The sequence below is a fragment of the Lactuca serriola genome, chromosome 6, assembly GCF_051521515.1.
Source record: "Lactuca serriola cultivar US96UC23 chromosome 6, Lser_US96UC23_V15, whole genome shotgun sequence".
NCBI lineage: Eukaryota > Viridiplantae > Streptophyta > Magnoliopsida > Asterales > Asteraceae > Lactuca > Lactuca serriola.
Genome location: NC_136413.1, coordinates 14895222 through 14966521, shown reverse-complemented (window position 1 = coordinate 14966521; position 71300 = coordinate 14895222). Strand labels below are relative to the sequence as shown.

Below are 71300 nucleotides of genomic sequence, written 5' to 3'. Positions count from 1 at the left end.
TTGCTTCCTTGTGAGTTTGAAGTGTTTTTGTGGTGTTCTTGAAGTTTTTGAGGAGAAAGAAGAGTGAATCAAGAAGAGGAGAAGGAGGCCAAGCATCTCTGTGTCATTCCAACGTTCCCCCTGAGGTATAGCTCGTTTCCCCTCTGTTTTTAAGCTTATTGTCCCTTATAGCTCCATTAAAGTCCTCTTTGAGCCATTTCCAAGATTGTGTATGTTTGAGGGTTTGTAATAAGCTGATTGACCTTTAGATCTAGGCATGGTTGAGCTCCAGGAGCTCAGATCTACTATCTTTTTGGAACCATATTGCATGAAAGCCCTAGATCTACCTCTTTTGGTGCATTCTGGACCTTAAAACCCTCATGGTGGTCTATTTATACGTAAAGTTGGAAACTTTACGTGATAACCAGGCCCTAGGAGCCCAGATCTATGTATGGCATGAGCTGGATTCAAGCAGAATCGACCATATAGTAATTGCATGGTAACGACTCGGCGAGTCGTTCATCTGACTCGGCGAGTCGGTTCGCGAGTCTCCGAGTTTGTCCCCTTTTCGTAGTGTCGAGTGAGCAGTGAGTCACGGGGTGTGACTCAGTGAGTCGGAAGTTGAACTCATCTATGGAGGAACTCGGCGAGTCAATGCCGTGACTCGGCGAGTTCAAGGCAATCTCCTTAGATCAAGAACAGACTCGGCGAGTTGTTCATACAACTCGGCGAGTCGCAGCATAAGTGTTCTTCGGATGAAGATGAACTCAACGAGTTATTCATACAACTCGGCGAGTAGGATGAAGGACTTGAATATCAGTTTAGAAGGAGAACTCGTCGAGTCGTCGCCTAACTCGACGAGTAGAAACGAGATTCAGGACAATTGTTTGGGTAGGGACTCGGCGAGTTGGAAAGCCAACTCGGCGAGTCGGGTCAACTGAAAGTTGACTCTGACTTTGACTTAGGGCATGATCAGGGGTAAAATGGTCATTTTACCCAAAGGACAGTTAGCAGTGTTTGATTGAGTATGTTGTGGGAATTGCAGCCGGAGGATTTCCGGAGTAGTAGCAGCAGCAGTAGACAGTCAGTTCCCGATCAGATCAGCAGCTACTTCGAGGTGAGTTACCTTCCAGTAGCGGTGGGTCTACGGCCACAATGCCGACCCACCAGTAGGAGTTGTATGTAGATGATTGTCTCCGTGATATTCATCTAGGGATTACTACTACCTGTGTTATGTTTATGTGCTAGTATGATATGATGTTATGTGCTAGTGACAGTAGGGGGGAGATAGTCCCCGAGGTATCCGGTCGGTAGGGCCGAAGGGGTAGTCATACCCAGCCATGTTAGATAGATTCTGATATTGCGATACATGTTATGTGGTAGTAGTGGAGGGGAGGAATAGTTCCCCAGCATCCGGTCGAGAGGACCAAAGGGGAGGCCAACACCCAGATATGCTAGGCAATATCCGGTCGAGAGAGCCGAAGGGGTAGGTCGGGCACCCAGATATGCCTGACAATATGTGTATGTTATGAGATTATATGGTATGTGGTACAGTGGGGGAACTCACTAAGCTTCGTGCTTACGGTTTTCAGTTTTGGTTTCAGGTACCTCCTCATCTAGGGGAAAGGAGCCGGCGTGGTAGCAGCATGTCACACACACACACACCCTCTTGTTTCCGCAGTTACGAGTTTATTCTGGGATTGATACTCTGATATTTGATTGATCGAATGTTGTGGTTTTCAATTTGGTTTTCGATGTGAAATGGTTTAATCAAACAATGTTTTAACTATTAATGCTTTCATGTAATGTTTTATAACGAAATTTTTGGACGTGAAAATTGGGTCGTTACATCACGAGAGGGCGTTGTTTTGCCCTGAGCATGTGTCTACTAAGCAGGCATGCATGAGTTGGTATTTGAGCATTCTGAGGAGGGATATTCGAGAGTTCGTGGCAACTCATCTTATCGGACATTTGTCGAGCTTCAGGCAAATGCTAGGAGGTGGGAGATCGAGTTGAAGACTTAGGCCAGGGAGGAGGCACAGTCTTAGGGGAGAGATCGGAGGCCGGCACAGTCGCAGCCGGCAGCGAAGCGGGCTAAGACTGCTGATTTGAGATCAGGAGGCTAGAAGGGCCGCACTTGTGGCAAGTGCAACAAGAATCATGAGGGATCTTGACCGACAGGGATTTGCTACAAATGTGGCAAAGAGGGGCATATGGCGAAGGATTGCCCCAAGGAATTTGCAGTCTGTTTTCACTGCAATCAGACCGACCATCGGAAGGCTGAGTGCCCTTACCTTGTTTGGGGATCAACCCAGGGCTCCACTCCTGCTGCTTTGCATGCAATTGATAGTCGGCCAGAGAAGGTCGAGGCTCCGAGAGCTCGTGGGAGAGCTTTTCAACTGACAGTGTAGGAGGTCCGCGCAACACCTGATGTCATGGCTGGTACGTATTTCCTTATTTATTTATTTTGAGATTTATTGTGCTTATGTTGTGCCATATTTAGGTACACTTCTTGAGAGTTCTGTACCTGCCTTAGTGTTATTTGACTCGAGTGCGAATCGATCCTTCATGTATTTAGCTTTTAGTCGTCACATCAGTTTCCGACGTGAGGTGTTGAGTCGACCTCTGAGGGTTTCTATAGCTGATGAGCATGCGGTTTTTGCTGCTGATGTATTCCGAGGATGTGTGCTGGAGATTTTTGGTGTCGAGTTTCCGATTGATCTGGTACCGATTACGATAGGTGATGTCTGTGTCATTGTGTATATGGATTGGTTGATCCGTTTTGGAGCAGTGATTGACTGCGAGCGTCAGTTGGTGACTATACGAGACCCTAGTGGGGGAGTGCATACAGTGTATGGCGAGGGTACCAGATCAGGGTCAGCTTTCTACTCTGTTGCCACGGCGAGGCAGAGTCTACAACATGGTTGTGTGGGCTTTTTGGCGTGTGTGATGGATACGCGGGTTGCCACTGAGAGGCCGAGTTCTATCGTCGAGGTTATGATAGTGTGTGAGTTTCCTGATGTTTTCCCCAGGAGTTGTCGGGTGTGCCTCGCGAGAGGCGGGTGGAGTTCCGAGCGCGACGCCTATTGCCAAGGCACCTTATCGCCATGCACCACTAGAGATGCAGGAGTTATCCTCACAACTCTAGGTGCTGTTGGGGAAGGGTTTTATCAAACCGAGTAGCTCACCATGGGGAGCGCCAATCCTTTTTGTCAAGAAAAAGGATGGTTCACACCGGATGTGTGTTGATTACCGAGGGTTGAACAAGCTGACGGTCAAGAACCGTTATCCACTTCCGAGGATCGACGATTTATTCGATCAGTTGCAGGGGGCATCTTGGTTTTCCAATATTGATTTAAGATCTGGATATCACCAGATGAGAGTATGCGAGGAGGATATTCAGAAGACAGTCTTTAGAACTCATTATGGGCATTACGAGTTTGTGGTGATGCCTTTTGGGCTCACCAACGACCGACAACATTCATGGATCTCGTGAACCGGGTGTGCAGGCCTATGTTGGACCGGTCGGTAATCGTGTTCATCAATGACATCTTGGTGTATTCGAGGTCCAAAGAGCAGTATGAGGAGCATCTGCAGGAGGTTCTTGGGATATTGAGGTCGGAGAGACTGTATGCCAAATTCTCCAAGTGTGCTTTCTGGTTACGAGAGGTCCAGTTCCTGGGACACCTCGTTAATCAGAATGGGATATTGGTCGATCCGGTCAAGATTGAGGCAGTTATGTGATGGGAGGTGTCGAGATCCCCATCCGAGACCAGGAGTTTTCTGGGATTGGCCGGCTACTATCGGAGATTTATCAAGGATTTCTCCAAGATTGCGGTTCCTCTCACCAGATTGACCTGAAAGGGCGTTACTTTTGTTTGGGGGCCTGAACAACAGGCATCATTCAAGACTCTTCACCAGAGATTGTGCGAAGCTCCGATGTTAGCCCTTCCAGAGGGAGTGGAGGACTTCGTGGTCTATTCGGATGCGTCTATTTCAGGGATGGTTGTAGTGTTGATGCAGAGGGGTCACGTGATAGCTTATGCATCGAGGTAGCTGAAGCCTCATGAGACGAGGTATCCCACCCATGATTTGGAGTTAGGGGCGGTGGTGTCCGCCCTCAAGATTTGGCGTCACTATCTTTATGGTGTTCGGTGTACCATATACACAGATCATAAGAACCTGAAGTACCTGATGGATCAGCCCAACCTGAATATGAGACAGAGGAGATGGTTGGATGTAGTGAAAGACTACGGCTGTGAAATATTATATCACCCAGGCTAGGATAGTGTGGTAGCCTATGCCTTGAGTCAGAGAGACGAGAGCACCCCGATCCGGGATATGTGTATGAGGATGACGGTGATGACTCCAATCTTAGATACCATCCCAGAGGCTCAGGTGAAGGCTGTGAGATCGGCGAACCGCAAGAGAGAGCGTGTGATTAGGCAGGTTTCTGAGTTTGTGATGGACATTCGTGGGCTTATGACCTTCCATGGGCGGATTTGGGTGCCCTATACAGGTGGAGCTCATCGGGTATTGATGGAAGAGGCGCATAGATCGAGATTCTCGATCCACCCTGGGTCACTAAGATGTATTTGGACCTGAAGAGAGACTATTGGTGGCCCTGTATGAAGAGGGATGTGGCATGGGTTATAGAGAGGTGCTTGACCTGTCGTCGGGTTAAGGCGGAGCACCAACGTATACACGGTCCTTTGCAGCCTTTAAAGATTCCCCGGTGGAAGTAGGAACAGATTTCTATGGACTTTATCACCAAGTTACCAAGAACTACGTGTGGGGTTGACGCGATATGGGTGATTGTGGAACGGTTGACGAAGAGTGCTCACTTCCTCGCTATCAGTAAGAGCTCTTATGCAGAGAGACTGGCTAAGATTTATGTTGGAGAGGTGGTAGCACAGCATGGAGTGCCAATCTCGATAGTGTCAGATCGAGACGTGCGTTTTACTTCCAGGTTATTGAAGAAATTACATGAGGAGTTTGGCACACATCTGCATTTTAGTACCACATACCATCCGCAGACAGACGGGCAGAGCGAGCAGACGATTTAGACACTTGAGGATATGCTGCGAGCATGTGTGATGGACTTCGGAGAAATTTGGGACACTTATTTGCCCTTGGCTGAGTTTTCTTACAACAACAGCCACCATTCCAACATTAGTATGCCTCCCTTTAAGCTTCTATACGGGAGGAGGTGTCAGACTCCCATTTGTTGGGGAGAAGTAGGGCAAAGAGTGATGGGCGGCACTGGGATTGTGTTGAAGACGACTAAGCAGATTCAGCAGGTCAGACAGAGGTTACTGACGGGCCAGAGTCGCCATAAGAGTTATGCAGACAGGCGACGATCCGAACTAGAGTTTCAGGTTGGAGATTTTGTCCTCCTGAATTTATCCCCATGGAAAGGGGTGATCCGATTCAGGAAACGGGGAAAGCTAGGGCCCCGATACATTGGTCCTTTTCAGAGTGATCGCCAGAGTGGGTAGGGTAGCCTACCGGTTAGATCTACCAGCAGAGTTGAGCCAGATTCATAACACCTTCCACGTGTCCCAGTTGAGGAAGTGTGTAGCCGATGAGACAGCAGTGGTAGCATTAGAGTACATTCAGGTTGATGCGAGCCTGAATTATATTGAGAGACCGATTGCGATTCTGGATCGGAAGGTGAAGGCTTTGAGGAACAAGGAGGTGCCTCTGGTTCAGGTATAGTGGCAACATCGGAAGGGGTTCGAGTGAACTTAAGAGTTGGAGTCCGAGATGCGCGAGCAGTATCCAAAGTTATTTTCGGATCCTGACTTCGAGGGCGAAGTCTGATTCTAGTGGGGGAGAATTATAACATCCCAAGTCCAGTTTTACCTTATAAACCCTTGTTCTTTTGGTACTTGTCAAGTTTATCCTCTATAGAGACAAATGTGGCAAATGAGTACGCGGGGCGTACACGAGTTTAAGCTCAACATACTCATGTGCGTGCTTATTGAGTTAGGACCGTAGAATCCACCCAAGTTGTGAGACCGAAGGGTCTCCACTGAGACACATTGACTGGAGGGTCGTATTGGGTTAGCCTCGAGTGGCTAATGTGATGTGTGTGGTATTTTGGGGAACTCGCTAAGCTTTATGCTTACCGTGTTACGTGTTATGTGTTTCAGGTACTTCTCAGGATCGCAGGAAGGCACCGGCTTGATTGTACACACATCTGCGCTGGTGTAACGCCCGCGTTTCGGAGCTAAGCATTTTCAGATGATGTAATAGTCTAGGTCAACTATTGTAACTCTTTTTGAAGTAATAAAGATGAAATATTTGGGTATCATGTGAATTATGTGAATTTATGTGCTTATTACTTATTTATAAATGTGTAATAAATAAAGGATAAAAATAAGCGTCAAAATTAAAGTGTGAGATAAACCTGATATCTCTAGATAAATTTTTAGTAGTCGAAACAAGGATTCTGGGGATATAAATAACGCCGAAATCCGAGTTATAACGAAGAAGTTATGATCCGTCGAAGTTTCGCGACGGAACTGGCACGATACTGGGAAGCGTAAATAGTAAATTTACGATGAAAAGAATTTTAGACTTACCGATCTAAACAAAAGGCATAGAAAATGTTATACCGAGAGCGTCCATAAAAAGAACGCCCAAATCTGACTTCGTATGAGGAAGTTATGATTTTTCGAAGTTTCCACTTAGCGGCGTACAACTCGAATTTCGAATATTAGATCGCGCAGTTTTTAGCCGACACAACCTAAACGAGAATCAAAGATCTCATTAGTAGTAGCGTAACGATAAAAAGACAGACGAAAACGGACGTCGGATGAAGAAGTTATGAGATCTTAACGGACCAATCATGTCCCGGCCTGTTAATAATATAACTTTTAAAATAAAGTCAAAATTAGCCGATGGAGTCTAAACAAAAGTTGTAGAGTACGTTCCCACCTACGTGTGAATATAAATAATGTCGAAAACGGAGCTCTTATGAGGAAGATACAAAATTTTGAAATTAGAGCTCGGATTTGTGAAGCTGTTGATGACATGGCCGAATCTCGGCCGTCTGATGATGATCAAAGCTCGCTTCGGATGAGTGAAACACCACCCCTCACCTACGCCCCGCGTCCGAGTTTGGGTACGCCTAGCGTACCTCGATCCTTATCCCATCTGATGTGCGAGCCAGCTGGTGCGAAGCTGGCAACCCTATCCGGAGTTACACCCAGCGTAACCAAAGGCTACGCCCAGCGTAGTCCGAAGGTGTTGAGAGCCTATAAAAGGCTGCAAAGGGATCCGACTAATTCACACATTTTGTAACACCCATAATCAGAAAGACCAAGAAAGGAGAAGAAAACCCTAAGTCAAGGGGGTCAACTCGTCGAGTCCAGGGTGGAACTCGACGAGTCCGAGCGGGATCCGGGTCGTAGAGTAAGTAACCGACTCGACGAGTCGGCAAGCGGACTCAGCGAGTTCGGTCTGAAGAGGAAAACCCTAAATCCGGGACTTTGTGCACTATATAAACATCTCATTCTCTCCCTTAACGTTCTCTGTAGCCTCCCTTAGCCAGAACACGAAACCCTAAGCCTCTGTTTTAGCACATTCAAGCTTTCTTGCCATTTTGAGTGATTTGAAGGAAGAAGGAGGAAGGGAACCTTTGGTGATTCAAGGATTGGCTATAGATCCAGAGTTAGTGTGACTTTTCAGATCCCTTGAGGTAATAAGCTGACCTTATTGCAGTTAGATCTATCTTATGGTTGAGATTTGGGCATTTTTGGGTATGGAGGAGGTTTATTTCGAGTTTGGAGTAGATCTGAGGTTGCTACCTCAGATCTAGGCTATTAAGGATCCAAAAAGCCATAAAGTCTATGCCAATAACTCAATAAGTTGTTGGTGAAGCCCCTTGGTCACAAAACATATCCCTATAGTGTTTTAAGCCCATATCTCTTTGGTTTCACGTAAAGTTTGCAACTTTACTTGAGGAATAGACTTGGGAAGGGTGGATCTATGAGTTAGAGCCCCTGCATGGATCGAAAAGCCACTGTATGGATTAAGAACTGAAGCTACTCGGCGAGTCACATGGGTGGACTCGACGAGTTGGATGAAAATAGATAGGGACTCGACGAGTTGGAAGAACAACTCGACGAGTCTGTTGAATATTGCCATGGACTCGACGAGTCGGATCGCAGAACCTCAACCTTTTCTAGTTAAGACTTAGATCGGTGAGTTAAGTGGTGACTCAGTGAGTTGGGCAGGATGGGACTCAGAGATCGTTGAACTCGACGAGTCTCGGGGTGACTCGGCGAGTTGAGGCGTATTGTGTGAGTTTCTGAGTATAAGGACTCGACGAGTCAACGGGTTGACTCGACGAGTAGGGTCAGTCAGGAAGATTGACTTTGAACAGAGTTGACTTAGTTTGGTTTCTAGAATTCAGTTTGGAAGTAAGTGATATGTATATTGATATTGGTAGCTCGGGGAGCTAGTGGAGCAGCGGTTCGGAGAATTGCTGGTCAGCAGCAAGAGAGTTATCAGCAAGTTCAGCAGTGCAGGTGAGTTTCCCTTTGTGTGAATGGGTCTAAGGCCACAATGCCGGCCCATGTAGATATGAGTAGGAAGACTCAGGGGTTAGCCCTAGGCACTATATGTCAGGATGATATTTAGGACCAAGGTCCATTTGATAGTGGGTGGGTGCCCAAGGAATGGTTTGCATGATAGGGTATACTTTTTGTCTGTATGATACTTGTATGTGCTTGGTAGGGAGGTGAGTATGGGCGAGGTCCCATATCTCACCAACAGCAGAGTGTGGACGGTGTTCCACATCTCATTAGCAACAGATCAGGGGCGAGGCCCAAGCGAGGGAATGAGTGAGTGTGGGCTGGGCCCGTATCTCACTATCAATAGGAGCGTGGATGGGGTTCCATGACAGGACAAGGGCGAGGCCCAAGATAGGCGAGGCCTTAGGACAGGATTTATTAGTACATGTTTAGTTTATATGTTGCGATATGTTTATGTGTTAGTATATGTTAGCGGGCGAGGTCCAGTGACAGGCGAGGCCTAAGTGAAACAGATCTGTATTCCGAGCAGGGCTCGAAGCCAGGCGGGGCCTGGAGCGGCGGGGCCATTGTAGCGGGCGTGGCCCAGTATGTGTTGTATGTGTTTACGCAGGGTATGTGGTAGGTTGGGGAACTCACTAAGCTTCATGCTTACGGTTTTCAGTTTTGGTTTCATGTACTTCTGGTAGTGGAGGGAAGAGCTCGGGGTAATCGCATGGCACACACCATTGATTAGTCAGCCTAGGATGTTTTACTCTAATAATGAAATTATGTTTTGGAATTAATACTCTGAATTATGTTATGCTTTATGATATGTTTTTATAAACATGGTTTTGTAATGATTTAAAGAAAAATTTATGGTACGGATTTTTGGGACGTTACAAGTTGGTATCAGAGCCTTGGTTTTAGGGATTCAGACATACCCTCGGGTGTGTCTGAACTCCAACTAAGGGATTGGTATGGAAGCTTTCAAAAAATACAAATTTGTAAAAAGAGTTTTGAGAAAGAAAACAGTTTTAGAAAAGCAAAACGAATTCAGAATGAAAAGAATTTTGATAAGAGAAAAGGGTGTGGTGCATGCAATCAGCCGAGCTCAAGTAAGTACCCCAAAATACCCATACAAGTTTATGTTATGATTATCAGTTAGTAGAACAACATGCTAGATTAGGACTAAGGATCTAGGGAGGATGCCTTATGTGCCTGTTATATGTGCTTTTGAGCTACTTGATAGTACTGGTTAGACAGTAGTAGGATAGCCTGTTTAGGTTATGCTTGAGTTTATGAGCTTATGTCGCATGCTATAGTAGATTCTTGATATGAGATTGTGATTGCTTGAGTATGTTATGGTTAGATTTTTTTTCATTTTCCGAATGCTGCTTGTTTTGTGCATCGTGGGATTCTGAGTGATGGGAGTCAGCCATTAGGTGAGTACGTCACCTCACATGTGATCCGGGTTGAATAATCTCAAAGTACTAGATTTGGCCCTATTGCGCAGCTCTTGTCTGAGTCCAACCGTTGTAGGGATGAGTCTTTTACTCGAAGGATTATCTGAGCCTCGTCACATGTGATGGTATTCAGGTGATGGCTAAATGGCATCACAAGGAGGCCTTCAGTAGCTGAGGACTGGTTTGAGTTGAGTCAGTGGTTTCCCTAGGGTAAGCCTAGGATGAGATAGTGCTTGGAGCTGTAGTAGTAGAGAAAGGGACCTGTTGGAGTCGAAGCAGATCTTGAGGAAAGTACGGATAGATGTGGAAGGTAGTATGGGCCCGTACTACTGAAAGCAGAGGATCCGTACTCGATTCGAGAAAGGCCGAGATGAGACCGGGAACTTGTAGTGTGTGTGTTTGATCCCTCGGTAGTGATGAGTATTCAGATAGTTATTGTATTATGTTTTCAGCATGGTGACATTGCGAGAGAGACCCGTGGGCGGATCAGACGCCGGAGAGGGATCAGGCTCGGGTTCAGGGTCCGAGCAGCTCGAGGAGCAGATAAGAGAGTTAATATCATCTGAGGTTACACGCAATATCTTAGACCAGACTCATGTGATCTTTGGCATGGTCAAGGAGGGTATACTGGAGATATTGGATGAGAGGCTGGGAGCCTTTCGTACCGAGATAATGGCTTTGATGGGAGCGCGTACTATGACATTCTGAGAGTTTAGAGCTTGCGGAGCGCCAGATTATCACGGGGCTAGGGACCCCATCACTAGCAGCAGGTGGTTGGCCGATGTTGCCAACGCATTCCGTACGAGTCGGTGTCCCGAGGGGGACAAGGTCAGACTCGCCTCCTGTCTTCTGAAGGACAGAGCGAGGAATTGATGGGAGGAGGTTGGTCACGCCATTGGTGATGATGTCGCGTTAGACGCGATGACCTGGAGCGATTTCTCGGCCAGGTTCAGGGCTGAGTTTTCGCCGATTATTGAGGTGCAATACATGGCATGGGAGTTTCAGGATTTGACGCAGACTACTAAGACTGTGTCAAAGATCACTGCCAAGTTCAGGGATAGGGCTCTTCTTGTTCCGCAGTATGTCGTGGACGAGGAGATGAAGAAGGCCCGATATCACGAGATGTTGAGGGCTGACATCAGGGAGTTCATGAGCAGGTCCGGCTGTAAGACTCGGGAAGATATGATTTCTTGGGCTAGAGAAAGGGAGATTGATTTGGAATAGATCCGGAAGAGGAAGTCGGATGAGGGTCAGGTAGCCACAGGTTCGGGCAAAAGGCCTAAAGGGTCAGATTTGAGATCGAGGGAGTACCAGAGTCGCGACCAATACGGGAGGTGCGGCAGGACGCACGAGGGTGCGTGTAGGAGTGGTAGTGGTGGAGATTCAGGCTGCTTCAAGTGCGGTCCGACTGGTCATCTTAGCAGGGATTGTACTGCTACCTCCACACAGGGATTGGATCTGATATGTTTTCACTGCAGTCAGCGGGGCCACAAGAAGGCCTAGTGCCCCTGTTTGTTTTCGGCAGGACGGGTGATAGCACTTGCCCCTGCAACTCTGAGGATCACAGATGGCCGTTAGGGCCAAGTAGAGGCGTATGCGGTAGGAGGCAGGGCTTTTCAGATGACTACCTTGGAGGCACGAGCAACGTCAGACGTAGCAGGTGTGTGTCTTTCGTTTCTCTGTTAACTTTGTTCGTGATTATATTGTGAAGGTTTTGCATCATTATTGGTATAAGTATTTTATAATTGTGTGGCTTGCTTGTGATTAAGTTATATGCCATCTGCATACCTTGGGTATTAAAACGGTAGTTAGGGGTCGTGCCCTATGGAAGTGGGTTACTTTGGATGCAGTAACTATAGCATGCTTATGTGGGACTCAGTAGTGACCTGCTGGATTCAGGAAGGTGTTATTGAGTGATGGATTAGATAGATACCTAGCTATGGCAAGCTTGGTTCTTTAGCGGATTGATTGCGGTATAGCAGAGAAGATTGGGAATTCTTCTCGAGCATTGAGCGGTGAGGTAGGAAGGACCAAGTGGGGGAGAACCCTCCGAGTGTTTGAGGGTAAGAGCACGCAGATCCAGAATGAGTACATGACCTCTGAGAAGGAAAAGAAGTAGCACAACGATTGATGGATTGAGGAGTTTAGCGTTAGGAGTTTAAGGAACTTCCCAACAGTTAGTTCATGTAACCGAGATGGTTAGTAGCTGGTTGGGAATTCTGGTTGGAGGGTCGCTAGTAGGACTCGAGAAAGTTGGAAGGGGGATTTTGAGAACGGTTAACATGGGATGCTTTTGTGTTTGCAATTAGTGGCAGAGACAACAGGTAGAGCATGGTAGAGCGGCGGGAGAGCCGCGACATTTTTCGTCAGCAGCCAGTGAATATGGAAAGTGTTGTAAGACTACGGGTAAGCTGTAGCATTCCCTAGAAGCTTAGTTAGCGGAGTGTGGGTGGAGGCCCGTATCTCCTAGTTAGCAGATTATGGGCGAGGCCCTTATCTCCTAAGTGATCAAGGTGGGGATCAGGAATGGATAGTAGATGAGAATAGTATGGAGTTAGCCTGTATAGCCAGGTGAGACCCGTGGGCAAGGCCCGTATGTGAGTAGCAGTATAGGTGAGACTTGACAGCAGGGTTGCTCAGTAGTATAGCCGGGTGAGACCCGTGAGTTTTAGTACCACGTGTGGGACCTGGTAAGGACCTTAGGGTCAAGTTTGGGGATTAAGGATCCCAGGACTTGTAGCGCCAGAGTGGCAGAGTAGAGGGGGCAATATTAAGGAGCCTAAGTTTCCTCGGAAGTCGCCGGGAGCGACTAGAAGTTTGTGTTGGGACTAGCGACCGGTGGGAGCTGGTAAACCAGATATTTATAAGATCAGTAAGGACCAGGGTGGTCTCGGTTCATCCGGAAGGCGGATAAGGGACATCAGAATTTTCAGGAAGTGGCAGTGATGGTAAGCGGACCATGGTTGAATACAGTTAGTTGATCGAGGGGTGCTATGCACATCACAGCAGGTTGGATAATCTCAGAGGGAAGGGTTTGACCCTGTTGCGCAGCTCTTGTCTGAGTCTAACCGTTGCAGGGATGAATATTTTACTCGAAGGATTATCTACACCATTCGCTGAGAAGGGTGCTCAACATTAAGTTATAGTGGTGAGAAGTGTCCAGTGGATACTGGCGGTAATGACCCGTACTAGAAGTAGCGGGAGTAATGGATTTGGTGAAGGATAGGACCTTCACAGTGACAAAGGAAGTAGTTGGTTATGGAACGTTGCCTCGGGGAGTGACAGAAGGATTGGCAGTTGAGTAAGTTGTGTTTCCAGGATAGTCAGGGTTAGGGTAAACCCGAGAATATTATCCGCAAGGATTAATGTTATTCAGAATGACCGGGCGGAAGGCCAGCAAAGGTGGTCAGCGGGTGTTATGTCTACCAATCAGAGTGTTGGAAGCAGATTGTAGGGCGATTGGCCATAGAGAAAATTCGAGGACGAAGTTTAGTTTAAGTGGGGGAGAGTTGTAACACCCATAATCAGAAAGACCAAGAAAGGAGAAGAAAACTTTAAGTCAAGGGGGTCAACTCGACGAGTCCGAGCGAGATCCGGGTCGTAGAGTAAGTAACCGACTCGACAAGTCGGCAAGAGGACTCGGTGAGTTCGGTCTAAAGAGGAAAACCCTAAATCCGGGACTTTGTGCACTATATAAACATCTCATTCTCTCCCTTATGGTTCTCTGTAGCCTCTCTTAGCCAGAACACGAAACCCTAAGCCTCCATTTTAGCACATTCAAGCTTTCTTGCCATTTTGAGTGATTTGAAGGAAGAAAGAGGAAGGGGACCTTTGATGATTCAAGGATTGGCTTTAGATCCAGAGTTGGTGTGACTTTTCAGATCCCTTGAGGTAATAAGCTGGCCTTATTGCAGTTAGATCTATCTTATGGTTGAGAGTTGGGCATTTTTGGGTATGGAGAAGGTTTATTTCGAGTTTGGAGTAGATCTGAGGTTGCTACCTCAGATCTAGGCTATTAAGGATCCAGAAAGCCATAAAGTCTATGCCAATAAGTTGTTGGTGAAGCCCCTTGGTCACAAAACCTAGCCCCAGAGTGTTTTAAGCCCATATCTCTTTGGTTTCACGTAAAGTATGCAACTTTACGCGAGGAATAGACTTAGGAAGGGTGGATCTATGAGTTGGAGTCCCTGCATGGCTCGAAAAGCCACTGCATGGATCAAGAACTGAAGCTACTCGGCGAGTCACATGGGTGGACTCGGAGAGTTGGATGAAGATAGACAAGGACTCGACGAGTTGGAAGAACAACTCGACGAGTCTGTTGAATATTGCCATTGACTCGGCGAGTCTATTCTTGGACTCGACGAGTCGGATCGCAGAACCTAAACCTTTTCTGGTTAAGACTTAGATCGGTGAGTTGAGTGGTGACTTAGTGAGTTGGGCAGGATGGGACTCGGATATCGTTGAACTCGATGAGTCTCGGGGTCACTCGGCAAGTTGAGGCATATTGTGTGAGTTTCTGAGTATAAGGACTCGACGAGTCAACGGGTTGACTCGACGAGTAGGGTCAGTTAGGAAGATTGACTTTGACCAGAGTTGACTTCGTTTGGTTTCTAGAATTCAGTTTGGAACTAAGTGATATGTATATTGATATTGGTAGCTCAGGGAGCTAGTGGAGCAGCGGTTCGGAGAATTACCGGTCAGCAGCAAGAGAGTTATCGGCAAGTTCAGCAGTGCAAGTGAGTTTCCCTTTGTGTTAATGGGTCTAAGGCCACAATGCCGACCCATGTAGATATGAGTAGGAAGACTCAAGAGTTAGCCCTAGGCACTGTATGTCAAGATGATATTTAGGACCAAGGTCCATTGATAGCAGTCGGGTTCCCAAGGAATGGTTTTCATGATAGGGTATACTTGTTGTATGTATGATACTTGTATATGCCTGGTAGGGAGGTGAGTGTGGGCGAGGTCCCGTATCTCACCAATAGCAGAGTGTGGACGGTGTTCCACATCTTATTAGCAGCAGATCAGGGGCGAGGCCCAAGCGAGGGAAGGAGTGAGTGTGGGTCGGGCCCATATCTCACTATCAGTAGGAGCGTGGACGGGGTTCCATGACAGGACAAGGGCAAGGCCCAAGATAGGCGAGGCCTTAGGACAGGAGTCATTAGTACATGTTTAGCTTATGCGTTGCGATATGTTTTATGTGTTACTATATGTTAGCGGGCGAGGTCCAGTGACAGGCGAGGCTTAAGTGAAACAGATCTGTATTCCGAGCAGGGCTCGAAGCCAGGAGGGGCCTGGAGCGGCGGGGCCGTTGTAGCGGCCGGGGCCCGAGGTAGGGGGCGAGGCCCAAAATAGCGGGCGTGGCCCAGTATGTGATGTAAGTGTTTATGCAGGGTATGTGGTAGGTTGGGGAACTCACTAAGCTTCGTGCTTACGGTTTTCAGTTTTGGTTACTGGTACTTCCGGTAGTGGAGGGAAGAGCTCGGGGTGATCGCATAGCACACACCATTGATTAGTCAGCCTGAGATGTTTTACTCTGATAATGAAATTATGTTTTGTAATTAATACTCTGAATTATGTTATGCTTTATGATATGTTTTTATAAACATGGTTTTGTAATGATTTAAAGAAAAATTTCCGGTACAGATTTTTTGGGACGTTACACATTTCCACTTCTCTCTCTAACTCACCCAAACACCCCAACGCCTAGGTACCTTTCTATCAATAGAAGAAAACCTCGGAGAGCCCGGAGTCTCTGAGAAAAAGAGTTTTTCAATTTGAAACTTTGCCCGCACGAAGCCTGATTTTCAAGAAAACTTCCCAGTTTCGTCAAAGAAGATTATTTTTAGAAGTGAGGTGTTGTCTGAATCACTCCGTATCACGTGAGTGTATAGTCACTATCCTCTTACACATAGATATGAAGTATTTTATATAAATTATGTGCTATGTGTGTGTATATATGTTATCTGTTTTCCTGAGATGTTTGCTGGATGAAAGATCTATACTCCTTTCTTTCAGATCTAAAACTTTTTCCTTCATATCTACACTTTCTCATCTCAGATCTAAAATTTGTCTTCATATCTAAACTATATACTTTGATATCTATGTTGGATGAAAGATTTGAACTTCTTTCTTTCAGATCTGAAACTTTTTCATTCAGATCTACACTTTCTCATCTCAGATCTAAACTTTTTCTTCAGATCTAAACTGTATACTTTGAGATCTATGATGGATGACTGATTTGAACTTCTTTCCTTCAGGTCTGAACTTTTTCTTCAGATCTAGACCGTATATGTATTTTATGCTTTGAAAGTTATGCTGGATGAAAGATGTAAACACTGTTTTTCAGATCTGGATTGTGTATGTATTTTATATCTACAAATATGTTGGGTAGAACAATGGGTAGATGAAATAGATGATGTGTGTTAAAATGATGAGAGGCCTCGATGTTTACGATGTTTAAGATGATCCAGTCGTCTAGCGGAGTATAGATGACAACCACGAACTTTTCTAGGCAGTCCGGTGGAACGCTAGCAGGCTCGCAACCTGTAGGTGTTTTTGAAGATGTACTCCATCCCCCCATGGTTGCCTTACGGACACATATGGCTGAGGAATCCCCTTAGCAGTAGTGCCCATCCCGATGAAATTCCTTAGGATAGGTCCCTTATAATAGATGCTTTAGGGACGTAAAGTGAGGATAACGGGAACGGGTAATCGGGCTAGTGATTTGATGAAAATAAATAATGAACTTATTATTATGGGTTGAAAACCCTATATGCTCACCAAGCTCCCCAGCTTGACCCACTTAGTTTCTTGTATTACAGGTAGTGGCAAAAGCATAGTTGGATGATTTGATGAGAGATTACGGATTTGAGGCCATATAGTGTTTTGTGGCCTAAGACGTTTATTTCTTTTTGTTTATGCTTATGGTATGTATCGATGATGTACATCCCGAGTTTTTGTAATGTAATGGAAGTACATTTCTATAAGAAATGCTTTGATAAAATTTATATCATATTTTCTTTTGGGAACAAATTCTGCAATACTTTTCTTAAGAAGTTACTCTGATTTTTATTAAAAAGCATAAACAAAATCGGTCTTTTATGGCCGTAAAAATAGGGATGTCACAGTTGGTATCAGAGCATTAGTTTAAGCAAACTAGGAATTTGTAGGATTTCTAGACTTAAACTTAGAATGCTAAGCGATGATAGTGAGATGAGTGTCTTCCATATTTTAGACACGAGCACTAGTTTATTTTAGGAAAGGTGCCTAAAATACTTTTATGTGCTAAATGCTTTATGTTTGCCCTGTATGCTATTATTTGTTCGGATCTATGGTCTATTGCCGACCGGGATCCGGAAACCTTATGTGTTTAGGATTCTAAGCGTACGAGTACGACATTAAAACTAGCATGTAACGTTTTGGAGTGATAATGAGAATGTAAACGTCTATCATGAATAAAGATCTAAATTCACCTAATTTGGTGCATAGATCGCAATGGCAAGAACCCGAAGTGGAGCTGGAAACACAAATGGAAACAGGCAGCCTCGACCCCAAGGGATTGAGCAAGTGCCAATCGTAGAAGTTGCGCCCGAGCCAGTCACTATGGCCGGAGTACAAGCCATGATTCGGGAAATGATGACTGAACAAAGGGAAGAAATGAGACAAATGTTGCTGAATAACAGAAGTGAACCTTCGATGCCTTTTGAGCAACCAGAACTGAATGACGGGAAGTCTGAAGAAGGGAATAACAGTCGCACTGTCAGTTAGGTGGAACCCCCGGTGATTAGGAGGAACAACCGTGATGAAGGAGTCGAGAGGAACGAATGCAAGTATAAGGACTTCACAACCTGTAAGCCATCAACTTTCACGGGGAAGGAGGATCCAATTGGAGTCATGGACTGGATATTGGAGATGGAATTGGCTTTCATAACATGTGGTTGCAAAGGCAAGCTACAAACCACATTTGTAGTGCGTCAGTTCAGAGGTGGCGTTGTTCGCTAGTGGAACACTCTGGGGAAGACCCTAAGCCCCAATGAGCCACTGCAGTTGACTTGGGCAGAATTTTTGGTACACTTCAAGCGTAAGTACTGCTCAGCCCAAAATATGCTTGAGCTAGAGAACCAGTTCCTGACATTGAAGAAGGGAAGCATGTCCATTGGTGAATACACCAATGCCTTCACTGACAAAATGGAGTTTGCATTGTGCATCATTCCAGACGAGCTGACAAAAGTTGATAAGTATGCAAAGGGACTTCCATGGGAGTATGCTGTGCCAGTCCGCCAGGCACCTAATCTGGAGGCAGCTATCTGGGCTGCCAAGTTTGTTGAGGAAATGATCAAGGGAAGAGCCGCTAGCAAGGTTGAGGTTGGCGAAAAGAGGAAGTTTGATGGGTTGTCAAAATCTAACAAGAAGAACAATTCTGGTTCAAAGAAATCTGGACGAAGCAAAGTGGTGCGAAAAGTGTAAAAAGAAACACTCGGGGAAATGTAGCGAGGAGGTGACTTGCTATAAGTGTGGAAGGATAGGGCATTACATCAACGAGTGCACATCCAACAAGAGGGTGTGCTACGGATGCAATGAATAAGGGGACATCGCTAAGGATTTCCCGAAGAAGAAGGAGGTAGCAAGGCCCAATGTCCTACCAAAACCAAAAGCCAGAGCTTTCCAGATGACCCTGGAAGCCGCGAAGGAAACAGCGGACGTCGCTTCAAGTACCTCTCTTGTAAATGGATTGTCTGCCATATATTGTTTGATTATGGAGCAAATTACTCCTTTATATCACATAAATTTGGTGAAAGACTAGCATTGCCTATAGAAAAACTTGATGATGCTCTAGTTGTAGAAGTTACCAATGGCAAATTCATACCTGTTAGGATTGCATTAGGAATATTGTCATCGAATTGAATAGAAACGAATTCCACTAGGAGCTGTTGCCTATTGAACTAAATGGTTTCGATATCAACGATGCTGAGATTATGTGTAAGAAGAAGATAGTAAGAGTGAACCTGCCTGGGAAAGAGTCATTTGTGGTCTACAGGGACAAATGTAGAGTAAATTCTGGAATCATTTCCCTAATGAAAGCCAAAAAATGTTTGTCCAAGGGATGCACATCATACTTGGCATTTGTGATCGATGCTAAGAAAGAGAAGGAGATGCAAAATATACCAATGGTGTGTGAATATCTGGAAGTCTTTCCCGAAGATCTTCCTAGATTGCCCCCTGATAGACAAGTGGAGTTTCAAATAGACTTGTTACCAGGAACAACACCAATAGCAAAAGCACCACACTGATTAGCACCGACGGAGATGAAGGAGCTTATAACGCAACTTCAGGAGTTGTTGGAAAACGGTTTCATTAAACCTAGTTCATCACCCTGGGGAGCTCCGGTGTTATTTGTGAAGAAGAAAGATGGAAGCATGAGGATGTTCATAGATTACATAGAGTTGGACAAGGAAATGGTGAAGAACAAGTACCCATTGCTGAGGATTGATGACCTTTTCGATCAACTACAAGGTTCGAGTTATTTCTCCAAGATCGATCTTAGGTCGGGATATCATCAGCTGAAGGTACGGGAACAAGATATTGAGAAAACCGCCTTCAAAACAACATATGTTCACTATGAATTCTTAGTTATGTCGTTTGGACTAACCAATGCTCCAACAACATTCATGGATTTGATGAACAGGGTTTGTAAACCATTGCTCGATAAAATCCGTAATAGTTTTCATAGATGACATTCTGGTTTACTCTAAAAGCGAGCAGGAGTATGGCAAGCATCTTCAAGAGGTGCTAGAAGTTTTGAATAAGGAGAAGCTGTATGCAAAGTTCTCCAAATGTGATTTTTGGATTTGAGAAGTCCAATTCTTGGGTCATGTGGTTAACCAAGAAGGGATCATTGTTGACCCAGCGAAGATTGAAGTTGTGATGAAGTGGAAGCGACCAAAGAGTCCTACGGAGATCCGAAGCTTTCTGGGATTAGCGGGATATTACCGAAGGTTTATCCAAGGCTTTTCTTCGATAGCTTCTCCATTGACGGCTTTAACCCATAAAGGAGCTACTTATACTTGGAGTGAGAAGCACGAAGAATCGTTCGAGAAGTTAAAGAAGAAGTTGTGTGAAGCACCGATTCTTTCTCTGCCCAATGGAGTTGAAGACTTCGTAGATTATAGCGATGCATCTGGAATTGGGTTAGGTTGCGTTTTGACCCAAAGGGATAAGGTGATAGCATATACATTGAGGCAATTGATAGAACACGAAAAGAACTACCACACTCATGATCTGGAGTTGGCGGCGGTAGTATTTGCACTAAAGATATGGAGACATTATCTTTACGACACGAAGTGCAAGCTTTTCACTGATCATAAGAGTCTTTAGTATCTCTTTGATAAAAAAGAGTTGAATATGAGGCAACGACTCTAGCTAGAGTTGTTTAAGGATTACGATTGCGAGATACTTTACCACCCTGGTAAAGCAAATGTCATAGCTGATGCTTTAAGCCGAAAAGTTAATCTTGAAAGAAAAAGGCCAAGAGCATTGAGAAAAGAAGTTGTATTGATGATTGTGGAAAGTATCAGGAAAGCTCAAGAAGAAGCTTCAGAGAAGAATGACCGAAAAAAGAACGTTTGGTCAAAACGTTAGTGTTTTGTACAAACAGTCAAGGACTGAAGGTATTCCAAGATCAGATTTGGATACCTAAGATGGGAGGAATAAGAGATCTTCTGAGGGAAGAAGCGCACAAGACCATGTACTCGATTCATCCTGGTAGCACTAAAATATATAAGGACCTAAAACCCTACTACTGGTGGCCGACGATGAAGCTCGACTTTGCGAAGTATGTGGCAGAGTGTGTAACATGTGCGAAAGTTAAGGCACAACATCAGAAACCATATGGGATTTTAGAACCTTTACATGTTCCTATGGGTAAATGGGAAGACATTACCATGGATTTTGTCACTAAACTGCCTATAATGAAGGACGGTCACGACATGCTTTGGGTAGTCGTTGATCGGTTCACTAAGAGTGCACACTTCATAGCAGCTAATGAAAGATGGTCGATGGATAAGCTCGTCAATGCTTACGTAAATGAGGTGGTAAGACTTCACGGTGTTCCTTTAACGATTGTATAATATCGTCATAGTCGTTTCACATCAAGGTTTTGAAGGAGTCTACAAGAGGAATTGGGTACAAAATTGTGTTTAAGTACAGCTTATCATCCGCAAACCGATGGCCAGAGCGAAAGAACGATTCAAATGTTGGAGGATATGCTAAGAGCGTGTACCCTAGAGTTCCAAGGTAACTGGGATGAACACTTACCTCTGGTAGAATTTTCCTACAACAATAGTTACCATTCGAGCATCAAGATGGCACCTTATCAAGCCTTGTACGAACAGAAGTTTTGTACGCCGTCTTGTTGGCTTGAAGCCTAAGAAAAGTAGTTTATGGGGCCCGAGATAGTCCCAGGCTGTTGAAAAGCTGAAAGTGATCAGGGAAAGGATGTTAGCAGCTCAGGATCATCAAAAGAGCTATACTGACAAGAAAAGACGACCGATAACGTTCGAAGTTTGGGATTCAGTTTTGCTCAAAGTCTCACCATGGAAGGGACTTATAAGATTTGGGAAATGAGGAAATTTGAGTCCACGGTTTATTGGACCGTTCAAAGTTCTTCAAAGGATTGGGAACCAAGCTTACAAATTACCTGAAGAACTAGATGGTATTCATAACACATTCCATGTGTGTTATTTAAGGAAGTGCACGGGAGAAGTTCCCAAAATAATTCCAATCTCAGAGTTAAGGATGGATGAGAATAAGAGGCTAATCGAAGAGCCCGAGGCAATTGTTGACCGTAACACTAAGAAGTTCCGACGCAAGATGGTCGATTTAGTGCTAGTCCGTTGGAAACATTCGAATGCGCCGAATCTCACCTGGGAAATGAAGAGTGACATGATGAGTCGTTATCCACATTTGTTTGTTGATGCATGATTCCGAGGACGAAATCATCCTAAGAGGAGAGAATTGTAACGTCCGCGTTTCGGAGCTAAGCATTTTCAGACGATGTAATAGTCTAGGTCAACTATTGTAACTCTTTTTGAAGTAATAAGGATGAAATATTTGAGTATTATGTGGATTACGTGCATTTATGTGCTTATTACTTATTTATAAATGTGTAATAAATAAAGGATAAAAATAAGCGTCAAAATTAAAGTGTGAGATAAACCCGATATCTCTACATAAAGTTGTAGTAGTTGAAACAAGGATTCTGGGGATATAAAGAACGTCGAAATTCAAGTTATAACGAAGAAGTTATGACCCGTCGAAGTTTCGTGACGGAAACGGCACGACACCGGTAAGCATAAATAGTAAATTTATGATAAAACGACTTTTAGCCTTACCGATCTAAACAAAAGTCATAGAATATATTAAACCGAGAGATTCCATAAAAAGAACGCCCAAATCTGACTTTGTATGAGGAAGTTATGATTTTTTGAAGTTTCGACTTAACGGCGTACAACCCGAAGTTCGAATATTAGATCGTTCAGTTTTTAGCCGACACAACCTAAACGAGAATCGAAGATCTCGTTTATAGTAGCGTAACGATAAAAAGACAAACGGAAACGGACGTCGGATGAAGAAGTTATGAGATCTTAACGGACCAATCCTGTCCCGGCCTGTTAATAATATAACTTTTAAAATAAAGTAAAAATTAGCCAACGGAGTCTAAAGAAAAGTTGTAGAGTACGTTCCCGCCTACGTGTGGATATAAAGAACGTCGAAAACGAAGCTCGTATGAGGAAGATACGGATTTTTGAAGTTAGAGCTCGGATTTGCGAAGCTGTTGATGACGTGGCCGAATCTCGGCCGTCTGATGATGGTCAAGGCTCGCTTCGGATGAGTGACACGCCACCCCTCGCCTATGCACCGCGTCCGAGTTTGGGTACGCTCAGCATACCTCGATCCTTATCCCATTCGGTGTGCGAGCCAGCTGGTGCGAAGCTGGCAACCGTATCCGGAGTTACGCCTAACGTAACCAAAGGCTACGCCCAGCATCGTCCGAAGGTGTTGAGCGCCTATAAAAGGCTGCGAAGGGATCCGGCTAATTCACACATTTCCACTTCTCTCTCTAACTTCTTTCTCTCTCTAACTCACCCAAACACCCCCAAAGCCTATGTACCTTTCTAGCAATAGAAGAAAACCTCGGAGAGCCCGGAGTCTTCGAGAAAAAGAGTTTTTCGGTTTGAAACTTTGCCCGTACGAAGCCCGATTTTCAAGAAAAACTTCCTAGTTTCGTCAAAGAAGATTATTTTTAGAAGTGAGGTGTTGTCTAAATCACTCTGTATCAAGTGAGTGTATAGTCACTTTCATCTTACACATAGATATGAAGTATTTTATACTACCTTCGTCCCAAATTGATAGTCCACTTTTGACTTTTGAACTCTTTTTTCTTCAACTTTGACATTAAATATTTTTGTTTTTGATAGATAATACTTGATGCAAAATATATCAATGGATTGTATTTTAAATGTTTGTACATTTTTATAAGTTTTATCAAGTAATATATAACACAAATAAAACTATTTAAGGTCAAAGTTGAAGAAAAAAGACTTCAAAAGTCAAAAATTGACTATCAATTTGGGACGGAGGGAGTATAAATTATGTGCTATATGTGTATATATGTTATTTGTAGACCTGAGATGTTTGCTGGATAAAAGATCTATACTTCTTTCTTTCAGATCTGAAACTTTTTCCTTCAGATCTACACTTTCTCATCTCAGATCTAAACTTTTTCTTCATATCTAAACTATATACTTTGAGATCTATGTTGGATGAAAGATTTGAACTTCTTTCTTTCAGATCTGAAACTTTTTCATTCAGATCTACACTTTCTCATCTCAGATCTAAACTTTTTTTTTCAGATCTAAACTATATACTTTGAGATCTACGATGGATGAAAGATTTGAACTTCTTTCCTTCAGATCTGAACTTTTTCTTCAGATCTAGACCGTATATGTATTTTATGCTTTGAAAGTTATGCTGGATGAAAGATGTAAACACTGTTTTTCAGATCTGGACTGTATATGTATTTTATATCTACAAATATGTTGGGTAGAACAATGGGTAGATGAAATAGATGATGTGTGTTAAAATGATGAGAGGCCTCGATGTTTACGATGTTTAAGATGATCCAGTCGTCTAGCGGAGTATAGATGACAACCACGAACTTTTCTAGGCAGTCCGGTGGAACGCTAGCAGGCTCGCAACCTGTAGGTGTTTTTGAAGATGTACTCCACCCCCCCATGGTTGCCTTATGGACACATATGGCTGAGGAATTCCCTTAGCAGTAGTGCCCATCCCGATGAAATTCCTTAGGATAGGTCCCTTATAATAGATGCTTTAGGGACGTAAAGTAAGGATAACGGGAACGAGTAATCGGGCTAGTGATTTGATAAAAATAAATAATGAACTTATTATTGTGGGTTGAAAACCCTATATGCTCACCAGGCTCCCCAGCCTAACCCACTCAGTTTCTTGTATTACAGGTAGTGGCAAAAGCATAGTTGGATGATTTGACGAGAGATTACGAATTTGAGGCCAGATAGTGTTTTATGGCCTAAGACGTTTATTTCTTTTAGTTTATGCTTATGGTCTGTATCGATGATGGACATCCCGAGTTTTTGTAATGTAATGGAAGTACATTTCTTTAAGAAATGCTTTGATAAAATTTATATCATATTTTGTTTTGGGAACAAATTCCGCAATACTTTTCTTAAGAAGTTACTCTGATTTTTATTAAAAAGCATAAACAAAATCGGTCTTTTCTGGCCGTAAAATGGGGATGTCATAGCTGGAGATATGTTTTTGGAGGATCCTGGATTTGTGATAAACAATTTGAATTATGTGTTGATAAATTGATACTTGTGATTTTTGAGAAAATGTGACGTGTTTTATTATGTGTTTAAAATGAAAATTTTGGTTTGAAAATTTATGGTGTTACACTCACGACATGGGAAAACCCTGATGTGACATCCCCAAAATCACGGCCAGAAAAGACCGATTTTGTTTATGCTTTGTTTAAAAATCAGAGTAACATTTTTAAATAAAAGTGTTGCGGAATTTGTCCCAAAACAAAATATGATAAAGATTTATCAAAAGCATTTCCATAGAAATGTATTTCATTAAAAAGACTTGGGATGTCATGTTCGTATAGATCAAAAGCATAAACAGTACAATATAAGCCTTACTACATTATTTCATATCTACAGGCCTATATCCGTAATCCCTCGTCCAAACATCATATATATGCTCAAGCGCCACTACCTGTAATACATAAAACTGAGTGGGTCAGGCTTGGGAGCCTGGTGAGCACATAGGGTTTTCAACCCCACAATAAATAAGTTTATTAATTTCATCAGTCAACAATAACCCGATTACCCGTTCCCGTTATCCTCACTTTACGTCCCTAAACACCTATCATAAGGGACCTAGCCTAAGGATCATCATCGGGATGGACACTACTGCTAAGGGGATTCCTTAACAATAAATGTCCTAAAGGCAACCATGTGGGGGATGGAGTACACCGGTGAACACATCGTTCACAAACACCTACAGGTTGCGAGCCTTCTAGTGTTCCACTAGACTGTCTAGAAGAGTCCGTGGTCGTCATCCATACTCCGCTAGATGACAGAATCAACAACACCAACATCGAGGCCTCTCATCATTTTATCACACATCATCTATTACATCTACCCATGTTTCACCCCAACATTTTCGTAGATATAAAATACATATATAGTTTAAATCATTGAAAACATGTATAAAAACGTTCATCCAACATAGATAGCAAGTATTCAGATAATATGCACACATAGCATGTAATTTATATAAAATACTTCATATCTATGTGTAAGCTGAAAGTAACTATGCACTCACCTGAAAGGTGGTGACTCAGCACTCGGACAGCGCTTCGATACTCTCAAAACGATATTCCTTCGATAAAACCTAGTACCAGTACCACTAGGGTTTAGTCTAACGATAACCGCGGCAAATTAATAGTCTGACTATTACTATTATTATATAAGCGTTAATAACACTCAATATAACTCATAATAATAGCCCAAATAATTATTTTAAGGACCTAATAACATTCCTATAATTATTTGAAAGCTATATTAAAAATTACGTAAGCGTAGCACACTTACAGCGAATTTTATCGAAAACCGGAACTTAATTGGAGCAGTGTTTCGAAACCGAAAGACTTCTTTTTCTCGGGACTCTGGGAGCCTTGGGGCATCCTTAGGGTGCTAGGGAGGTTCCCTAGGGTTTAGGAGTGTCTAGGACTCTTAGAGAGAGAAGTGAAAAATGTGTGAAAAATGAAGAACTCTCAGCCCCCTTTTATAGCCTGCGAGGCCTCGGTACCCTGGGCGTACCTCGGACCTACGCTGGGCGTAATGGTTCGGATAAGAGCGCCACCTCGGACCAGCTGGCTCGCACTCCGGAAGAAGATAAGGGTGAGGGTACGCGGGGCGTACTGACTTCGGACACGGGGCGTAAGTGAGGACCACGTGTCGGCCATCCGAAGCGAGCCGTGATCAACAAGCGACGGTCAGGATTAAGCCACGTCATCAGTCCATGCATCAGCTTCGCAATTTCACTTTCTAACTTTAAAAATTCGCAACTTTCGCATACGAGCTCCGTTTTCGACGTTCTTTATATCCACGCGAAGGTGGGAACGTACTCTACAACTTTCGTTTAGACTTCGTTGGCTAATTTTGAATCGATTTTAAATTTTATATTATTAACAGACCGAGACAGGGTTGGTTCGTTAAATCCTCATAACTTCTTCATCCGACATCCGTTTTTGCCCATCTTTTTCTCGTTATGCTACTCTTAACGAGATCTTCGATTCTCGTTTAGGTCATGTCGGCTAAAAATCACTCGATCTAATATTCGAATTTTGGGTTGTACACTGTTAATCCGAAACTTCGAAAAATCATAACTTCTTCATACGAAGTCAGATTTGGGCGTTCTTTTTATCGATGTTCTTAGTTTAACATATTCTACGACTTTTGTTTAGATCGCTAAGGCTAAATCTCGCTCTATCATAAATTCACTATTTACGCTTCCCGGTATCGTGCCGGTTCTATCGCGAAACTTCAACGAGTCATAACTTCTTCGTTATAACTCGGATTTCGGCGTTCCTTATATCCCCGAAATCCTTGTTTTGACCACTACAACTTTATGTAAAGATATCGGGCTTATCTCACACTTTAATTTTGACGCTTATTTTTATTCTTTATTAATTATACATTTATAATTAAATAATAAACACATAAACACACATAATTCATATAATACTCAAATATTTCATCTTTATTACTTCAAAAAGAGTTAAAATAGTTGAACTAGACTATTACATTGACAATTATGCTTAGCCCTGAAACCCGGGCGTTACACCTGATATTTAGGGTTTGGGTGGTATGTAAGTATCCTTATGAGCTCATAAACCTATACCATTTCAGCCTCCATAGTTTTGAGTCGTTTTCCCCAAACCCTAACCTCTCTCTTGAGTGTATGAGCTAAAAGCCTGTGTTTTGAGTAGTTGAAGAAGAAGAAGTTGCATCAAGGTGTTTGAGAAGTGAGGCAAGCTTGAAGATTTAAGGTTATCTTTTCCATTAGAAGTTCCCGAAGGTAAAAATGGTGACATTCCCATTTTCACGGCCATAAAAGACCTATTTTGTTTATGCTTTATAAAAATCAAAGTACCTCTTTTAATAAAAATGTTGCAGAATTTGTTCCCAGTAAAACATGATAAATACGTTATCAAGGCATTTCCGAAGAAAAATATTTTTATTCATTTTAAAACATTTGGGATGTCATCATCAATACATAAATATAAGCATAAACAGAACTTACATTCATTATCACTAGTGATTTATATCTCCTTAATCTCTCAGTGTAATGTGACTTCATATCAACACCTGTGATATAAATAAACTGAGTGGGTCAGGTTTGGAAACCTGGTGAGTACATAGGGTTTTCAACACATAATAATATAATTATTATGTTTAATCTTCAAATAATTAATCAACCCAATTACCCATCCCCATTATCTTCTTTACTCTTAAGGATCTACCCTAAGAATCAACTATTCCCTGTTCATTTATTCATAAGGATCATCCTAAGGAATTGGCACGAAGTCCATCGTTACCAAGGTTTATAGATTACAACTGGTGAACACGTAGTCCAAAACATCCGGTGAACAGTAAGTTCAAAAATATCTAGTGAGCACACTTAGCTCAAAAATACCTAGTGAACACACTTAGTTCAAAAATACCTAGTGATCACACTTAGTTCAAAAATATATAGTGAACATACTCAGTTCAAAAATACATAGCGAACACACTCAGTTCAAAAATACCTACTGAACACACTCAGTTCAAAAATATCTAGTGAACATACTCAGTTCAAAAATACATAGTGAACACACTCAATTCAAAAATGCCTAGTGAACACACTCAATTCAAAAATACCTAATGAGCACCTGGTTCAAAAACACCTTCAGGTTACGAGCCTGCTAGCGTTCCACTGGACTGTCTAGTATAGTCTGTGGTCATCATCTATAATCCACTAGATGACCGGATCACTGTCAACATTGATGTCTTTCATTGTGTTATCACACAAAAACTATTTCATCTACCCATGTTTCACCCAACACATTTTGCAGATATAAAATACATATACAGTTTAAATCATTTAAAACATGTATAAAAATCTTTCACCCAACATAGACAACAAGTATTCAGACAATATGCATACGTAGCACGTAATTTATATTAAAATACTTCATATCTATGTGTAAGATGAAAGGGACTATGCACTCACTTGGTAAGGTGGTGATTCCGAACTCAGACAACGCTTGGTTACTCCTAAAACAATTTCCTTCGACAAAACCTAGTATCAATACCGCTAGGGTTTAGTCTAACGTTAACCGCGACTAATTAATAGTCTAGCTATTATTACTATGATATAAGTGTTAAACAACACTCTTATATAACTCATAATAATAGCTCAAATAATTATTTTAAGGTCCTAATAATGTTACTATAATTAATTAGAATCTATATTAAAAATAGCGTAGGCGTAACTCACTTACATCGGGTTTTTATTAAAAAAAATTGGGCTTCGCTGGAGCAGTGTTTCCGCGCCTAAAGCTTTTCTTCTCGGAGCCGTCGGGAGCTCCGGGGCTTCCTTCTCGTGCTAGGGAGGTTCCTTATACTTGGGAGGGGTTTAAGGAGACTAGAGAGAAGTTAGAGAGAGAAAGAAAGGTTATGGTGTGAAGAAATTATGAAGGATTCATCCGTTATTTATAGGGATTTTATCGTAGAGTAACCCCTAAGCTTCGTCCGTATCTTTTGCGTACGAGCTCCGTTTTCTAAGTTCTTTATATAAAATCATTGGTATTTACGAGTACTACAACTTTCATTTAGACCTCATCGGCTAATTCTCATTTTATCTCCGATTTGCAAAACTATATCGAATTTATCGCGCTTGAAGAGCAGGGACTAAGTTTCGTCCATATCTTTCGCATACGAGCTCTATTATCGACGTTCTTTATATCCACATGTTGGTATTTACGAGTACTACAACTTTCATTAGATCTCGTCGGCTAATTCTCACTCTATATCAGATTTACAAAACTGTATCGAATTTGCCGCGCTCGAAGAGTATGGACTAAGCTTCGTCCATATCTTCGCATACGAGATCCGATTTCGACTGTATTTTTATCCTTTAACTCCTATTAACGATATCTTCATTTCTCTTTTAGATTATTTTGGCTAACAGTCGAAATATCTAAAATTCAAATTTCGGGTTGTGGACTTCTATGCTAAATCTTAGAAAAATCATAACTTTCTCATACGAAGTCAGATTTGGACGTTCTTTTTATGCACACTCTCGGTTTAACATATACTATGATTTTTGTTTAAATCGCTAAGGCTAAAAAGTATTTTATCGTAAATTTACTTTTTACGATTCCCGGTGTCGTGTCGGTTTAGCTGTAAAACTTCGACGGGTCATAACTTCTTTGTTATAACTCGTATTTCAGCGTTCTTTATATATACAGAACCCTTGTGACATATACTATAACTTGGTCAAGATTATTTATTACAAATAATCTTATATCAAAAATGTCATTTTTGACGTTCATTGTTTCTAAATTGACTAGCACGAATCTGCGGGCGTTACAAAAATCTTTTGCCTTTATGATTATATGACATAGATCTTGCTTTGGTAGCTTTATGACACCCTTCTTGTCCCAAAAAGTCCCAATATTGTGCATGTTATGTTTTGGACGTGTTAAGTTGTCCTTTCAGACCCTAGGAAGGGTTCTAAGTGATAAAAATGAGGTCACAATGGCTAGAAGTGTCTCATGCAAGTGGTAAAATGGTCTTAATGGATTAAGACCTTGCATTAAGGACTTTCTGGACGTTCAAAGTCTTAAAGTTTGAGACTTTATGGTTCTAAGACACATTTGGTCGATGGATCTGGAATTTAGGCTTAAGTGCTTAAGTCATTAAGCACTTATTAGGGTTTTGGACCCAGCGAGGGTACGCCTCGCATAGAGAGCAGTACGCCTCGCGTACGCGGTCAACGTCCTCGTTTTCCAGTCAATTCAAGGCTCACGTACTCCCCACGTAGCTTCAGGGTACGCCCAACGTACACCCTATGATCGGTTTTTGCGAGTTGGGCTTTAGATTGGGTCCACCTTTGGGTCAGTTTGACTTGGGCCCTTGTTGTACTTTCTGAATAGAAGTGTTTTGGGCCAATTTTGGAAGTGGATTTTAGGACGAGGCTTAATTAGAGAGTTGGGCGCAATTTGGAAAATTAGGCCAACTATGGGCCTTGTATATTCGGCTTTTGGATTAAGGATTTGGATTTGGGCCTTAGCCCAACTTAAGGAAAGGATAGAATGGACTATTACCCTATGTTTGGACCCTTGGTCAAGGTTGATATTCCTACTATTGACTTAGTATTCGTTATTTTGATAGTTCGGGATTTTCGGTGAGACAACTGTTTGGACCCATAGTATATTGGCATTCCAACCCGATGGTAGAGGATCTGGGGCATTCCAACCCGATGATTGATTGAGCCCATAGTATGATATTATTATATGTGTGTTATTGTTGTGCGGGTATTTTGGGGGAACTCACTAAACTTCGTGCTTACAGTTGTGGATTTTGTTTCAGGTACTTCGGATGATCGTGGGAAGGCGAAGGCTTGATCGTGCACCTCCCCATTTTTCATGTTGTGATTTCTGGGAAAACTCTTGTATTATATTATTTTGAAAACAATTTGTAAACAATGGATGGTTTTGAAATGTTTGAAAATTTTAAATTTTACATGAATTTTATGGATGTTACACATAAGGTGAAAATATCAGTTCGAAAAGTGAACATACACGATCCATAAGGAATCCAGTTTTCCACCATTACCTAATATATCCTCCTACATGTTCTCGGCCAAATAGTAGTCGGTTCGATGTAGAAGTGAAAACCATGCTCACCTTTCATGTTTTTTAAAATGTTATTGGCATGTCCATTCACATTACTGGTTGTTATATCAAACATTGCGATCTTATGAACCTCATGTTGGGTTTTGAGCAATCTAACACTTCCTAAGTGTGCATGCAACCCTAATTAACCTTGGATCTATGTTTGTCTAAATACATGCAAAATAATAATTTTCCAAGGTTTCTTCCTAACTAGCATAACATAAGGATTATGAATCATAAAACTACTAGTAGAAATACATACCTTTTGATGATGGTTGATTGTTTGGAGTTTGAGGGCCAAGCACCAATAGTGTGAATGCCTCAAATGGAATCACAAATCACCACAAACACTTGGAAAACTTTGAGAGAGTGTATACACACATAGAAAATCGGCCACACACACAAAACCACACTAGTGTTACTAGTCACCATTTCATGCAACATAAGCATGCTTATATAGTGTACATGATTAGGGTGAAACCCTAATAACCCATGACCTTTCCTTTTCCAAGGATCCATGGGTTAATAGCTCCATGGATCATCCATGGACTTCCACATAAGCCTAGCCCATTAACAAATGAGTGTTAGCCCACACCATATAAAACAATAGCCCACAATTTAATTAGTCTTCCTTTTAATCTCTAAATTAATTCATAATTAATTTAAGACTAACACTAATTAAATAATTTCATATTAATATATTATAACTTACAATATATTAATAAACGTATGTGTATAACTCTCATAAAATTATCCATAAATAGTTTGGATGAAATGCAACCCAAATGGACCATGCCGGGTCGGGTCAAGTATATACCAAATAAGTTATGGACTTAGACACCTTATCCAACAGACTCCCACTTGGATAAGTCTAATAACTATATTTGCGTATGTTACTTCAGGAACCAACCAGCAATCGTAGCTCTCGAAAACTCTGTTGAACTATGAAGCGCCATTTTAGATAAGTGATCATATAATCCTCTGTTCTCATGATATCAGCCGGACAAATACATGGAACAACGTCGTACTTATTGTCCAGCAGTTTGTTTCCCGATTTTCGATTTGTTTGACAAAGAACTTAATCGAACACATCAACTTAGTTCTGACCGGCCGGTACATAGGTCACAACAAAATCATCGAGGGGCCCAGATATCGCTTCTATTTCTAGAAGGAACAGATAAAATTTGACTCATATGCTTGTTCTACTACTTGTTGAATTGTACACAAAGGCACGTTTTATAACATCAAGTTACTGATGCGTTTACGTGCAATCAATGCACAACCAACTCATATCTCTAGGTTTGAAGATTTATATGATATTACCGTCTCACAATCACTCGAGATAAATTCCATGAAGTGATACAAGTGAGCGTGGGTTTATTCCAATACTCATAACTTATGAGCACTCATGAATGTTGTAGCAACCATTGCTATGACTAAACCCATTTAGCCATCTACAAACTCGATTCATGACAGTCTTGATTCATACCTACTTCCAACATATGAACGACTGTGGAGTGTTTAAATAACTTAGTCATTCGGAAAGAATAACCTAGCTATTTTGGAAGTCAAAACATGCAAAGTGAAACACAATAATAATCGAATCCAATATGGTCTCAGAACCCTTTTGAATATAAATAGAACCACCTTTTATTTATCACCATATTGATTACACATTATTCATTGTATAATGTTTCAAACAATCAACTTAAGACTTGAATAAAAACAACAGTCATCCCATGCTCCTAGCATGTACACTTTGTTTTTCTAAACAATAGTTATGCCATACTCCAAGTATGCACACTATGTTTGTCTATGATCCTTACATTGTGATGTAGATCAATTGAACATGATTCCAATGATACTCATTTCACAATCCCAAATCCTTATTGTAAATGTGAGAATCCCCGATTCCTATGATTTACCAAAAAATCTGTTAGATTTTAAACTTTTACGCAATGTTCCTCTTGTAATGATTATGCACAAAGTCACCAAAACCTTGTCACCAGTCATTACAGAGTATTCCAAAGAAGGTCAACTTCTATGGAACGGAAGTCTCATATTCAAAGTACATTGCTTTGAACATCCTTCTTGCATTAAGGTTTTCTAATCTTACATATATTGAATAACTTCCACCTATGGAGACATTTCCATAGTCCCATTTTGACTATCACTTCCGAACAAGAGTTACTGCTTTTCAGAACATGTCAATACGGTCCTTTCCGACAACTTACATCATAGCTCCAACTTTCCCTGAGCAACCAATCTTTGGCGAACCTTAGATTGTCCTCGACAATTGCTTAATCACTTAGTCATATCCAGTTCTAGACTTTTCCCTTCTCAATGCCTTAAGCATTTGGAAAATTTAGAAAAGATGAATATTATAGCACATGCAATCGATCCTATATCCGAAGCATATGGGACACGATTCATGATGTTTGACATAAAGACATGATACTAGACCAGTCTTTTGCTACAATATTTTTTATTTGCCATGTTTTCAAAATTTAACTATGAAGAGGGATGCCGTAATCATAATCGAATTTTGAAAACGCAATATATATAGAATTTCTTCAAGTTGAACCATTCCAACATGAAATTCATATATATATATATTCTTGACTAAAGATGATTAAAATCTCAATCTAAGCTTTTAGAATTGAAATGAAGTATAATTTCCTCTCCCTTAATTATCGCAAAACAACTTTTCAACCCCTTCAACTTCACGAATTGAAACTTTGTTTTCTATAATTAACATTGCTAACATGCAACACCAAACGTAATAATCATGCTCCCACTAACATGATGATTATCAGCATAACACTTATGCTCCCACTAGCTCTGACATATTTCCAGAAATCTGCTGGACTTCTGAAATTTAGATTCATACACCCTTTCTTAGATAGCTCACATGTGTGTCTAAACAATTTTCAGAACTATGAAAATGGATACCGTAATCATAGTCTTAATTTTTTGGACCGTTGCCATTTCTCACAAGTCCATGTTAGTGTGCCGGTGACCCACACGCGCTCCACTAACGACTTTTGAAAATGCAAATAACACAATTGCTATCTACTTAAAATCTACTTAGTGAAAGCGTTTCCTCACCATCATTCTCATGAATCGGAGAGAAACCTTATGACACTTAGATTTTACGGTGTATGAGTTCCTATCCATGTTAATTTGTCAAAACCATAATCACAAGATAAGGTTAGTGACAAATTCAGCCTTACATGGATTAAACTTGTTCAGTCTTAGTTTCTTGTCACCTTGGTAGCACAAGGCCCACCAATGCTTCCAAGTTGAACTCTGATAACTCACATGCAAATTCAACTTATTTGAAGTAGGTACAGAAATAAGAATTATGTCAACACGATAGGTTGCAAACCTTAAGTCGTGTGCTAGTGATAAATTACAGGTTTTACTCTTGATTAAATCATGAAACTCTTTCTTGATCTTTAAGGCTCCCACTGTCCCCTTGATATATAAGTTTCCCCAGTCAAGAACCATTCCTTGACAAAACAAATATTCAAGGGATAGTGCGGATTCTTATCAAGACTAACACTTCACACAATTGGTCTTAGTTGGTCTTTGTCTCATCCAAGACATCATAACTTACCAATCTCAAATGTACAAGAGTAGAAAACATTTTACTCTTACATTTGACTAGTGTTAATAAATCTTCCTTTATGTCACTCAAAGTTACAATCTTGGAATATGACTCTAAGAATTGTTTTGGAACGAAGTATGACTCATCTTCGATTTTAACCAATCCAACAATTCATGACCTCTCTTCTTAGCCATAACAATGCACTAAGACGTCCTTAGAGTATGAATTTGTGATATGGTTTCATAATCATTAAGATGATCATGAAATATGATACTAAAGTACTCTCCCATCCTTTCAGATTTGAGAAGCTTTTATCTTTCTGCCTAATTTGATTCTTCTCATTTGTTTTGTCATACATTGTAACCTTTCCAATGTTACAGAATTATACTTAACCTCATAAGTATAATCATATTTACTAATCTTTAGTAAATCATGACAACTCAATCTTTGTGGTGGACCTTGACCAGCGCACACCCAGAGTACCTAATTCCTTAGTCCTTCAATTGACTCACATATACATGTGATCAAAGAATTAGTCTTAATTTTCAAAGATGAAAATTCTCATTCATCATACAATACAACTTGTATGATTCCAAGTTTCTATCCAATTGAAACTTGGGTGATGAAAAACTTTCTTCATTTGGTAAATTCAGACACTACCACAAATGAAAGAATCAAATCCACTTTCCAATATTGCTATTACTGGAAACATATAAGCAACAGTTTTCCACAGATGCCATTGTAAGGATATTTTTAAAACAAATAAAATTAAAACCCTTTTTTTCTTTTATTTTAAAACTTTGCGGAAAAACTTATCCTTACAATCCACATGAAAATCTTTGTTGTTATCTATTCATAAGCAATATATTATAACTCTTAAGCAACAGCTCAAAATTCTGATTGCCGAACCATGCGATCGAAACCCACCTTTGCAATCAGAATCAACATATACTTACTTTAAGCTTCCTATCTTTTCTTTGATTCTTAAAAACATTAGCATGTGAGCCATGCACATTATGTAATAAGAATCTCCAAATAGGAACTTAATAGAGTTAGACAGTGGACTTTACCCGAAGTAGAGTCAAATCTCTTGACTTGATCAACCTTATGACCTTTCAAGTGAATAGGGCAGCTTCACAACCAATGCCCCTTCCTTTAGCAACAAAACACATGGACCCTTTGGTAATGGCACATGAGACTATCTTAGAATTTGCCTTTCTCTTTACTATTTGGTCAACCGAGTTGACTATAGCCGATCCCTTTCCATTGGGAAGAGAAATCCTTTTCTAGATATCCAATGCTACCATTGTCAATGTCCATGTAGACTTGGGAAGTTGTTCTTTTAATCAAATTTGCTTTACTGGTGTTCCAAATCATTGTTGATTCCACAACACCAATCAAAAAGATAACATCATTAAGGGTCATGTCATAGTCTACCTCATAGTAGTCCCAAAGAGACTCACTATGTTACTAAGAAAGTGATTGAACATCCAACTTTCACGAGACTTTGACACCCAACTCTCCCGGCTTGTCAATATGTGACTTTATCTTCAAGATGTGAGCACACATAGACTATGCTTGCCAATAGGGATTGAGTGACTTTAAACTTTTCAAGAACTTGTGGGTGAGGGAGAATAATCGGAGGAGGTGGAGGAAGTGAAGCATGATGTTGAGGGACACCATCTTCAAGAGATTTGGGAAGATCACAATTGTCTGAACCAGACATCTATAATGGGAGAAAATCAAGTTAGTTGATTCAAAGTCCTTAATATAACACCCAATATGAAATATTAAGGCTAGGACCCAACACAATATTTTATAATTTGGAAGAGGGATGCCGTAATCCAAGCTATAAAATATTTGAAGGTAGGCGAATGACGATTCACCAATTTCCACCATGAAAAACGAAATAATTTATTAGGTTTTAATTGGATTTGAAATTCCTAGATCTTTTGAGATTCATTGAACTTTTCAATGACATGTTTCAATCTCGAGTGTGCCCTCTCAAATTTTGTGACTGGGATGCCGAGGATCACAAAACAAGGTGTGAATAACCATACTAATTCACTTGGTACCCTTAATATTATCACCTAATCAATGTACCGGTTAACCACACACGCTCCATTGATCTATGACAAACATTAAGTCACCCTTCGTGATCCTTACTAGTCCAAGTTAGTGTGTCGATTAACCACACACGCTCCACCAACGACTTGGTAAGGTACAAAGTGTGAATTCCATGGGCTAGCACCAAATTCACATTTTTCCTAAAGTAACTAAGATTGGGAATTAAATAATAAAAAAAATATTTAGTTACTTTATAATAATCATTATACTTTTAATGAGAATTTAAAGTCATTGTCCTACCCGTTCGGCTAACGACCCTCCACCGATCAAGCAAGCGGTGGGTGAGAGTGGACACCCATTAAGCTGTCATTTTATAGGCAACAACCTTATACCCACCTTATAGACGGGCTTCGTGAATGAGGCCTACTAACGGTAAAACGACTTGTTCTTATACATATATATAATAATTAACCATTAATCTTATAATAGTATAAGGGTAGAATTTTAACTTTTAAAACTTCTAGGGTATGGAATTAAAGTTTGTGTGAGACTTTACAAATTCCAAAACTTGAGGGCAAGTTTTGAACAATTCATAAACTTTTGGATATTCATAACTTATGAGTTTTAATTAAGTGTTTAAAACTTTTAATGAAGAGTCTCTTGGAAATCCATAACTTGAGGACAAGTTATGAAGTCCATAAAAGCATTTATGGGAAAAACTCTTCAAGAAAATGTAACTTATGACTTCTTAAAAAAACATTTAAAAGAAAAACTTTTGGAATTCCATAACTTGAGGACAAATTATGAATTCCATTAAAACACATTAAGATCAAGAATTAACTAACAAACAATTTGCAAATAATTCCTATGATCTAACAAAACTCATATGAACATGAACATCCACATCAACAATTTCAAGAATCATATGAACACATATAAACTTGAAATTTTGATTATAACTTTGAAATTGGTCCACCATCATCATTACCACATCAAAAACAGGTTTTATGAGTCCAAAACAGTTTAAGGTAATGATTCTAGATCAATTCCAGCACCAAAACTCGAAGATATGCTGTCTGGGGGTCCAACTCGTCGAGTGCATGAACCAACTCGCCGAGTTGGATGAGTTTTGCCTTGGACTCGTCGAGTCCCTTCATGGACTCGGCGAGTCAGCTGTGCAGACAGCATAAAATCTTTGATTTTCAGCAATTTGCATCAAGTATTCAAGAAAACAAGCCTAGGCTTTGATACCACTGTTGGGTTTTGAGCAATCTAACACTTCCTAAGTGTGCATGCAACCCTAATTAACCTTGGATCTATGTTTGTCTAAATACATGCAAAATAATAATTTTCCAAGGTTTCTTCCTAACTAGCATAGCATAAGGATTATGAATCATAAAACTACTAGTAGAAATACATACCTTTTGATGATGGTTGATTGTTTGGAGTTTGAGGGCCAAGCACCAATAGTGTGAATGCCTCAAATGGAATCACAAATCACCACAAACACTTGGAAAACTTTGAGAGAGTGTATACACACATAGAAAATCGGCCACACACACAAAACCACACTAGTGTTACTAGTCACCATTTCATGCAACATAAGCATGCTTATATAGTGTACATGATTAGGATGAAACCCTAATAACCCATGACCTTTCCTTTTCCAAGGATCCATGGGTTAATAGCTTCATGGATCATCCATGGACTTCCACATAAGCCTAGCCCATTAACAAATGAGTGTTAGCCCACACCATATAAAACAATAGCCCACAATTTAATTAGTCTTCCTTTTAATCTCTAAATTAATTCATAATTAATTTAAGACTAACACTAATTAAATAATTTCATATTAATATATTATAAATTACAATATATTAATAAACATATGTGTATAACTCTCATAAAATTATCCATAAATAGTTTGGATGAAATGCAACCCAAATGGACCATACCGGGTCGGGTCAAGTATATACCAAATAAGTTATGGACTTAGACACCTTATCCAACACCTCATCGACTAGAAAACCCCTGCGACTTCTATAGTTTTCAATAAACATGTATAAGAAACAACATTGATCCTTTCATCTCATTATTATTAGGATGTATTTTGTTTAAACTATATGACATTGTTTTTTAATAAAGGGATGCCTAAGGCACACGATGTTAAGGGAAGTTATTCGTATAAATAAAATTCTCTATACATAATAATTTATGTTTTATAGGATTATACACTATAACATTTTAAATCATAAATTATTATATATGAAATTGTTACATACGAATCAGCTTCATCAATCATCCTTAGTTACACTAACACTCTCACACTAAAATTTCTTGATATATGGCTCACTCCACACGTTTCTACGCTCTATAATAAGGGTGTGTTTGGGAGTTCATTTGAAATTTCTTATTGACTTTTTGGAAAAACTAATTAATTCTGTTTTTTTGAAAAAAAAACATTTTTCTTTTGCCTAAAAAGATCTTTACCAAATAAATTTTTTAACTTATTTACTTTTTGAAAAACTCATAAGTTAACGAGTCATTTTAAAAAGTATTTTGTAAATACTCCCTAAAAAAATGAATCAACTTTTACACTAACACTCTCACATTAAAATTTCTAGATATATGGCTCACTCCACACATTTCTACGCATAAGGGTGTGTTTGAGAGTTCATTTGAAATTTCTTATTGACTTTTTGGAAAAACTAAGTATTTTTTTTTTTGAAAAAAAACATTTTCTATTGCCTAAAAAGATCTTTACCAAATAATTTTTTTAAACTTATTTACTTTTTGAAAAACTCATAAGTTAACGAGTCATTTAAAAAAGTACTTCATAAACACTCCCTAAAAAAATAAATCAACTTATATATATATATATATATATATATATATATATATATATATATATATAAAAGCTTAAGTTATTGTATTCAAACTAATTATTGTGTTATTGTATGCATAAATGTGGGCCAATCATTTTATTTATTTTAAGAAAATGATTAATACATATTATTGAATTAAATATAATTGAAAAATACCATCTAATTTAACTAGAAGGGTATTTTAGTCAATTAACATAGATTTAATAAAGGAAATTGGCATATTTTAAGGGATCATAAATTCTGTTAATTTTAAAAATCTGATTTTACAAATTATAAAGTTTTTAATTCGGACATTCTAACAGAATTTGTTTGAGTATGTTCAAAAATAACAATATTCTTAAACCATAAAATAATAAAAATATTCTTGAACATATTTCTTGACCATGACTTTAAAAATTTCTTGTAAAATAACAAAATTCTCGAACCATCAATTGAAGAATTAAAATAAAAAATACATTAATTCTTATAGACTACATGTAACAATTGCTAAAAATTACATTTATTGTTAAAAAATAAAACTAAAATTTTCAAATCGGGAAAAAAACATCAAAATCTAACAAAATACACTAATTCATTCTAAAAGAATAATGTTGGTAAGAAACACTTTCAATTCCATTGTCCGTTTTTCAAGTATAAACTTCTTCAAACAACAACTTATGTGAAAACAAATTCAATTGTAGTTTAGAATCCAATAACACATTAGCAAATGATAAATAAAAAACTATATTCCTTTGGAAAAATATGCGGACTTTCTAACTGCACCAAAACCAATAACCAAAAATTGTAGAACATGTATAATCAATGAGAAAATATCCATATTCCATTCCAGCAGAATTAAAATTTGTGTTTCCATTCCGATAGAATTTGAATTCGAGATTACATTCCGATAAAATTAGAATTGTATAAAATGCACAAACCGATTTAATGCGTCTAGAACATCAAAGGGGCAAGATTAAGTTCATCAATAAATGACCATACATCCTAGTCAAAGTTATCTATCACTCTTGGGACATACACAATTGATTTTGAAGTGCTTTAATATTCCATATGTAGAGTATACAACTTGCTAGTACTAAAAGTTTGAAACCACTATTTGAAGTAAGGACCATTTTTGTATTTCACTAAAAATATAATAATGACTATGATAATGATTACGATGAAGATGAAACAACAAGGTGCATAAGTACTTATCTCCTGTATCACCTAAACTTTAAAATGCAAAGGTTGTACAACACATTGTAAGCAGATAAAGATTCATTCAGAGCAATTGATTTTGAAGTGCTTATCTCCGACGAACTACATGAACTTTAACAAAAAAAATGTTAGTTCTAATTCGTATGTGTTTATCTCAATAAAAACGAAATAATAGATTGGAATGAAACAGAAATCAAAACTACAAAAAAAAAAAAAAAAAAAAAAAAAAAAAAAAACCTCCAACTAGGGTTAATTGGCCGTCAATAGCAACCGGTGATACTTGATGATTGATGAAACGAAGTCCAAATTCTAATTGAGAGAGTGAGATATCGGCAATTGGATTACAAAGTACAATAAAGGATGCATGAAGATGGCAATGGTGCTAACTCTATTGAAGGCGGCTATGCCACTAACTATGGTCTCCGGTAAGTCGATGGGATCGTCGGCAATGGAAGCCAGTTCCGACCTTGGGTGCGAAGAAGATTGGTGGAAGTGGTGAGACATTGTAAATCGAGGGGATGGTCGTCGGTGGAAGTTTTTTTTTATGGTGGAATTGAGTTTTTGATAGTGAACGGTCGTATATAAGAATGTGAAGAAATTAGGTCAAAGTCAAAATAACTAGCATAATTATAGGAAGTATTTGTGGAAGTTATTTATAAAATTACTTTATTATCTTTATTTAATTTTGATTGGCCAACATTTATGCATACAATAACACAATAATTATTTTAAATACCTGAGCCTAGCTCTCTCTCTCTCTCTCTCTCTCTCTCTCTCTCTCTCTCTATATATATATATATATATATATATATATATATATATATATATATATATATATAACAATAAAAACAACTTTTATTTTTAAATCGTTTTAATCTTTCTAATTTTTGTATAATCTTTTCCTTACAATTTTTTTTATGTTTTAATTAACTGTTTTACTTGTTTGTTTTCAAGCTTTCTTTAAAGTTCTATAACGTTTCAAATTTTTTACTTATGTTTTTTTATGTTCAACATATTATTTTGCATTTTTTTTATAACATTCCTAAGAAGAAACGAAACCGAAACGGATACATAAATCTTACCAGTTTAATTAACGGAAACTAAAAAAAAATCAATTTGAAATCCGAAAATCAGTACATTGTAACCATTAGGAATTTTGACAATTCGATTTTTTAAACATTTGGTTTTAAATTCGTCTATATAAGATGTGATTGTTTTTTTAAAACCAAACTTATTCCAATCAAAAAATAACTGTAAAAAATATTTTTTAAAAACTTGAAAATAAAGAAGAAAAATAATTGATTTATTAAATATATAATAAAAATACGATTTTAGTAATAAGATAAACTTAAATAATTTAAATTAATCGATTTAATATATAGAGTAAATTACACGAATCGTCCCTTGTGCAGGTGCCAAAATGCACGTTTAGTCTCTATTTTTAAAAATTAACTCGGATCGTCCCTCGTTTGGTTAAAAGTTGCACGTCTCATCCTTCGTTAGTTTAAATTAACACGCTTAATCCCTCGCGAGACATGAAATGACTACAATACCCTTTTCAATTTTATTTTTCATTTATTTTTAACATTTTTGATTAATTTTAATTACTAAAATATATTTTAATTAAAATTGTGGGTCCATCTACCTTTAAACCACCGGAAACCCCTTATCTTCCTCTCCACCAGTATGTTCTTCTCTGCTTAACTTAGATCATACTCAATACTACGATCATCTTCTCCGACCACCCTGATTTGCACCTTCTTTGGTTCCAGAAATTGCAAATAAAAAAAATCAAAATTTGAAACCTATAACCCAAATGATTCTAGAAATCTCAAAATCGTTTTAGAAATCAAACTCAAATGAAAATCAACATGAAATCCAAATAGTTCCAAAAATAAAAAATGGTGGTTGATCTTTTTGAAAACCTAAAATACACACACAGTGCTAGTCAATTAAAAATATGAAACTTGTAATCCTTTCACTGTGTGTTTCTAATCGGAGAACATAGAGAATTAGGGCAAACTCATTTTGGTTAAATTCTAAACCCAAAATCAATTTGCTCAGATCTAATAAGAAAAAACATAGCCACTCAATCAGAGTTTGAATCTAGGTTTACTGTGGTGGATTATTTCGAACGGAGAAAACATAAATCGAATCCCCTATCAGAAATCAAAACATAACCCCTTGCATCTGTCGGAAAATCAACTGATATCGGGGAAATCTTTCATCTGGAGCCTTGAAGAAGAAAATCGATGATAACTAAGATCTAAAACTCGATTTTCAGAAAGAAAGAGCAGGAGAGATGATTTCAGAAAATCGTTTTTTTGGTGATTGGGATTTTTTCTTCAGGGATTTCAGGTTTATAGTAGCAGATGGAGGTGGCTAGTGCTCGAGGTGGCTGGTTGTTGAAGGTGGCTACTGACCAGAGGTGCGCAGGTGGAGTGATTTATCCTTATCACATTTTCGTCCAAGTCTGTCAATTTTTTCTTCTTTCTGTCTAGGTTCGCCAACATGTTGGAGACGATAGTGAAAGAGCGACGTAATGGAGTCGGAGAAGTAGTGAGAGACGGAAGAGATGATCGATGTCGGAGCACGCCGGAGCAGAGAGAGCATCAAGAGATTCAGGTCCACCATTTTTCTTTCAAGAGGGTTGGGGAAGAAAGTAAACAAGGGAAACGGAAACGGAAGGGGGAGGTAAAGGGGAGTGGTGGGTTTGAGGTGTGTTTTTTTTTTCTTTTTCTATTTTGAATTTAAAAATAAATTAATTAATAAGAGAAAATTAGAAAATAAATTATTAAGGATAAAATAGTCTTTTTATGTCTTAAGGGATGAAGTCTGCAAGTTTTAAACAAACGAGGGACGGTCCGAGTTAATTTTTGAAAATAGGGACTGAACATGCATTTTGGCATCTGCACGAGGGACGATTCGTATAATTTACTCATATATATATATATATATATATATATATATATATATATATATATATATGAAAAAAAACATAACATGGATTATGACTGATATCACTAGTTCTTTATTTTTATTTTTATTTTTATTTTTTTAAGAACCCTTTTATGGAATTAAGTATAAAGGGTTTGACACCTTTAAAAAACATTTTGGCGGTTGAATCAAGGGTTGTTAAAATCCCGATTTAACCTACAAGTCAAACACGCCCTCGATCACACTGCAATCCCAAAAACGACCTCGATCACACTACAATCCCGATCTAACCTCATTAGTTTTGTTATATAGTCGAATCTAAAAACTCGTATATTCAAGTTAAAATCGAACATCGTAAGTCGCAAGAAGTTTTGTAAAACATCAACATTTCACAAATACATCTTGAATTAAGCAAAAACACACTCATAATAATCTCTTTGTGATCTTATGTCTTTAGTTGTACATAATCAAAATGATTTTTTTTTCTAATTAAGATGTTTTATTTTTAATTTTTACGATTTGTAGCAAAAAAAATTATGTTTCATGAATAAGACGTTAAAATTGATTCCATTATAGACGTCCTGCCATCAAATTTGAATATGAGTTTATTTTGGTATGATCTTTCAATTTTATCCGATCTTATAATCATGATCTTGCAAAACGAAAAACAACTTTAAATAAGATCTCATCTTGACAACGTTAGGTTGAGGCCTTCCCAATAAATAAAAAATAATAATAAATCAGAATAAAAAAATTTACAAAAACCTTAAATAACCATAATTAATAAAAAAAATGCGAAAAAATAAAAAATATGAAAAATGTAAAATGTATTAATATATTAGAGTATATTACAACTTTGGTGTTTGAATTTTTGTTTTTTTTGTTTTTTTATTTTTCATTACTTGAATCAAAATAAATAAAAACAATAAAAGAATAATAAATAACTAAATATATAAAACAAATTGAAAACAAAAGGTGAAACAAAGATAATGATAAATGCAAACATAAAGTTGCTAACGATATTAACTATCGAGCATTAAAGTAAAAATAAATAAATAAAAAAAATCAACCGTAACAACATAAAATTAAAAAAAAAAACATTAATGCTTCATTTCACAGTTAAGAAAAAAAAGGTTTCGATATGGTTTATCGAATTTATGTTTATTTATTTGAATCAAAATAAATAAAAACATTAAAAAACCATAAATAACTAAAATTATAAAATAAAAATAGATAACAAAATGTCAAAAAGATAAAAAAAAATTATCAAATTGTTATATATATATATATATATATATATATATATATATATATATATATATATATATATATAAAATTTCAAATTTACAAAATTACACAAATGATCTTTGAGGTTTGTAGTGTATTACAAAATTAGTACAAGAGCAAAATAGTCTTTTTCATTAAAATCTAAATAGCTGAAAATATAGATTTAAAGGATGACCTTTCATGTAATTTTACAAACCACAAGGACCAATCACGTGACTTTTTGCTAGGAAGTCTTCAAAATACAATATTCTAAAACCACAGGACAGATTGTGAAATTTTGTCGGAAAAAATTAGCATTTGAGGTCGAGACAAAACCCAAATTCAACGGCTACAATCTCGTTTTCTCTGCGCTCACCAGAATCATAAGACCGACGACAAGATCGGACGAAATTGAGACCCACATTTCTATTTTCGGTAACCATTTTTACAGAATCTGAAATATTCATCGTCAATCCATCCTCTTGGTCAATATAAGATCAGCGATTTTTTCAAATCGGCTTTTGATTCTTTCCAAATCAGGTAAGAATCCACAGAGTTGGAAAAAGGTTTCCTCATTCAGAAACACCCTCAAAATTTCACTATCCCCCATTGTTTCCCTAATCCTCTCTGTTTTCCTCGATTTTCACTGTTGAATCTATAATATTTACTCCAATCGTTTCAAGATTCAAAGCTCCAATTTCGAGCTATTGGAAAAGAGCCCTTTGATTTGAGGTTATCCATTGGGGTCTTTCTGTCGAAAGGGCATTAGGGTTTTGCTCTTTTGTGTTTCTGAATACAGAAATTGACAATCATCGTTTACCTAAACTTTTTTTTTTTTTTTTTTTTTTTTTTTTTTTTTTTTTTTTGTTTTTTTCATTCATTTTTTCTTGTATATATATTGTGTATTACGTATCGATCGTTTGGAGATCTGAAAATCATCGAACTCCATTTTGATTGTGTAAATATTATATGTTAAATATTATTGATTAAAATTATTAAAAAAAAAAGATAGAAAGAAGGTAGAAGCGGGTGAAATTCATACAATGTCAGTTGCTGACGTTGCTTTGAGTCCAATTCACAAAAGATCCGGCTCCGTTTGTTCCCGGAGCAGTGAATCCATCGTGATTTACTTGACAGTTGCAGGTTCTGTGATTCCGATGCGAATTATGGAATCCGATTCCATTGCCACAGTCAAACTAAGGATTCAAACATGTAAAGGGTTTATAGTGAAGAAACAGAAGCTAGTTTTTGGAGGGAGAGAATTATCAAGAAACAATTCTCTCCTGAAAGATTACGGTGTTTCTAGCGGTGATGTTCTTCATCTGATTCTTAGGGTTTCTGATCTTCTTGTGATAACGGTTGAAACTGCTGTTGGGAAAGCATTCGAGTTTGAGGTTGATAGATTTAGAAACGTGAAGTACTTGAAACAACTTGTGGAAGAAAAAGCTAAAGAAATTGGATTCATTAATGGCGAAGATCTGAAGATTCTTTGTAACGGTGAGAAGCTCGATGATCACAAGCTGATTGATGATATCTGTAAGAATCACGATGCTGTGATTCCTTTAGTTGTTCAAAAATCATCTTCACCCGAAAGAAATCACGAGAAAGACGAGCAGAAAACGAATCCCAAGAAACCACCAGATATTGATTCTCCATTACAACCAATTACCGTGAATCCCGATTCAAAATTATCCCCCGATATATCTAATATGATAGATTCAGCAACCGAAGGACTTCAGAAAGGGAAAAAACCGATCAGATCATCAGAAGGCACAGGAGGGACTTACTTTATGCAACATCCATCCGGGAACAGATACGTCGCTGTTTTCAAGCCGATAGATGAAGAACCAATGGCGATTAATAACCCTCAAGGGCTACCTGTGACCTCCAATGGTGAAGGGTTGAAAAGTGGCACGAAAGTTGGTGAAGGCGCTTTGCGGGAGGTGGCGGCATACATACTGGACCACCACCCGAGGAGGAGCGGTTTTGCCGGTGTACCTCCGACAGTGATGGCAAAGTGCTTAAACGGAGAATTTAATCATCCAGAGGGTTATGATGGTGGAGCGAAAAACATTAAGGTTGGATCTTTACAAATGTTTATGAAAAATTGTGGAAGTTGTGAGGATATGGGTCCTCGGGATTTTCCGGTGGAGGAGGTTCATAAGATTGCAGTGTTTGATATAAGAACCGCTAATGCCGATAGACATGCGGGAAACATTTTATTGAACCGTGAAGGTGACCGTGTTGTTCTTATCCCTATTGATCATGGCTACTGCTTACCCGAAAACGTAAGTATCAGTGTTTGGGTTTGAGATAGGACTGGACTGAACAGAACTAAGTGGCGTAGGTATAAAATGTGATAATCAATGCACATTACCTACCATGTTGATTGTGGGACCTACCTTTGTGGACATTGTGATTTAGGTGTTGTTTATACTTTTTTTCAGTTTGAAGATTGCACGTTTGATTGGCTCTATTGGCCACAAGCGCGGGAAGCGTTCTCAAATGAAACCCTAGACTACATAAAATCACTAGATGCGGAGCAAGATCTAGCCCTCTTGAGCTCAAATGGGTGGGACCTATCACGCGAGTGTGCACGCACCCTACGCATCTCCACCATGCTTCTGAAAGAAGGTGCAGCTAGAGGATTGTGTTCTTACGCGATAGGGCGTATTCTATGTAGAGAAACACTAAACAAGGAATCCGTAATTGAGAAAATTGTTCAGAAAGCTCACAAGATGACATTCCCTGGAACAAACGAAGCCGACTTCCTTAAAACCGTTTGGAACCTTCTGGATTTTGAGCTGAATAAGGTTTCAGAGATGTTTATGTGAGGTCTTAAGGGGTTTGTGTAGTTTGTATATGTATATTATTATGTACACGATGTAAAGGTGTGGATGACTAACTTTGTGTCCAAGAGTGATGACATTTTTAACAAGTATCAACTCTATCTAAATACAGAATTCTAAGGTTATATAAATAAACTTTTCGCTTTTAGATTAATTTAATATTTGTTACATTCAACAATGTTTTTGTAAAAGTTCCAACATGAGTCAATATTTCAAACCGACTAAAGGTTATTGTGTACCGGGCTATTCTTGATAAGTGAATGAGCAGAATTTTTTCGAGCTTATTCTTTTCTGTTTTGGCTAGAATAATCAACTTATTGAGATGGTTATTGGCTGAGTTATAGTGCCCTAAACTGGGGTATATTGCTATTTTTTCAGCATTTCAAGTTTGTGCAGTTTTTTTCGTCATATTTGGACAGCTATGACTCCTGCATACGAGCTTGGAATGAGCTGATTTTTTTTCATGCTTATTTTTCTGTATTTTGGCCATATTTTAGTCTCCGGAATCAACTAATTTGACTAACTATTTGCTGAGTTATAGTGCCCTATACAGGGGATTATATTGCTGTTTTTTTTTCAGTATTTTAAGTTTGCATAGTTTTTTTCGTCATCCTTGGAGAGCCATAACTTACTCATACGAACTCATTCTTTTTCATGCTTATTCTTCTCTGTATTGGCTACAATTTAGGCTAAAGAATCAACTTAATTGGATAAGTTTTGCTTGAGTTACAAAGCTTCAAACATACCTGGCTGGTGTTCTTAAAAAATCGGTACTTATGGGAAATGGTACTGCTACCAATACTAGCAATACTGATATTCCATATTCGGTACCTATAAGTTAGTTATTTCGTTTTTCGGTACTTTCGGTCTGGTACCGATCATTGACCATTAGGAGCAAAGTTATTAAATGATAATGACCTATAGTTTCTTTGTTTTGAAAATTGACCATATGATCTCTGGAGTGGGCCAGATTAGAGTATCAATATTGTTTCGGACTATGGATGAGACAATACATAAAGACATGTCAGATTGAGGTGCATTTCGGACTTAACATCGTTCATACCGAGATATCCATTTTGGATTATTGAAAATGAATTCATATAATCATATAATTAGATAATTAAAGTCTATATTTGTGTGGAGGATAGTGAGAGCGACAGTTTGAAATGGTTACGAAACTGCCGGTTTTTTGGTAGTTTTGAGACAAAAGAGTTATCTCCTAATTAGGGATGTCAACGGGGACAAACGGGACGGGGAGTGCATTCCCCGCCCCCGCCCCCGAAATTTCCCCGTATCCCCGCCCCCGCCCCCGAAATGTTCAGTCTTCCTACCCCCGCCCCCACCCCCGAATCCCCTTTCTTACCCCCGCCCCCACCCCCATTCCCCCGCCCCCGATTGATTTTGGGTTGCTTTTTTGGAGGCTAAAAGATGTTATTTAGGCTTAAATAAGCTATTTTTAAGTAACAAATAATTATTTATAGCATAATTTTACATGTTAAAAATATAGAAGTTATGATATTTTAAAATCATTATACTAACAACTTAAAAACAAGTTTTTTTAATGAATTTTGGAAGTTCAAAGTCATGTTATTGTTTATTATATTTATATAATTAATATATGTGCAATTTATTAACGGGGTCCTCATAGGGTTTCGGGACGGGATTGTCTATCCCCACCCCCGCCCCCGAAATTAAAACGGGGGTTAACCTTGCCCCCACCCCTGCCCCCGCCCCCGATTTTTATAAAAAAAATTCCCCCAAACGGGACGGGCCCCCCATGGGAACGGGGTCCCACGGGACTTTTTGACATCCGGGTCATTCTCGTTTTTCTATGGTACACCACAAGATCATAACATTCTTTCATTCTCTATTCTTGTTCTTGATGAACATTGAGTTTTATCCTAAATAAGGATTTCGAGAGTACCATTTAAATACTTTAATCTGAAAATGTAATTCACGATTCTTAGTTTTCTAAGTATTCTAAACATCCTGATTTTCTAACAATAAAGATAACATAATTCCTACAAAGTTTCCAATTTCAAGGCCTGCAACTCACATTGGAAACTTGTAACTACTCGCTTAAGAAAAAAAATTCCAACGTCCTCTAGTGGTGCAAACAGTGTAGAGACAAGAACTCCATAATCCTTGTACCCATATTTTGACATCGCGTGTGCAAACTGCTGTACATAATTCTCTACAATCACAGAGCATCAGCACTGACTTTTTTAGGATGCACTCCTAAGTAATCTGCATTAATTGTCTATAGAGTTCAACTTTTTCAGCCAGCCTCAAATTGGTTCCCAAATCGCTATTGGCATCCATCTCTTCCTAGGAATAAAATCGCATAAGACCTCAAATTTAAAATATTTTTAAGCTGGTCAAAATTTTAAATGAATATGATTACATACATACATGACAGAGTGCCAACACAAATCGACTTAAAAAAGAATAAAAGCGATATGAGCATATTGCTTTACATCATAATGTGTGATATTGAATTCTAAGTGAATTTAAAAAACAAAATCCAAAAACATGGTCAATCAAGATTATATAAACAAAAGGCAACATGTTTGACCTAAAAAATAGGTAAAAAAAACACCATTTTTAAGACGATAGATACTCAACTGTAGACTCTAGTCTCCAGCTTCTGATTACTTATCCACCATTGATGAATCCCATGAGCTTCCTTGAAATCAACAGCAGGAGTCAAATTAATGGTCAGATTCGCTGAAGGAAGAAGATGAAGTGGTTCATGAGACTCTTTCCCAATCGCATTCAAAAAAACACCAGAAATAGAATGCTGAGTTGCCAGCTTTTCAATCCCACCAGCTCCTATCTCCTCCATCTTTTTCCTATGTTCAAAATACCCAATATACTCTGAACAAATATGATCCCCTGGATTCACATACAAACACGGGACCCACCCCGCCAATGCAAGAAACGAATCTTCTGGCGTATTATTGTTTCTTTGTTGATTCGCATTCCTGATCTGTGCAGCAACAGCAAGTCCAGCTGTCAAGAAACTGCTAGCAATCCGAATCCCATGTTTCAGATTTTGATCTTTAATATTCTCAAGTGGGGCCGAAAAGAATGGTGGATTGAAAAGATACGAATCAAGCAAGATCCCGGATTTTGCCATTTTCTTTCCCGCAAGTAAAGCCATTGCAGATCCTAATGAATGACCGGTCAACCATATGTTTGACTTTGATGTTTGACCGGATACTAAGTTTTTGACTGCTTGCATGGCGATTTCAAACCTTGATGTTTGATGTAATCCGTTTTTAATGATGTGGATGTCGAGTTCTAAGTCTCGTGAAAAGGCATTGCCTTTTGTTAATGTGCCACGAAACGCGATGATGTAAGATGGGGTTGATTCTGAAATTGGATTTTTGAATTTGTAGATAGCACCGAAGATGCATGAGTCAGCATCGTCAATGAGTTGACTGTGTAAGTCAAAGTTGAAAAACTGCCACCATGGCGGTGCAAGTGGCGGCTGGCGGTTTTCCTGGCGGTCTCGTTCTATGATATATACGCCTTGAACTAAACATGCTGCAACAGATCTTCGGTGATCCGGATTAGTCCTGCATGACATGACATGACAGAACAGGTTATACTGTGTTTGAACCTAGACTAATGTGGGGCAAACTCGTAATTTTGTGTCCCACCAAAAAAGGTGGAAGGGGGACCAAAGCAATAATTAAGAAAAGAAAGGTAAAAAGTTACCAGTCAATGGTAGTGAGGTGTAAGGGACCTGAAAGCTCGAAAATTTCTCTTTCTGAAATAGCATCCAAGTTCTTTGTGGTGGAACCTTGGTTCTCAATTTTACTGAGTTAGAAACGAAGAAAACAATTAAGCATCTGTTGAATCAAATTAAATAATTACATAAAATGCATTTTCTCTGAAATCGAATTCAAAATCTGGGAATTAGTAATGAAGTCTCTGGTCCTCCGTACTTAAATGAAGAACAAAGCAGCAGCCTATAAAGGTATGCATCAAGGGTTGTAATGCATGATTCACTGGTGCATTCAAGCATCAATGAAAGAGGAAGACAACCATTAGTGAGTAGTTAGAAGATCAAGAGTGATTGGATCCAATCAACCAGGTACTAATTTACTTTCCCCAAATTGAAACCAATTTAGGACCATCTGAGTATTTTACAAATTTGTTTCATCAAGCACGCTTTGTTTAACTACAATCCTGGTGAATTGTGGATATAACCTAGATCAAACAATTAAAAATTCTATTCCGAAGTTGTAACGTCTGTGAAAACTGAGATCGTCTATAAATTTGTTCATTTCACATCAACTTCCGTTTGAAAACCCCAACATAGAACAAATAAATAAATAAATAAATAATAATTCATGTGATCTCATCAAAACCCAAGGACAATGCAGTAATTAGGTTTAAGGAAAATGGAAAAGGAATCGAATCGAGATTAAACGAAATAAAAATTACCGTCTTTCTATGTATAATAGATAAAGTCAAACAAAATGTACCTAAGACTCATGAGGAAGATCTGCGAGGAAGTTGCAAAAAAACCCCTGTGATTACTTTGATGAAATAAGATCCGTTTGAATCGATTTCAAATTTCAATATGCCAATCGATTTCCGAGCGATGAAAAAAGGATGATGGAGATAGACGTCGTTTTGAATCGGTTTGTATGGGTGTCGAGTGGCCAGTTACCTGTAACTTACTACCCGCAAAGAATGGCGTACTGGTTCATTACTACTCCATTTTTTAAATGACAATAATTAATATACATATATTTAATTTACATCGTTACGATAGTGACATTTACATCTTGTTCCCGAGTTTTTCGCAAAAAATCATTAAAGGAAAGGGAAGAAAAATTTTGACAGAAAGAAAGGGAGGTGAAGGAAGATATTAATTATTCCGTGTTCCCGAATTCGGAGGAAATGAAAGGAAATGAAAGGAAAATTTTAAGTTTTGTGTTCCCGAGTTAGGAGGAAAAAGAAAATAAAACTTGAAATTTTCCTTCCCCTCACTTTCTTCCCAAATCCGTCCAATTTGGAAGGAAAATATGACTCCAAAATCCTTCCCCTCCCCTCACTTTCCTTCCATTAATGAAACTCGGGAACACAGTTTTTCTTCGTCATCCCTCACTTTCCCTCCGTATCCTCCCATTTCTCTCCGTAAGTAGAACTCGGGAACAAGGCGTAGGTTAATTTCATAAAAGCTAATAAGTTTTATAATTTTTTGGTTAAAATCAATTACAATTAGGGGTGACAAATCTGGTCATCTTGTTATTTTTTTTGTCTGACATGACATGACACGACAAAGTTTAAGTAACATGAACATGACATGATGTCATATTTTTTTTAACTAAAACGAAAACGAACGATTAAAAAACGACAAAGACGGCACAACACGACAAAGATAAAATAATATAAAAAATAGTTTATTCAATTAATACTTAATCATATATATAGCACGATAAACACGAAAAACATGACATACAATTGCTAAATCGTGTCAATTTTGTTTCAAATTTTGAATATAAACATGACACGACACGACGTCATATTTTTTTTACACTTGACACGAACACGATATGAACACAAATTCGAATTTCAGTTTCGTCTCAATTTCGTTTCGTATCGTGTCATCAATTGCCACCCCTAATTACAACCTTCATTTTTTACGTTTTGCTCGATTAACCAGTTTACATTACAATAATTAATATCATGTTGTTTTTGACGGCGGAAAATAGACATTCGATTGTATTTGTGCGATGAAGATGGAGGTTTAATTATAGATTTAATTTATCCATAAACCATATGTATGGTGAAATTCTCGTAGCTCGTGATAAAAAAACATCATATCGGGACACATGTGATAAAAACATCATAATAGGGAACATGTGTTGCATTTAGAAGATCTTATTTTTCATGTTTTATATATCTAAATTACTTAGAGTATAATTATATCTGATGGAATTACGATTCTGATATAGGCAAGTAAAATATAAAACGGTTGTTTAAGATGATAACCCACCACACCATTACATTTACACCGCTTAAACTTGTATTACCCACATTTGGAACCCATTAATAATCTGGGACGGAATGTCTGCCATAAGGGGCCATAGCCATCCCACTTTCTCATTGGTGTGTGTTTATATATTGAAATAATGAAATTATTTCATAGAACTATACTTTTTTAAACACATAAAAGAATTAAACAAGATATAGGGGGGTGTTTGGCTTAGCTTTTCACAGCCAAAAGTCCTTTTTGTAAAAGAAAAAAAATAAAAAGATGTTTGGCAAACTAAGAACTTTTGGAGTTTTAATATAGAAAAAAAACATCTTTTTGGAAAAGTCAGGAAATCCTGACTTTTTGTAACTTTTTGGAAAAGATCTTTTGAGCTTTTAAAAGCTAAGCCAAACACCCCCATAGTAAAAACAAAATTTAAATTTTAAACAATGTCAAAGACTATGTTTGTTGGGCATGGGAACAACCCATTGTGGGCTTTTCGATCCATATCTAACCTAATAAATAAAAATCAATTTTGCCAAATGTCATGTTCTCATTAAATTTGACACATGTCATTTTTAAGAGTTTTTAAATTATTTCTTTTCCACTTGTCATTTTCTTAAATATTTCATTTTTCTTAAATTTAAAATCCACATTTTAATGAGATTTATATATTTAAAGTAGATCATTCTATTAAATTTCATAATAAATGCTCTACAACCTTTATTATTTATTTTATTTATTATATTCTTTGTATTTATGTAAAATTATTACTTTAAAAAATATGTAATGCTTATAATTTTATACTAGGTGTGAGACCCGTATATTACACGGGTTTATAAAAAAAATTTAATATAAAATTATAAGCATTACATATTTTTTAAAGTAATAATTTTACATAAATACAAAGAATATAATAAATAAAATAAATAATGAAGGTTGTAGAGCATTTATTATGAAATTTAATAGAATGGTCTACTTTACATATATAAATCTCATTAAAATGTGGATTTTAAATTTAAGAAAAATGAAATATTTAAGAAAATGACAAGTGGAAAAAAAATAATTTAAAAACTCTTAGAAAATGACATGTGTCAAATTTAATGAGAACATGACATTTGGCAAAATTGATTTTTATTTATTAGGTTAGATTAAATTTTTTTTATAAACCCATGTAATACACGGGTTTCACACCTAGTAACACATAAAAAAAATACAAAGAAATCCATGACCAAGTCGACTCACATAGATATATTCACAAACCTAACTTGGCCAGATGTCACAATATAAGGTCATTAGGAGTACTCTCCACGCCAAAGGACGTGGAGAGCTTCCAAGTCAACCACCACAAACCACCATAGTACTCTCCACCTAGAAGGAGAGAGAGAGAGAGAGAGAGAGAGAGAGAGAGAGAGAGAGAATAAGTCTAAAAGAGAAAAAAAGATAATTGGGCATTGTGGTTCGTCCTCCCCACCACAATCAACCATGACAATGAGCCACTATGGAACATCGGTTGATGTTCACTGGGGTGGTGTTCACCTTCATGGTGGGTGCCACCTGGACAACCACGAACCTCCGTGCTTGGTACTTCAGACAACATTGATTATGATCATTATTTTTTTAGAACGCCGACTCACACGCATTCTAATTTAATTATAAATTACTCCTACTTTCACATATGTCACACACAAGCTTGAACATTCAATTTTGCCTACTTTCACATATGTCACACATAAGCTTGAACATTTAATTTTTTTAAGGGTATCTGACCATGCTATTAGATCAAATGTATATTGGTTATTATGGATCCTAATTATCCAAATTATTTTCAAAATTCCAATCTTATGAGGATTTTTAAAAAATTTTAAAGAGTAAATTACACGAATGGTCCCTATGGTTTAGGGTAATTTGCACGTTTGGTCCCTAACTTATTTTTTTAACTCGGAATGTCCCTACAGTTTGTTTTTGTTACACGTTTGGTCTTTGTCTTACCTAAAATGACTATTTTGCCATTGATTTTTTAATTTATTTAAATAAACACACCCCAACTCCATTCCCCTCACATTACCTTACCTACCCCATTATTTTTCCCATTTTAAATAATAGTCTTTTTAGGTAAGATAGGGACCAAGCGAGTAACAAAAACAAATAGTAAGGACCAAACGCATAACAAAAACAAATAGTAGGGACTTTCCAAGTTAAAAAAATTAGTTAAGGACCAAACGCGTAAATTGACTAATCTCAAATGTCCATTTTGTATTTTTTTTTTTTTTTTTTTTTTTTTTTTTTTGTAAATTTTCAATTGCACTTCAATTTCGATTTTGCTTTTTCGTTTTTTGTTTTTTTCTTCCTAATGAAAGACGTATGCCTATGTGACCGTGTGCCCATGTAATTGGAGTTTCGGACGATACCAATTGATTTTAATTTTTATTATTTTTGGATTTTCACTATCATACAATTTGGTTCTCATTTCGTAGTTAACATGTCTTTTATTATTTTATATGTTTTGTTAACTTTGTATTTTGTTTTGTAGGTTTTAATGGTTTACTTTTATTTTGTTATTATTTTTTAAGGTTAATAAAGGTTTGATTTTATTTTGTTATTTTAGTCAAATTTTAATTTGCAACCATCATGTTATTTTATTTTAGTTAATTGCTAACTAATATTGTTATGGCTATAAACGATATTGGAGCCGAGTTTGTGGCATCTCTAGCTTTTGCATATCAAGCATTGTGGCTAACTTAGAATCTTCCAAGTTATTGGTTTGAAGCAAACACAAAGGAAACATTATTATATAATGTAATAAAATGTCGAAAATAAAGTTACCCAAGAATCCGATTGTTAACTAATAAAGAAGCAAACATATTGAGGTTTAGATGGATCTTGTCAATAATCATCTGGTTGAGTTAGTTGACTACATCACTACAATACCAAAAGTGCACATTATTGATATCATGTAGGATAAGCTATAGATTATTCAAATGGTAGTGGTGTGTGTGTGTTTGTATCATTTTGCTTCCTATAAAAACAAATGTAGAACATATATATATATATATATATATATATATATATATATATATATATATATATATATATATATATATATATATATAACATAATAGAATATCGTTACTCTTCGCTTTGATAGCCTTGGGGGTTTTTGCTGGCCCAATTCCATTGATCTCTACACATCTCTTCTAATCCATACTTTGCCCTGCAGTTTACCACCCAAATACTTGAAAAACAAATACCTTTTTTTTTGGTGGTAAAAATACATTCAATGGCAATTTTGGTCCTTATTTCAGGTTTTTGTAAAGTTTCTATTTTGGTCCCCAAAATTGCAAAACTTAGATATACTAGTCATTTTACTTGGAAGACAAACTTAGAATGTTACATGAACCTTAAATAAGGACCAAAATGTAATTTACTAAAAATAAAATAAATAGATAAACAAAATTCACCCTCGAAACTTACTTCCAGTTCAATTCACGTTCCGCCTTTGCTGTTGACGCGTATATAATCTCAGCATCACCACGCCTTCTCCCCGTCTTTTCCATCGGGATTTTCTGCATTTTTTCAAATATTAATTATTTATCCAAGAAAAAAAAATTACTTATATCCGAAAGAATTAAAGAAAAACAAGTATAAGTACCTTTCCTGAAGCCTTTTCAAATGCAGACACCAGCTCCAAAACAGATGTCCCTTTACCTGTCCCCAAGTTATAAACTTCACAACCTAAAATAACAAATCATTAATTAAATTAAAACATCCATTCTTACAAATATTAAAGTTTTTATCATAATTCATAACATAAAAATGGCAAAAGAGACGCACCTATTTTAGGATCAGAGAGCTTTCTCAATGCAGCAGCATGTCCATCTGCTAAATCTACAACATGGATGTAATCCCGAACCTGAATTTTTTTTTTTCAAAAAAAATTATTACAAGTATTGCCACCATTTCAAGATAATTAAAAAAAAAAAAAAAAGCATACCCCAGTTCCATCTTTTGTTGAGTAATCAGTCCCAAATACTTGGAGTTTAGGTTGCCTCCCAACAGCAACTTGTTGAAGAAATGGCATAAGATTATTTGGTATTCCATGAGGATCTTCACCTATTTTGCCACTAGGATGTGCACCAATTGGATTAAAAAAACGCAATAATAATATTTTCCAATCCGGATCTGAGCTGTATATATCACGGCATATCTCCTCAATCATCAGCTGAAGAAAAAAATTAAATCTATTAATTTCTTTACTTTGTCCCATCAATTGTCTGTATTATATAAAGAAGGTTTGTTTCTTTTCTAAACTGAATAATCCGTGTAAATGACCATTTTACCCTTATATATAACCAAAAACATCTTACCTTGGTCCGTCCGTATGGGTTGACTGCAGACAAAGGAAACTCTTCTGTGCATGGTACCTCCTTTGGTGACCCATAAACAGTAGCAGATGATGAAAACACAAGCTGAAATTAATGTTCAATCAGTAATTAGCTGAAACATGACTTAATCCAGTAGGTTAGGTTATGGAATATAACTTTTTAGGAATTTGACATGATTTATATTTTTCTTCCATTTCTAAATGTTTTTTTTAGATATTAATGAATGTGGGCCTATGTGTAAATGAGATACCTTTTTGCATCCATAGGCAGTCATGACTTGCAACAGAGTTAAAGTACCAATGATATTGTTGTTGTAGTACATCAATGGCTTCTCTACACTTTCACCAACTGCCTTTAATCCAGCAAAATGTATAACAGCATCAAACCTACATGACATATCCACCACAATCTATTAGATTACTTCAACACAAATCACATACATGATATACGAATAGTACTAGTGAAAACAAGCTTACTTTGTGGAGGCAAAAAGCTTCTCTAGTGCAGGCTTATCCCGGATGTCCATCTGTAGCAAACGTATAACATCATTTCAAACCAAGCATATAATCAACTCAATTTCCTAAAATATCAAACTCTATTTCATGCTGAATACCAACATAAGACACTGAATTCATAGCGAAATTGGAAACTCTATATCCTCAATTCAATTCTGATTGATCCTGGATTTGAAAAACTCAAGGGCTAACCTTTTCACAAGTAAAAACAGATGCAAAAGCAAACTTAAGCATCTAATTGAAGAAATAAATAGTTAAGCAAGTAGTGAAAGGGGAAAACAACCTTGTGAAAAGATAGGTTAAAAGCACGATCACCGGCGAGTTCTTGAACTCGATTGATAGCGACTTCAGAGGAATTATCGAGATTGTCAACCACCACCGCCTTATAACCGTCTAACAGCAGCTGCAACACGGTGTGACTCCCTATATATCCGGCACCACCAGTTACCAATATGCACAACGGCGGCTCCATTTGAGATGCGTATTGCGGAGAATCTATGGAGGTTTATGGAAGAGAGATGAGTCGGTAGATGGAGTTGACAGATAAGAGACGGCAGACTGACATGTGTTGAATCTGCAAGTGAGATTGTATGTGCATTTATAAGCATTAAAAGAGTGGGACAGATCGGAATAATGAAAAGGATTAGGGTTTCTAATCGCAATTTGAGGAAGAAAACAACTGAAGTCAACAGAAAGTTGAAATCTATAGAGGCGTGGAGATGTCTGGAAGCTTGTTGCCATTAGTCAACTAATGAGAGGGAAAATGCAAATTGAACACGCTCGTCTTTATCTTCTCTAGTACTTTTGACTTTTTATTATCTCTAATCTCTGATATATATTAAAAATAATATATATTATAAGAGAAACTTTTATTCTAAAATAAAAGAAAATATGAATTTTATTATATTTTATTCGTATATTTTTTTTTATCTTTAGATATTTTTCTACATCGTCCTCGTCACATGAATCTTTCAACCATGATTTGATTTCCAGGTCACATTCACTTCTACGTATTATCCCATACATGCACTTGTTAACATTATGGAATTCCAATAAATCAGCAAAGAGATTTAAATTTCATTTACACCCCGCTCCCGAGTCCAACTTAAAAAGAGAAAAGAAAGGAAATGAGAGGAAAGCAAGAGAGAATGGTGCTCCCGAATTTCATTTTAAAGGAAGGAAGTGAAAGGAAATGGAAGGAAAACTTTCCCTCCTACTTTTCCTCCCGATTTGGGAGGATTTGAAAAGAAAGAACAAAATGTTTAACTTTCCTTCCATTTCTCTCCAACTCGGGAGCACAAATGACAATTTCTTTTTCCTTTCTTTTCTCTTCTTTTCTCTCCTTACTTTCTTTTCTCTTCTCTTCTTTTCTTTGCTACAACTCGGGAGCGGGGTGTTAAGTTAGCTAAGAAATCATAAATTTTAATCATATCCAAGATTAAAACGATGGCTAGGTCATTTCGGTTCATAGATACCTCCAACCCAACAACCTTGTTTTCTGTCGCATGTAATTTGAAGTTTTATTTGATTTGCAGCATCGAATTTTTATTCATATATACCTTCAACCTATCAAGTTTAGCGTCAGTCACAGTTATTTGAGGTTACCTTCGATTTTTGCCAAGAAATTGATGATTATTCTGCTTTTACCGGTGATTGCAGGTTAGTTTTGTAAGTTTTTCTTCCTATATACGACGTGTGTATGGCTATTCATATTGCTCTATTTGTTTGGATATTCCATTTTTTTTAGTTCATCAAGGTGGCGCTCCATACTTTCGCTGCTCTCAAGAACAAGTTGAAGCATTTATGTCATAATTTTAGTCTCAAATTGCATTAATTAAAATATTAGTTCATGTGTGAAGAACATAATCTTTTGTAGTTATTGGTCCTATAGGAACCATGATTAGGTTGTTCAAAACCAAGGATGGGAGCTAAAATAGTTAAACGTATTTGTCCATCATCATCATTTTGAGCTTAGGTAAACTGTTTTAGTCTCGGGCTTGTTTAGCTTAGTAAGTTCTTGCTATCGTTTTATGGGGTTTGGTTATTATGTTTCTTTTTGTGCGAGATTCATACTACTCTGATTCTAGATTTTGGTTATTATACATTATATTCATATTACTCATTGTGACATCCCCAATTTCACGGCCCGAAAAAACCGATTTGTTTATGTTTTATTTTAAAATCAGAGTAACTTTTTAAAGAAAATATATTGCGGAATTTGTTCCAAAAAAAACATGATAAATATATTATCAAAGTATTTCCAAAGAAATGTATTTTATTTATATTAAAACTTTGGGATGTCATCGTCAGTACTGAAACATAAACATAAACAGACCTTACATTTATTTACACTAGTGATCTACACCTCCTTTAATCTCTCAGTGTAAAGTAGCTTCGTATTGATGTCTGTGAGGTTGGGAAACATGGTGGCACATAGGGTTTTCAACCAACAATAATATAATTATTATATTTAATCATCAAACAATCAACCAAATTACTCATCCCCATTATCGTATTTACTCTTAAGGATCTACCTTAAGAATAATGTATACTTCATTTATTCATTCTTAAGGATTCCCCTAAGGAATATGCACAAAGCCCATCGTTGCCTATGACACAACTGCCAATGTTATATATTAGACACACCTGCCAATATTATCATTTAGGCACAACTACTATGATTATGACATTCTATATTAGGCACAACTGTCAATATTATCCTTTAGGCGCAGCTGCCAGGATTATGTTGTATCTATTAGGCACAGCTGCCAATATTATCCATTAGGCACAGCTGCCAGGATATTTAGGTTACATCTGGTGAACACGTAAATCAAAAATACCTACGGGTTATGGCGCAACTGCCAATATTCATCTATATCATCTTTCATCCCTCATTATTTATCTACCCATGTTCTACCTAACATATTCGTAGATATAAAATACATATACAAATTAAATCATTTAAAACATGTATAAATCATTCATCCAACATATATATCAGGAACACAAATAATATGCACACATAGCATGTAATTTATATTAAATATTTCATATCTATGTGCAAGATGAAAGTAACTATGCACTCACTTTAGTAACGTGAGTTGATAGAATCTAACTAGAAACGGTCGGCGGTTCGTGATCGTCGGGCTCGGAACGCGGAAACGCCTTCAACAAACGAGAGAGAGAGAGAGAGAGAGAGAAAAGAATTGGTATAAGGAAGAGTAAGGGCTGAACTTTCTATTTATAGGGTGATTTTTGGCCCCTCACGACGTGAGAATTCATTTCTCACGTCGTGATCCATGGATGTATCACCTCGTAGCTACGCCATCTGCATTCTAGGCTTGAATAGTGTCCGTTTGACTCCTCACGTCGTGAGAATTGATGCTCATGTCGTGAGCCCATTCCGTAGACTTGACATCTGCATTCTAGCCTTGAAAAGTGGCGTTTTGACTCCTCACGTCGTGAGAAAAGAGGCTCACGTCGTGAGTCCAGTCAGATTAGGGTTTCTGACACGTGTCATGCTCTCAGACAACTACATCTTCGGAAGGCCATAACTTTTGCATACGAGCTCCGTTTTTTACGTTCTTTATATCCACGCGAAGAGACGTACTCTATAACTTTTCTTTAGAACCCTAAGGCTAAAAAGTAATCTATCATAAACTCACTTTTTATGATTCCTGATGTCGTACCGGTTTTGTCGTGAATCTTCGACAAGTTATGACTTCTTTGTTATAACTCGGATTTGAACGTTCTTTATATGTACGGAAACCTTGTGACATATACTACAACTTAGTTAAGATTATTTATTCTAAATAATCCTCTATCAAAAAGTCATTTTTGTCGCTTATCGTCTCTAAATTGACTAGCTCGAATCTGCGGGCGTTACACTCATATTTTTTTTTCTTATGTTGTCGTGCAGGTCAAATGAATCAAAAAGATTATTAGAGGAACTAACTGAATGACAAAATTGGGTATCTCTATATGTGTATGACAAATTGGGTATCAAGAGTTGACTTATTTTCCAACATTATGCTCTTAAATAGATTGCTCTCACATAATTCTTTAGGTTATCAGTTAATGTTCTATGGATTGATTTAACACTAACATATTTTTATTATTCGTTTCAGTCCATTTAGTTATTGAAGTTTTTGCAACCGCCTTCCAACTGTTCAACGAAAGGTCTAGCTTAAAACCTTCATTATAATCAGTTGAATAAAAAAGAGTACATGATGTAGATAAATGTGACATCCCCAAAATCACGGCCAGAAAAGACCGGTTTGTTTATGCTTTATAAAAATCAGAGTACTTCATTTTATAAAAATGTTGCGGAATTTGTTCCCAGAAAAACATGGTAAATACGTTATTAAAACATCTTCGAAGAAATGTATTTATTTCATTTTAAAACGTTTGGGATGTCATCATTAATACATAAACATAAGCATAAACAGAACTTACAATTATTTACACTAGTGATCTACATCTCTTTAAATCTCTCAGTGTAATGTCACTTCATATCGTCACCTGTGATGTAAATAAACTAAGTGGGTCAGGTTGGGAAACCTGGTGAGTACATAGGGTTTTCAACCCACAATAATATAATTATTATGTTCAATCATCAAACAGTTAACCCAATTACCCATCCCCATTATCTTCTTTATTCTTTAAGGGTCTCCCCTAAGAGTCAACTATTTCTCGTTCATTCATTCCTAAGGATCATCCTAAGGAAACAACATGAAGTCCATTGTTGCCAATGACACTTTGGTCAAGCGCAGCTGCTAATCTTGTCACTTAGGCGCAGCTGCCAGAATTGTGACATTTTCTATGAGGTGCTTCTGCCGGTATTGACCTTTAAACGCTACTGTCATGGTCATAAGGCTCCCCATTAGGCGCAGCTGCCGATACTGTCTTTAGAGCGCAGATGCTAGGACGTTTACCGTAGATCTAAAACATCTACGGGTTGTGGCGCAGCTGCCAGTGCTCATCTATAGGGTACTAGGTCCACTGCTGCCAATGTATACCTATAGGGCACTAGGTCCATGCTACTAATGTTCCTCTATTTCAGCTTTTATCCCTCGTCATTCATCTACCCATGTTTTACCCCAACATTTTCATAGATATAAAATACATATATACAGTTTAAATCATTGAAAACATGTATAACAACGTTCATCCAACATAGATAGCAAGTAATCAGATAATATGCACACATAGCACGTAATTTATAAAATACTTCATATCTATGTGTAAGCTGAAAGTAACTATGCACTCACCTGAGTAGGTGGTGACTCAGCACTCGGACAGCGCTTCGATACTCTCAAAACGATATTCTTTCGATAAAACCTAGTATCGATACCACTAGGGTTTAGTTTAACGATAACCGCGACAAATTAATTAGTCCGAGTATTATTAAGCGTTAATAATACTCGATATAACTCATAATAATAGCTTAAATAATTATTTTAAGGACCTAATAACATTCCTATAATTATTTGAAAGCTATATTAAAAATTGCGTAAGCGTAGCACACTTACAGCGAATTTTATCGAAAACCGGAACTTAATTGGAGCAGCGTTTCGAAACCGAAAAACTCCTTTTTCTCGGGACTCCGGGAGCCTCGGGGCTTCCCTAGGGTGCTAGGGGCTTAACTAGGGTTTAGAGGTGGTTTGGAACTCTAGAGAGAGAAAGAAACTAGAGAGAGAAGTGGAAATTGTGTGAAAAATGAAGAAATCTCGGCCTCCTTTTATAGCCCTGTGAGGCCTCGGTACGCTGGGCGTACCTCGGACCTACGCGGGGCGTAGTCATCGGATAAGAGCTCCAGCGAGGTTCCAGCTGTCTCTCACTCGGAATAGATCAGAGCGAGGGTACGCGGCGCGTACTGGCTTCGGACGCGGGGCGTAAGCGAGGGCGACGTGTTCTTCATCCGATGCGAGATCTGATCAGCGATGGACGGCCCACAATGCGCCACGTCATCAGCTCCTTATCAGCCTTCGCAAATTGCATTCTCGACTTCTAAAAATCATAACTTTCGCATACGAGCTCCGTTTTCGACGTTCTTTATATCCACGCGAAGGTGGGAACGTACTCTACAACTTTCGTTTAGACTTCGTTGGCTAATTTTGGCTCGATTTTAATTTTTATATTATCAACGGGCCGGGACACGATTGGTCCGTTAAATCCTCATAACTTCTTCATCCGACATCCGTTTTCGCCCATCTTTTTCTCGTTACGCTACTCTCAACGAGATCTTCGATTCTCGTTTAGGTCGTGTCAGCTAAAATTTGCTCGATCTAATATTCGAATTTCGGGCTGTACACTGCTAGTCTGAAACTTCGAAAAATCATAACTTCTTCATACGAAGTCAGATCTGGGCGTTCTTTTTATCGATGTTCTTAGTTTAACCTATTCTACGACTTCCGTTTAGATCGCTAAGGCTAAATCTCGCTCTATTGTAAATTCACTATTTACGCTTTCCGGTATCGTGCCGGTTCTGTCGCGAAACTTCGACGGGCCATAACTTCTTCGTTATAACTCGGATTTTGGTGTTCTTTATATGTACAGAAACCTTGTGACATACTCTACAACTTGGTTAAGATTATTTATTCTAAATAATCTTTTGTCGAAAAGGCGTTTTCGACTCCTATTGCCTCTAATTTGACTAGCCCGGATCTACGGGCGTTACAATAAATGTGTTTCCAAACCTTCATTTTATATGTTAGTTTGCTAATTTATGTTTTGATCTTTTGATTTTATAGCTACAAAGAACCTCAAAAGGTGTTAGAATTTTGGGGTAAGACAACACTTGGACTTCTGAGAGTCGTGATGAACACTCTTAAATTGAAGTATTTGGGTGGTACTCCCAAATCTTCAATTGGATAAGACTCAGAAGTTTGGGATACAAGAACTGAGAATGTTAGATGATGTGATTTTCGTGTGTAGCGGAAAATGATGACCAACAAATGCTTATAAACCACCTTTGTTTGAAAACTGTCACAAAACAGTTTTTTGTGTCAAATCTGTCCAAACTGCCACAAGACGGTTTGTAGCAATCATAAAATTTCATAAAACCAGCTCAACTACAGCCATGGGTTGCCGACCCTTAGACCCCGCTCCCAGGGCGCCGCCTCTGGACCCCTGTTCGTTCAGGGGATTGGCCCCTCAATGACGGTCTACTATGAATCTGGAACAAACTTAAAAAAGTACGCACTCCGCACATCCTTTATTTGTTTAATATATGTCAAGATTATATATGGTCAACAAATTAATCCATTACACTTACGTACACATTTGTGATACAAATCACCAACAAAAGGTTTATATATTGTTGAGAAAGGTCAACAAATTGCCCCTCACCAATGAACCACCAGCACCTCTCTTTCTTTACCACTTTCTATTTAAAAATATTGGGTTTTGTTGTTTTATTTTGATTTTATAATGGTCTATCTTTCTTGGTTTTTTGTTTGTTTTTTTATTCACATGCCTATAATGAAGATGTAAAATCTCTCTTTACCTTGCCTAAATTGAAGATGCTAAAAGTTGTATTATTTTATAATATGATAACATATTCTAGCAGTACATGTTGACACGATTTTGGAAATATAAATAACACAAAATTATGACTTCATATGAAGAAGTTATGATTTTTCTAAGTTTTAAAATCAACATTGCGTAGAAATGTGCGTCATAAAAAGGTAGGGGAAAATTGGTTAAGTTTTAACCAAAACAATGTAAAGGAAAATCATAGTACTCCTCGATACAAAAACCGGTGAAACGAAGACCACCAAAAACCGGAGTCCATACAAAAGAGTTATTATTTTTGCAAAATCATTAAGGGTACACCCTTGTAAAAATATTAGCTAAAAATAAAGTCAGAATTAGCCAAAACAATCTAAATGAAAGTTGCAGTGCCTATCGATAGCTACACGTGGATATAAAGAACGTCGAAAACGAAGCTCGTATGAAAAGGTTATGATTTTTCAAAAATCCGAACTTTTACATGGTAATAGCCTATGTGGCACGCTCGGAGCATGCCACATGGCACCACCGACGCGCAGATTCGTCCAAATTCGGTTGATGTAGGCGAGCGAGAGAGCGACACGTGGCAACACCCGGGTGGAGCCAATGCATCAAGGTGTGGTGCGCCATTAACAAAGTGTGGTGTGCTCCTCACAAAAGACTTGCAATAAATAGCAAGTCCGAGGTCTTCCATTTCACACCTATCTCTTATAGTCTCTCTTACCCTCTCTCGACTAGAGGCTCCCCCGCCCCCGTCTCCCTGAGCGGTTCCAAGCCTCCCGACGCCTTCGAGTGCAACATCGAGAATCTCGAAAAACACGCTTCAAGGGTGAGTTTCACGACCCTTTTTTATTGTTCTGTCGGGGGAATAGATGATTAAGTTATTAGTTATTGTTATGATATTATTAGGGTATTATTTAAAAATTAAATTATATTATTATCTTGTTCATTTTTAATGGATAATAAGTAAATATTATGTCATTACTCTGCTCATTTTTGGATAATATTTGGATAATAGTAAAATACTATGACGTTACTCTGGGAATTAAACATTATAATTAATTATAGAAAGACAACATTCTAACTCTGAAACTATTAAGATTATAATTATATGTTAATATAACTAGGTGTGAAACCCGTGTATTACACGAGTTTATTTAAAAAAAATCTAAACTTATAAACCTTAGGAAATTTAAAAAGTAAGTAATTTTCTATATATAAAAAGCTTTGATTAATAAGTATATAAATGAATACAAAGCAATACAAATTTATGTAAAAATAAGTTTAAATTGAAAAAAGTTACTTTTATGTAAATAATGAAAATAAAAAAGGAAAACAAATATGTTGAGACGTAAATTTAATTGAATTTATTATAATTTATTTTAAGAATGAATTGAATTAATTAAATTAATGATTTTCACTAAAAATAAAATGGAACCAATAATCAAATTACATCTGAAAAACAAATAAATCAAAAATTATAAGAAAATTACATGTGGCAAATTAAAGGAGAAAATGACATGTGACAATAAAATCTTTATTTATTAGGGAATATTATAAAAAAAATGCAACATGAATCTGGAAACTATTAAGGCACATTCACTCGGTGTTAATGAGGTTTATTCATCATATTATGCTAAATATGTAGCTTATACCGTGACCTAGAATCGTTAATATTAAGTGAGCGGGAGATTTATGTACAGATTTAGGCCCCGTTTGATATTCGTCTGACCCAGTCGAGTCAGATGTTTTTGGCTTACTCGGTCAGCAAAATGTTGTTTGATAAGAAATGTCTGACTGAGAAAGGAGTTGGCAAGAGGCTGACTGAGAAAGAAAGCAAGACTTTACAATAATACCCTTGGCCTTGGATAAAACAAAGGAAATTGGAGGTTACAAGAATAGAACTCGGGTCTCCTCTATACATAGAATGACGTTTACCAACAAGCTAAAGGGTTTTTTGTGTTTTAATCTCTAAAATAGTATATTTAATGTCTATTATGCTGGAAGTTTTTGTATACATTATTATTATTATTATTATTATTATTATTATTATTATTATTATTATTATTATTATTATTATTATTATTACTACTACTTTTACTATTATTATTATTATTAAGAGCATCAGGGTAAAATGGTCATTTTGCATCAGTCAGCACATTCACTCAGATGTATAATCAAACAGCATGGTTTCTTACTCAGTCAGAACTTATTACTCAGACAGACATTTCTCAATCAGCACTTTCTCAGTCAGCAACTATCAAACGACCCCTTATACAGAGTTGACAACTCTACCTGCAGTTTGTAGCTACAACCTTGATGGACGATTCACAACAGGGATAATTGTATAAACATTTATTTTTGATGTCCAATGAAGCATCGATGGAAGGGGGGCAATATGTCATGTCGCATGCTCGATTATAGTGACTTATTTCAACACCACCTCCAACGCGTCTTCAGGGAAAATTCTAAATCAAGTTAAAATAAAACTTATATTTAGTAAAACACCATCATGGAATAAGAATTCATCATTTATTTATATAAGTTAAAATAATACTTATATGTGGTAAAAATCTATCTTTTGGGATAAAAGTATAATGCTAAAACAACACTTATATATATGGTAAAACACTATTGGAATAAAATACTCCTCTAATAATATAAGTTGCAACATTAATTATATATATATATATATATATATATATATATATATATATATAACCATCTTCGGTTAAAAAGTTGATAAGAAATATAAGTAAAAATACTTATAAAACAAATACTTGATAATTTCAATATAAACCACTAAAACATGTGAATTCACCAACATTATGTTCACGTTTTCAAAATCGCATGTATTCTTATGAAACCAATAGATGGAAGTTGCACACCCGAAAGTCAAGATGTGAAGTTGATATATCCCATAGAACATTATTGTAGTTTGTAGCCTGATGTTTGAAGCTTAGACTATTGGAAACTTTGAATATTATTATAATCGTTTTTCAAAAATAATACTACCACTGTTTATGTGTAACATCCCAATTTTTCAAGGGTAAAAATTTCATTTTTAATTAAGTAACACATAAAATAGTTTACCAAAACATTACCAATGTCGATTCACTTTATAAAACTGTAACAACGTGTTTCAAACCATATCATCAATAGTGATAAAGAAAAATCAAAGTACAATCCCAAGAAAAACTTGTAATGCGGAAATCATGCGTGTATGTGTGATGTGCCGCTACCATGTCGGCTCCTTCCCCTTCGCTGAAGGGGTACCTAAAACAAAACTGAAGACTCTAAGCACGAAGCTTAGTGAGTTCCCCAATCATACCACACACCATACAATAACATACTGTCAGACAATTCTAGGGTGCCTAACTACCCAGGTCAAGCCATTATGGGGTGCTTGACTTACCCTGGTCAATCCATTCTGGGGTGCGTGACTTACCCAGGTCAAGCTATTCTGGGGTGCTTGACTTACCCGTCGGTCTATTTCGCCCGACTACCGGGGACTATTTCACCCCTACCACTACCATATAAGACACATATACTTCCAGGCAATTTTTAGGTGCCTGAATACCTAGGTCAAGCCATTCTGGGGTGCTTGACTTACCCGTCGGTCCTTACGACCGACATACGAGGACTATTTCACCTCCTACTACTACCACATAATATCATAGCATAAACATACTGTCAGACAATTCTGGAGCGCCCGACCTACCCTTCGGTCCTAACGACCGAACTTGGGGGCTATTTCCCCCCTACTACCACTATCACATATAACATATCATGCTAGCACATAAAACATATCAGGTAGTAGCAAACCTAGATGAATATCACAAAGACAAACATCTAACATACAATTCCTACTGGTGTGCCGGCATTGTGGCCGTAGACCCATCGCTATTGGAAGGTAACTCGCCTCGTAAGGTTGACTGCTGAAATGCTGATCGGGAAATGTCTGACTGGTGCTCCGACAACTCCTCGGCTACAATTCCCATACAGACACTTAGTCAAACACTACTAACTAATCTTTGGGTACAGGGACTAATTTACCCGTGGTCAAAGTCAAAGCCTTGGTCGAAGTCAACTTCCAGTTGACTTGACTCGACGAGTTAGGCTGCCAACTCGTCGAGTCCCTTTCCTTTCTTTTGACCCTTCCCGACTCTACTCGTCGAGTTTAGCAACGACTCGACGAGTTCTCCTTCTATAATACCATCGGATGAACCTTCATCCGAATCGCCGAGTTATATGAACAACTCGTCGAGTTCATCTTCAAAAGTTGGGAGATCGCCTTGGACTCACCGAGTCTGTTCATACATTCGCCGAGTCCTATGATTTATAGATCATGGCTCTTCTCAAAACGTCACAACACTCCTTGGGACTTTTCTAATCTTCTGCTAACACTTAACTGGGTTCCTTTGGAACCATAACAGAATGAGGACTCAAGCCTCAGACTCGTCGAGTTCAAAGAACACTTGTCGATTCGATGTTATCCAAGTCTTATTTTCTCGATTTCTGATGTACAACACTCATCCAAAAGATAGATCTGATCTTTTAAAATCGATCTAGCACGT

General features: G+C 37.9%; 3 protein-coding genes across 3 annotated transcripts; 1 reads left to right on the top strand and 2 right to left on the bottom strand.

Annotated features, from left to right (window-relative positions):
• The first annotated feature begins 45807 nt into the window (after window positions 1-45807).
• LOC145058021 (phosphatidylinositol 4-kinase gamma 2-like) lies at window positions 45808-48470 on the top strand. The gene is made up of 2 exons (XM_079005939.1): window positions 45808-47755; window positions 47915-48470. Exons 1-2 carry the CDS (start codon window positions 46511-46513, stop codon window positions 48299-48301), a joined length of 1632 nt encoding a protein of 543 aa, XP_078862065.1. The 5' UTR covers window positions 45808-46510; the 3' UTR covers window positions 48302-48470.
• A 2284-nt stretch (window positions 48471-50754) lies between these two features.
• LOC145059426 (GDSL esterase/lipase At4g10955-like) lies at window positions 50755-53059 on the bottom strand. The gene is made up of 3 exons (XM_079007280.1): window positions 52813-53059; window positions 52040-52141; window positions 50755-51897 (listed from the first exon to the last, which is right to left on the bottom strand). The coding sequence occupies exons 1-3, from the start codon at window positions 52821-52823 to the stop codon at window positions 50937-50939; spliced, it is 1074 nt and encodes a 357-aa protein (XP_078863406.1). The 5' UTR covers window positions 52824-53059; the 3' UTR covers window positions 50755-50936.
• A 4074-nt stretch (window positions 53060-57133) lies between these two features.
• Window positions 57134-59945, bottom strand: UGE5 (UDP-D-glucose/UDP-D-galactose 4-epimerase 5). Its single transcript, XM_079007281.1, has 9 exons — window positions 59495-59945; window positions 59173-59222; window positions 58947-59082; window positions 58679-58780; window positions 58306-58533; window positions 58146-58224; window positions 57964-58046; window positions 57786-57877; window positions 57134-57525 (listed from the first exon to the last, which is right to left on the bottom strand). The coding sequence occupies exons 1-9, from the start codon at window positions 59681-59683 to the stop codon at window positions 57441-57443; spliced, it is 1044 nt and encodes a 347-aa protein (XP_078863407.1). The 5' UTR covers window positions 59684-59945; the 3' UTR covers window positions 57134-57440.
• Between the last annotated feature and the right edge of the window lie 11355 nt (window positions 59946-71300).

Bases quoted from the DNA above. Each gene is read 5' to 3' on its own strand.
- LOC145058021 (XM_079005939.1), top strand. From the start codon at position 46,511: ATGTCAGTTGCTGACGTTGCTTTGAGTCCAATTCACAAAAGATCCGGC. The intron at 47,756-47,914 runs GTAAGTATCAGT...ACTTTTTTTCAG, and splicing joins GCTACTGCTTACCCGAAAAC to TTTGAAGATTGCACGTTTGA.
- LOC145059426 (XM_079007280.1), bottom strand. The intron at 51,898-52,039 runs GTAACTTTTTAC...CATGTCATGCAG, and splicing joins CACCTCACTACCATTGACTG to GACTAATCCGGATCACCGAA.
- UGE5 (XM_079007281.1), bottom strand. From the start codon at position 59,683: ATGGAGCCGCCGTTGTGCATATTGGTAACTGGTGGTGCCGGATATATA. The intron at 58,534-58,678 runs GTAAGATGTTTT...TTTTTTCTTCAG, and splicing joins ACCCATACGGACGGACCAAG to CTGATGATTGAGGAGATATG. The intron at 57,878-57,963 runs GTACTTATACTT...GAAAAAATGCAG, and splicing joins TTGAAAAGGCTTCAGGAAAG to AAAATCCCGATGGAAAAGAC.